At 47.9% G+C, this 71,734-nt stretch overlaps 1 protein-coding gene across 1 annotated transcript; it reads left to right on the top strand.

Moving 5' to 3' along the window:
- Nucleotides 1–11,709: 11,709 nt before the first annotated feature.
- On the top strand, nt 11,710–59,738 carry MYH13 (myosin heavy chain 13; the record flags this gene model as incomplete). The annotated part of the gene is made up of 39 exons (XM_080678119.1): nt 11,710–11,913; nt 13,774–13,917; nt 14,001–14,157; nt 15,667–15,694; nt 15,780–15,891; nt 17,043–17,135; nt 18,818–18,881; nt 18,974–19,072; nt 19,191–19,294; nt 21,603–21,741; nt 24,334–24,452; nt 25,143–25,292; nt 25,409–25,579; nt 26,377–26,686; nt 28,670–28,743; nt 28,837–28,924; nt 33,516–33,633; nt 34,024–34,147; nt 35,263–35,399; nt 36,890–37,145; nt 38,882–39,124; nt 40,880–41,056; nt 43,278–43,423; nt 43,524–43,614; nt 44,934–45,323; nt 47,826–47,952; nt 48,035–48,153; nt 49,836–50,032; nt 50,382–50,565; nt 50,930–51,095; nt 51,832–51,956; nt 52,852–53,160; nt 53,252–53,455; nt 54,780–54,905; nt 55,160–55,330; nt 57,442–57,546; nt 57,626–57,721; nt 59,128–59,262; nt 59,638–59,738. 39 exons carry the CDS (start codon nt 11,710–11,712, stop codon nt 59,650–59,652), a joined length of 5,817 nt encoding a protein of 1,938 aa, XP_080534245.1. The 3' UTR covers nt 59,653–59,738.
- Nucleotides 59,739–71,734: the final 11,996 nt, after the last annotated feature.

Raw genomic sequence — 71,734 nt, 5'->3', positions numbered from 1 at the left:
TAAACGGCTCTAACTTCTATACACATGGTTGTTCCTATGTATGCAAACATCACTTAGGTTTTAGCAAAAAAAAAAAAAAAAAAATCCCCCAAGCAACCATTAGAATTGTCACAAAGACCATGTATTTTCATTAGAACCCTCTAGAACTTCACTTGGAACTTGTTGACTCTTACTTTAGCCTGATCTTAACTTTGTAATCTGTTTCCTAGTCAACAGCAGATTAGAAAAAGCAAAATCAGGCTACTAGAAGCAAATACATTTTTTCTTCTTTTTATTAATTTCTTTATTGATTAAGGTATCACATATTTGTCCTCATCCCCCCATTCCCATCCCAGACCCCTCCCCACGCATGCCCCCACCCCCCTGTTGTCCGTGACCACTGGTTAGGCTTATATGCATGCATACAAGTCCTTTGGTTGATCTCTCCCTCTTACCCCCACCCTCCCCTACCTTCCCTCTGAAGTTTGACAGTCTGATCCATGCTTCCCAACCCCAAGAACGCCTGAGAACATCTTTCTTGCCATGCTAGCAGTCATCAGCTGTACAGTAATATTACCTGGGGAAAATGGGGAAGTATTTTGGACTTATGTTACTGACCCTTCATGGGTAAGAGCCCTTAATGGGCTGATCCCCCGCCTAATGTAGTCACCAATAATACCAAACACCTAGGTCATCCAGGAGGACCATGGGTGAGGCAAGGAAGTATAATTACACAGGGGTCACCACCCAGCTTCCCTTTTGTATGACACAAAATCAAACCACTGCTCCTTTGTGTGTAAAATTAAAGAGAGGTTTCTGGCTTGCATGGACACCAAAGGAAGGGACTATCACTACTTGCTCCTGAGAGAGGTGCAGAAAATGTAACTAAGACCTTGTCTATACAAAAAGAAATTGACAACCAGTTTGAAATGGAATTGCCATGGCCTAGAGCAAAGAATATCCTTACATGATATTATTCAACAATGTCATTATAATTTTCCCAGGTTTGTATTACCCCCATTACCTATAATAGTACCTCGCACCCTTGGGAATCAATAAAAAATCATCTTTTTGGTGCTTGGAGACAAAGGTAACACATCTCTTGGTATTTTAGAATTACAACAACATAATGTACAATTATCCCAAACAAATTTACAAACTAATTCTTTGAATGTCTGGCAGCAATTTAAAAAGGACATGAAAGGATTTAATCCCTTCCACTGTGTAGAGGGCCCCCTGGGAAGGCACCTGAGCATTTTATATTGGCTCTTCTTGCCCTTTTGGCCAAGAGGGACCCTCTTCTCACAATCCAGTTGCCCACAGCTGTTGCCTGTGCTTTCTGTTCATGCTGAGGTTGCAGCCTCGTGGTGGCTGGTACCATGGATCTGTCTCTCGCCCAGTGGGGTGAGCTGGCCCTCCCTGGAGAAGAATCCTGGGTTCCCCAAGATATGTGATTAGTGCTGGGGCCCTGCCAGCAGGCGACGAGATCCCAAGGCAGGTGCTGGGCGTGGAGGCCACGGGAGCATAGGTTACCAAGGAGACAGAAGTGAACCTCACATCACCCTGCTTGGCCCCGGAGGATGGCTGGTTAGCCAGAGACGGGTAAGATTCCTCAGGGGAGGAACAACCTAAGACAGGCACAGTCACAGAGGGGCCATCAGGAGAGAACTTGGGGGTCAACAGAGGTGGGGCACAGACCCTCACCCCCCCAACTTTTCAGGGGCTTGAACCCTTACCCCTTCTGAGGGAGGTCTCCTGCCCCCATGGCTGCTTCACTTCCCATGCCCAGCTCAAATCGGGATCCAGGTAACAGACAGAGACTTGGCCAACAGCAGCTGCCCTCTCACTGCAACAAGACTTGTTTGAGTTGTCTTGTACCCATGGTGTGGGGAAGTGGGTTTTTTATATCTAAATCCAGCCTAGCACCAGGAATGCTCAGGGCCTACTCAAGAAGGCAAATAATCCTTTCCACTAATATTTACAGGGTAAAATAAGATTGTTGTTAGAGTATTAAATTTGACAGTAAAATAGTAGTCAAGTTCTCAGACTAATTTAAATTGGCTAAGTGAAATAAGCAAATATTCTAGAAAAATTAATGGTACTGGACAAAAAGCTGCTCCTAAAGTGTTAACTAGAAGCAAATACATTAACCAAGAAAGAATCACACCTGAGAGACTGGCCATAAAGGTGAAGATATAAAAACTAAATAGTAGACACAAAAGTTCATAGGAATCTAGGAATAATTAGTGTAGGGCAAAATGCACTATTAAACAAATAACCCTGATGACTTCATTATAACACCTCCCAGACTCCTGAGTGATCAAGAAAAAGCTAAATTCGATTCAAAATACTAAATTAAATAAAACAAGACAATAAGTAATACATTTTAGAAAATTTTCCTTCATCAATAGATTTTTTAAAAACAATTAACCAATCAATAACACTAGATGTGTTAAATGGTCAATCTTTAATTTTCTGAAAATTTCTGAGAAAAGGCACACACCATCCCATATCCCATATCAACGCTGGGTAGATGAGATGTTGTTTCTGTCCATGCTATTGATCGCCCATTGCTTGACAATTCATCCTGTGGTTCTGCCCTTTACTGACCTTCTTAGCACACTCTGCCCCAGTTCCACTCAGCCCCTAGGACTCTCTAAGTCTCAAAGATCTGTGTCCAAACGTCAAAATCCCTACACAGCTGACTTGGCATTATGCAGCCTCCGCTGGTCATTTATCCAAGTTACTTAACAAGAGGGAGAGATCAGGGCAACGACGCATTTACATCTAATGAGTAAAAGGTGATCCCCCAAATATAGCCAAGTTAGAGTGCTGATCTGGCAGATTTGGAAGTATATAGAGAACTGGGGTGTCACGCTCTTGAAACTGCTCCCACCGTAGCATCTCAAGGTAAGTGCTCGCAAGTGCCCACTTTTTGTTCCATGTAGTTGTTATTAAACCTGACCAAATTATCAGTCAAGAAGGGAAGACAACACATTAGACTTTACTTGAAGGCCTTCTAAGTGTAAGTTCCTGTGTGAAGAGCAATATGAGGTAGGGAGGGAGGCACACGGCAAGAAAGATAATTGTCTTTCAAGAAGTTATTTATGAGCAGTAAGAAGATAAGAATATAAGCAATTATGAAACAAAAAATTGTAATCTATAGAATAAGACCGATATGATGCATAATTCCCCCTCTAATTGTTTAGGTCAGTGTTAAACCATGCTGTTAGCCGATCAATATGTTAACTTGTGATGTCTCTTCTGTAATTGTCTTAAACTATTATTCAAAAGCTTTATGGTCATTTGAATTTTTACCCATGTCAGATTTTCTGGGAGATGATGGCAGGAACACATTCTCCCAAGCATTGTTTCCATCCTATTCATCATGGTATGGTTATTATTGCTTTCCGACCGCTCTTGCGTGGCATATTTTGTGGACTTTGGGCTGGGACATGTCTGATACTACAGTAGCATCCCTCAGAGGGACTTCAGCTTTGGGACACTTGTGACGCTTTGGTTTCAGGTCATTGTCTCCACCAGAGAACTTCTCGCCATAGATGGACAGGGCTAAAAGGAATTTCGGAGAGTTTTCTGGTCCATTTGTCTAATTTCACAGAAGGGAATCAAAACCCAAATAAATTAGAACAGCTGCCTAACAAAATTGGTAGAACTGAGTTTCTACCCTCAAGTCTTATTTCTTTTGGACTAAGGATTCAGAATATAATATGTAGACATTTCATTCTTTTCCTGAGAAATTTGTGAGACGTTAGGATATAGCTGGAGACTTATTAGAGACTCATAAAAAAAGGAGAGGGATGGAGGCAGGGAAACAGTAAACCCAAGTTTAAATGTGTCCTTCTGCCTAAACGGTATGTCATAGCATGTTCCCCTGGTTCCATAAAAGTACTGCAAAGTAAATGGGTAGTTTGTTTAAATTAAATTGGATATTAACAAATTATCTGACTCTCATGGCCCCTTGAGATTACCACATAGGTTATAACTCTTAGACCTAAGATTCCTCAGTCCTAGATGAGTTTTCAGCGGCCCTACCTACCTTCATCTTCTCCAGAAGAAGGTAGGATATTCAAGAGAATGCCTTTCCTAAACCTCTTAAAGAAGTTGTGCCTACAGTTCACAACTTTTCACCTCTTGCTCTAAGAATTCAACTATTGACTGTGAGCATCCAAGTTACAATCTGATCATGCCCCTCCTTCCTCTCTTCTTTTCCTGACCCCTCACTGCCCCCTACCTCGGCCAGAAGCAGTCTCTCTAAGTCCCCAGAGCACTTCATTTAGACTCTTACAGAATTGGCTTATTCTTTCTTGTTCAAAGATTTACTTGAGCATTTTTGTTAATTAACCCTTATTAATATTTCATTTCTGTAGGGCAGATACTGTCTTTTTTCTACTTTGTACCCCCTTAAGAAGTTGACACGCTACTTTGCACACACAGAAGATATTTAAACAAGTATTAACCAAATGTTGTAATTGATCAATTTATTTAAAGAATGATGATTTAACCAAAGGGGAAATTGGCATATTTTTTTCCATCCCATACCATCTATTGCATACCTACCTAAAGGTAGCTAAACTTGGAACAAGCAGTTTCTATACTTATTTAAATTCTTTGTAGTTCATTTGTTCTTTGTTTTTATCTGAAATAACCCCAAGAAGACACTTCATTCCTGAAGGACACTGACCATCACTTTGGGAAGGAAGCAGGTAAGAGTTACATTCAACTTGATTGGGAATACAATAATTGAAATTAGCAAGCATTGTTTTACACATTCTCATTCTTGCTGCACTCATAAGATGCTGAAATTGATGAAATGGAAACCAATTACTTAAGTATTGCTAAGGGCAGATTACAAAATATGCAGGTTTTACCAAAAGAAGAATGATTTCCTAGCTTTGCTCATTACACTAATAAGTATTAAATACAGTGCAGGACTTTGACATGCAAGACCCAGGTCAATATAGTGAGTTGGCCCAGAACATGACGTTCATAAAGGCAGGATTCAGGCTTCACACACAGGCTAACTTTTCTGTTCCTCGAGCAGAGTCTGCACCCCTGAATACACCCAGCTGTGTTCCTAAGAGAATAAAGAGAAATCATTTCAGCCCAGCTGGCCCTGGCTCAGTGATTATCGACCTATGAACCAGGAGGTCATTGTTCGATTCCCAGTCAGGGCACATGCCCGGGATGCGGGCTCCATCCCCAGTAGGGAGCATGCAAAAGGCAGCCAATCGATGTTCTCTATCTTTATTGATGTTTCTCTCTTTCCTTCTCCCTTCCTCTCTGAAGTCAATAATTTTTTTAAAAGAGAAATTGATTCAAGCTCAGTCCCACTACTCCTTCTCCCACAAAAATCTGTGTTTATTAGAGGCAATAGATGAATTAGGACCAAGAAAAAAAAATTATGATTGAGTCATAACAACACCACTGTTACAAGGTACAGTGGCTGAGAAATTCCCAGGAGAGGGTTGAAAATCAAGAGGAGTGTCCTGTCCTGATGCACTGACAACAGACAGAGTCAGGGACAGCACGCAGAAGGTAGTGATGGAGGATAGGTGGACTGGTATGGCCCTCAAGTAGAAGACCCCTAAAGACAGTAGTAGAGTTGGTGGTTGAAAGGACATGGCTATGTAGGGTTGCAAGCAGGTCAAGGTCTCAGAACAGAGAAGAGGCTAATTAGGGGACTTTCTGGGAGTGGGATACAAGGTCACCATAAGCCAGACCTAATAAATGCTTTCACCCTTGGGTCCCAGAACACAGTTGCATAAATGTGAGGAGAAGATCTGACTTAGCAACTGCAAGCCCACAGAGGATTGAGGGGCTTTGCTCACCAGTGAATGGTGAGTCAGCAGTGTGATGAGGCTGCCAAAAGGCAGTCACCACCTCGGGCATTACACCTAGGTCAAGAGAGGTGAGGGCAAATGCTGATGGAAGACGACACGTGGTTTGGATGTCACACCTTAACAGATTAACAGGAGTGGGTTCACCGTGATAATAAATATTCAGAAGCAGATCACAGAATGTGATGTTGGAGCTGAGGTGAATTTGGAGCTGAGGCTATTTAACATGAAGGAGATAAAACAGAGGAGAACACAGAGTAGCGATCAAATGGGTGAAGGAGTGTCTCATGGGAAGAAGATCTGAACTCTTCCTGCTGCTACCAAGAGCTGGAATAAGAATCAGTCATCCTGAAGTTACTATGGAAAGCCATATTTTAGTTTAAAGCAAGAAGAATATTTTGCCTATGAAAACTGCTCAGAAGAAATTGTGAAGGTATTGAGTAGGCTAAACAGCACTTTAGTGAGAATATTGCTGAGACAACTCTTGCAACATCTAAGTAGTAAAATTAAAATTATTCTCCCCTGGCTACTGTGACTCAATTGGTTGGAGCATCATCCTGTACACCAAAAAGTCACGGGTTTGCTTCCTGATGAAGGCACATGCCCAGGTTTCAGGTTTGATCCCATTGAAAACCTATCGATGTTTCTCTCTCTCTTATCCTCTCACTGCCTTTCTCTCTAAAACCAATAAAAACATATTATCAGGTGAAGATTAAAAAAAGAAAAGATAAAGGATTCTGAGTCACTGTTGGAGTCATGAGTGAAAGAAGAAAATATTTCCACCTCAAAACTGGTAGTGACTTGAAACCCAGTTGGAAAGTTTTTCTAGGATGCCTAAAAATACAGTTTGACTATGAGTTACTGTATTCTTTCCCAAACTTCAGGCTTCCTTCTAATACTATCATCACAAAATTTGCAGTATCCATCTTAACACCAGTGTTGTTAATTCACTTAGTATTTTTAATTACATTGATTCCTTTTTTCTTTAGATTTCTTGCTTGCTATGAAAGGAGCACCAGCATCTGCTAGACAGTTGTTAGATATTCACAAGTTCAAACAGTACCCCATACCTGCTGAGTCAGAATATTATTTCAACAAGATTCTGAGTTGGATGTACATGCACAGTAAAGTTAGAAAAAAAACTGTCTTATACCAACAGTATAACACATATAGCACACTCTCAGGATGGAAAGCCTATATTGCCTATTTTATCTATTTTAATTTTCTTCACATTAAAAAAGTTTTATCTCTGAACTTGATATGCATCTTATAATCAATGGAAGGACTATTGTAATTAGCTATGATTTTTTTTAATCCTTTACTTCTGGAACACAACATTGTCTATTTTTATATATATATATATATTATTGATATTTTACAGAGAGGAAGGGAGAGGGATAGAGAGCTAGAAACATCGATGAGAGAGAAACATCGATTAGCTGCCTCCTGCACACCTCCCACTGGGGATGTGCCCGCAACCAAGGTACATGCCCTTGACCAGAATCGAACCCGGGACCCTTCAGTCCGCAGGCCGACGCTCTATCCACTGAGCCAAACCGGTTTCGGCCAACATTGTCTATTTTATACTCGATGTCATCTTAGATTTTGATAAATAAGGTAATAGACTTTGAAATAAACATATAATTATTAAAATTAAAGAGCATTTGCCTAAAATCATGTTGTGTATGACCAATAGGACCATGGTTTTAAAAAGAAATGCTTTAGGAAAGCAAAATAATGCTTTAAACCAAGGGTTCCCAAACATCACTGTGTTTGAGGCTCTTGGGAAAACTTGAGATTCCTAGGTCCCAACCACAGATAGCTTTGATATGGATCATCTTCCAACACTTTGGGTACCAGACTTAACATTAAGTCAAGGTAAATAATATAAGGTTGTAAACCTGTAACCTAACAATATTCCCTCATGCTAAACTGCAACTGTTCTCAAAGTGTGGCCCATTGATCCTTGGAGAGCACTAAGAACTGCTCAGGAGATACATGAGGTCAAAACACTTCATAGCATTACCCGACACTAGACACCTTTTTCACCATGTTGACCTAATCATGCAAAAGCCAGGATGGGTAGACATCTGTTATTACAATTGAAGGTATGGCACCCAACTGTACTACATTGTATACTTCATGCCATACACTGGCACTGAAAAAAAATATTTAATTTAAAAAGTCAGTGTCATTTAAAAATGACTTAAATTTTGTAGCAAGCAGTAAAATGTATTGATTTTATTACAGTTGACCTTTGAACAACACAGTATGAACTATGCAGGGCCACTTATATGTGGATTTTTTTAAAATAAATGCATTTTCTCTTCCTTATGATTTTAGTAATATTTTCTTTTTTCTAGCTTACTTTATTATAAGAATACAGTATATCATATATAATTATTAATAGCCTTCTGGTCCACAGTAGGCTATTAGTAATTAAGTTTTGGGGGAGTCCAAGTTATCTGCAGAGATTTTACTTCATGGGGATTGGTACCCACAATCCCCTCGTTGCTCAAGGGTCAGCTCTATATGTCAATTCTTGCACAGCCATCTTTATAACTTTCTATATAATGAGATAAGGTATCCCTGCCACACACCAGAGGTGGGTGGTTGTCTCGAGGTAGCACATGCACAGATGTTTGAGTTGCACAATGCACTCACCAATCCTATATAATAAAAAACTAATATGCAAATTGACCAAACAGTGGAACGACTGGTCGCTATGACACGCACTGATCACCCGGGGGCAGATGTTCAATGCAGGAGCTGCCCCCAGGTGGTCAGTGCACTCCACAGGAGGAGCGCCCTTCAGCCAGAAGCCAGGCTCATGGCTGGCGAGTGCAGCGGCAGTGGTGGGAGCCTCTCCCACCTCTGCGGCAGCCTAAGCCATCAGTCAGACATCCCCCAAGGGCTCCAGGACTGCGAGATGGCGCGGGCCGGGCTGAAGGACCACCCTCCCCCCAGAGTGCATGAATTTCATGCACCGGGCCTCTAGTTTATTTATAAAGCACAATTCTTACTTGAAAAAATGATGAGTGGACAAACTATAGTTATTAAGACTTGGCTACTTAGCAGACATTTTCTCAAAATGCAATGAAGTATGCTTGCCACTTTGAAAGAAAAAGACTGACAGTGTGTGTTACTAATGATTTATTTGAGTTTCCAAACAAAAACTTGAATTTTGGAAAACATTTATCTGTCACCACTAGCTTAACAACTTCCTAATATTTGAAGAATGTCTAAGGAGGTCAGTGCTGATATTAATGATTGTGATTGCTTTATATTCTATAATGAAATGTGTCAGCATTAGGAAGTTCTACAGTGAAGCAATATTTTTCAAATGACTAATGTATGATGTTTCTACATGGGAAAATGATCCATTCAAAGCTCAAATACAGACCAATGGATTTTAATGTAATAGAGCACAAAATTGTGGATATAATTTCAGATTCCACACTGCAACTAATCTTTAAGAATCTACCACTTGTCAAGTTTTGGCATAATATCTAAGAAAAATATCCACAATTACTTGAAATACTCTTTCTTTTTTCAAATTACATAACTGTGTAAGGATGATTTTTCTTTTTTTCTTGTTTTAGAGAGAGAAAGGACAGGAGAGAGAGAGAAAAAAACATAGATGTGAGAGATTAACATTGATCAGTTGCCTCCCGCACACACCCCGACCAGGGATTGAACCCACAACCTTTTTGGGTGTAGTGGACTAGGCTTCAACTAACTGAGCCATTCTGGCCTGGCCAAGGCTGATTTTTTATAATTACTTCAACAACAACAATAACAACAACAAAAAAAGCAACATGAATACAGAAGCAGACATGAAAATCTAGCTGTCTTTTGTATAGCAGACGTTAAAAAAGTTGCAAAAATGGAAAACAATGCTATTCTCATTAATTTTTTTCAGTTTGGGAAAATAGTCCTGTTCATAGAAACATGTTATGTGTGTTAACATAATAGATGATGTAGTAATTTTAAATAAATTAATATTTTTAAATTTTCTCCCTTTTAATTTCTAATATAGTCAAGATCAGTAGCTATGACCTACATAAAGCAAAGCTGGTTGTGTTCTCATTTTTAAGAGTATGAGGGGTTCTGAGAACACAAAGTTTGAGAACCCCACTTAAACCACAATGCTAGCGACCCCTTCAGAGAGGGGAAAGCGGGGTAGGTGAATTCTCCCCCTTCCCCCGGGTGGTAATTGAGAAAATGCCAACCAGTGTGAGGGCTGCAGGCAGGGACCTCATTGCAGTGCTGCCCTGAAGTCTAGTCTCTTACTATGAAAGCCACGAGTCACACACGGTCCCGCAGAGCCACTGGCGGAAGGAGAACTAAAACACAATGCATCCGAATAAAGCTGGAGATAAGCAAGTGGGGCCAGGAAGGGTACTGAAGCAGCAGTTACCCTGAGGAGCCATTTCATAAAGGATAAAATGGGAGGGGGGCGGCCAAGGGAGAACGATAAGATGTTCAACTTCCCACTTTTAATAGGGAACATGAAAGGCTTTATTCAAAAGAAGTAAATTTTTCTTAAGAGACGTGTGGGTGGGCGGGTGGGTGGGTGTAAAATGTAACTCTTTTTATGGTCAGTATGCAGATGAGGACAAGGAATCAGAAAGCCCCACAACCTGCAGGGATCTTGGAGGTGCCCTAGGCTTTCTCCTTTGTTTTAAGTGGAAATAGATAGGGGGCTGGAGAAGTTACGTGGTTTGACCGAATTCAGTGCTCTGACTTTAAGCCATGTTTAGAGAAGGGCCGATAAACGGGGATGATTTGGAGAGAGAGGGTGACAGGAAGGATGAGTGGGAGGTTGGGGGAGAGAGACACTTAATATCCTCCGCTCCACACACACACACAAACACACACACACACACACACACTGGCAGTGAGTTGCAAGGCAGCTATTAATCTAATTAAACACTGTTTGTCACACCCGGGCACTGCTACACACACCCAAAATTTGGAGACCATGGCACTAGGCCCAGTGCTTTGAACTCTGCAATGCATGGAAATCATCTGGAGATCTTGTTAAAAGGCAGATTCTGATTCTGTAACCTGGGGTGAGTCTGGGATTCTGAATTTCTTACCAGCTTCCCGGTGATGCTGAGTCAACAGGTTCAAGGACCACACTTGCAGTAGGAGGCTCCAAGCTGCCAGTTCTCAGCGTGTGGTCCCTGGCCAGGCAGCATCAGGACTGCCTAGGAACTCTATGGAAATGCAGGTTCTCAGGCCCCACCGGGACCTGATGAATAAAAAACTCTGGGGTTGAGGCCTAGAACCTATGTCTTAACAAGCCCTGCAGGTAATTTGGTGCATGTGAAAATGTGGAGCCATTGCACTAGGTCACAATGCCTCCCCTCACGTTGTTGCCTGTAATTAGCTACATCCGTGTAGCAATACTGGCTGTGCAACTCATTCTTTCCACTGGGTTGTCTGAAGTTTCTACTGGGAATTTCACCTTTCCTCTAATTCTTTTCAGCCACCCTTCAGGTTTGGTGATGGCACCAAAATGCCAGGGCTCAAGTGTGGTGCATAATTAAGGAAGGACTCCTTTATTAGGCTCTCCCTGACGTCCTCTAATTGGTTCACAATTCCAGGCATGGCCTGAACTAAGAGAGATTCCCAAAAACAACACTCAGAAATAAAAACACCTCCTCAAATTTTTCTTTTAGAGTAAAATATCCCCTGAGCTCATTCACTCCGCTTCCCAGACTCCCCAGGACCTAGGTTAATCCTGGGACCTTGTGAATCTGGCTCTCTGTCTGAATGGAAATAACAGCGGGGGCCCTTCACATTCAGCTGCCCCCCAGACTCCAGACTCAGAGTCCACCTCTGGCCTTCCCAGCCCCCTGCAGTCATGAGCTCTGATGCCGAAATGGCCATTTTTGGAGAAGCTGCTCCCTATCTGCGGAAACCAGAGAAGGAGAGAATTGAAGCACAGAACCGCCCATTTGATTCTAAGAAATCCTGCTTTGCAGTGGATGATAAGGAATTATATGTGAAAGGTATGATTCAGAGCAGAGAAGATGACAAAGTCACTGTCAAGACCCTCGATGACCGGGTAAGTGCTGGTCTCATATGTCCTTCATAATCAGGGCATTCTCATTTTCCTTGGGGAGGAATATTGGAAATTGCATGCGGGTCCCTAGGAATCTGGCATTTATCTATCCTGCAGGGAAGCAGCGGGGGAAATTGCCACTGCACACACCTTTGCTCCTGCTTCTTTCCTTCTCTGAGGTCTTGGGCTTTGAGAGTTTTTGTGATGTTTGCTTTGGAGAAAGGGGAAGGTGAGGGTGGAAGAGCTTGGACTATTTAAGGAAGAGATTGGTGCTGATTGCTACCGAGTGGGCTGAGCAAATATAGCTCTTTAGGCTCCAGAGTGACTTACAGAGGAAGCTCCAGAGGCAATAACTAGTTTAATGTAGAGAATTATAGTGCACCATTCAATTCGGTATTTACTGGATGCCCACCACCTCTAGGCTTCAGCATTTGTCTCTTTCCAAATATAATCAAATCTCAGCACCTGCCTTCCCAACATTTATCACCTAGTGTAGAAGTCAAGATGTACATGACAGGTATCAATCTCAGGCCACAAACTTGGACATACGAGACAGATCTTGTTTTTCTTCAAATTACTGAACTTAATCTCTGATTTCAACCTCTTTTCACTGGGAAATTATAATTTAAAAAATAAATTTTCTTCAAGGCTTGTGCTGCATTTTCACAACCTTACCCAGAACCACACTGGGCCTCACTGCCTCCCTGAAGGATCTGAAAAGAAACAAGTCCCAGAGCCTGAACCTTGGGATTCACAGACATTCCATCTCCCCTTGTGCTCCCTTGGGTGTCTCTCTCATTGAGGGCAGAGGGTAGGGGAGTGGAATTGTCTTCTTTCTTCAAGAGATTTAATCTATGCCAACAAATCCCCTTTCTTTTCTCTTTTCAGTAAAAACTTCAACTTTCTTCTAGCGACTTAGGCTTTTGGAAAACAAAAGCCAGAAAGCCTTAGAGGCTCTTTTCTGCCCTATTTTTTATCTCTTCCTTGTAATGGAGTGCAGAGCCAGTGGCATGCTTGAATGGGGGAGAAAGGTGGAAAAACACAGAAAGGAGAAAATTAAGTCATAGTCTCAAAACACTGTTCAGTCATGGACTATGCTGCAAGTCCAAAGGTTTTAACTACTGGAGCAGAGCTGCAAACATTGTGAAAGCCTAGTCCTGGTGACTCCGTTGGTTGGAACGTTGTCTCATGCACCAAAATGATTGTGGGTTCAATCCCTTGTCAGGGTGTGTATGGGAGACAACTGATTGATGTTTCTCACATCAATCTCTCTCTCTCTCTCCCTTCCCCTCTCTCTAAAAATCAATAAGCATATCCTTGGGTGAGGATTTTAAAAAATTACGAAAGCCTTGAAAAGACACGGGAGAGAGGGAACATGTTATGGAGAGATGGTACTTGAGCTGAACTTTGAGACTTTCTAGACATCATTTCAATAGACATTCCAGACAAAGAGCCCACGTGAGTGGAGGTACTGAGGTGGAGACGCATAGAATACATTGGAGTAGTTCTTTCCAGCCTTCCAACCTTTGTCTCACCCCAGCACGCACAGCAAATGGGGTAAACAGAGGCCACTGCCCTGGCCCCGGCCATCTTGAGTCCTACCTGGACCCCGAGGGCTGAAGGACTCTATTGCTCTGCACACCTGGAACCTGCTTCTGACACATCGAATGGCATGCTGACTGGGGGCAGCAGCCTTAATTGATTATGCATTTTGACCAGGATTAGGTTAATCAAGGAGTTATTTGTGAATCATCTCTGGGCCTGGAAATGCACTGCAGTCTCTCACTGCTTCCTCCATACCTGCAGATTGGGGTATGAGTCATCTACTCCACTCTCATCCTTGTTCTTCCTCTCAATATCCAGACACTCACTCTGAACAGTGACCAGGTCTTCCCCATGAACCCTCCCAAATTTGACAAGATCGAGGACATGGCCATGATGACCCATCTGCACGAGCCCGCTGTGCTATACAACCTCAAAGAGCGCTATGCAGCCTGGATGATCTACGTGAGCGCCCTTCCACATCTGTTTATTGTTTGTCTCTCTGAGTAAAAACATGATCCACATGCTGCATTTTCTGATTTTCTCAGACCTACTCAGGCCTCTTCTGTGTCACAGTCAACCCCTACAAGTGGCTGCCGGTGTATAACCCGGAGGTGGTGGCTGCCTACCGAGGCAAAAAGCGCCAGGAGGCCCCGCCCCACATCTTCTCCATCTCTGACAATGCCTATCAGTTCATGCTGACTGGTGAGTACTTTCTTCAACCCATATTTTAAAAACATATAGTTAATTATTTGATCCCTTCACAGGCCTCGGTCATCTGAATGGTTCAATGATCAAAGTGACCTTAGAAGACAGATGATTTCATGATGGAAAGCCAGGGTGCAGTATCTTCCATAAACACGGGCTTATCTGGGGGAATGTGGGACACAGGAGGAGCCCTGCTCCCACCTCCTAAGAACCCCTAACATGGGCATACATGAAAGAGAGACTCTGTTTGTAGCCACTTAGGAATGCAAAGTTGGAGAAAGGGGCACAGCGATGTCCCTTCACCTGTCTTCCTCCCAATTTCAAGCTCCTCTTTCTCTTCACTAAACTTCCAGAATGGCACAAGAAATAGAGATGTGGTAATACCATCACACCGTCTTGCCTAATATCACTTCTATCTGTCCAACTCTTACCTGCCTTGCTGTGGTGCAGATACAAGTAGAAGCAAGCATCTGGGATCTGATGACACTTAAAAGTCTTCTACTACAATGCTATCCAAACTCCATAGGATTCCCATGTCACATTCGCAATCCTAGTCATTTCTGCATGCTTAATATTCTTCTTCAAACTGACTAAAGCTAAGGAAGCTTAGTATCACTACTTGTAAAAGCTTCCCAGGGGATGCTGTAATAAAGTACCATGGACTGGGGGCCAACAACAGAGATACATTGCTCTGGGGGCTGGAAGCCTGAGATCAAGGTGTGGGCAGAGCTGGTTCCTCCTGAGGGCTGAGGGGGGATCTACTCCATGACTCTCCTGGAGCTTCGGGTGGCTTGTTGGCAATAGTCAGTGCTCCTTGGCTTGTATAAGCGCTACCCTGATCTCTGCCTTCCTGTCCACGTGGCGTTCTCCCTGTGTGCATCTGTCCCCAAATTTCCTCTTTTTATAAGGACACCTGTCATATGGGATTAAGCATCTACCTACTCTCAGTGTGACCTCACCTTAACTAATTGCATCTACAATGACCCAATTTCCAAATAAGCTCAGATCCTGAGGTACCGGGGGTTTGGACTTCACCATATGAGTTGGGGAGGAGGGAGAGACACAGCTCAAACCCATAACACTATTGTAAATGGAAAACATCACTTTCCACAAGTGGAAGATAAAGGTAAAAGAAAAATGCGATGTCAACCCATCAGTGTCCACAAATTCTAATTCAAAGATGTGGCTCCTCACAGCTCTGAATCTGAGACTTTCTTTGTTAAAAAAGGGAGATGAGAAAGTGCCACTGAAGAATTAAGATCTGTGAACACAAGCCTCACAGATCTTAATTGAACTGTGGGACTCACTGTTCACTTCCCATGCTGCCCATATGACATGTTTGGGAAATCTACACAGATTATCTCAAAGAAGTTTACACATGTCCAGATCATCACACTTCTAGTTCATGGCAAAGCCAGACTCTAACGACCCCCAACGTTGCCCAACTTTTATATTCTCTGTTTTTATTGTTTATGTATTTTGTTTTGCTTCCCTATGTCTTTCTAGATCGAGACAACCAGTCTATTCTCATCACGTGAGTAACCTGTGTTTGCACCATGATGACTTGGAGCCAGTGCCACCCTTCCACTCCTTCACGTCACTTACTTTTAAATCAACAGCGGAGAATCTGGTGCAGGGAAGACGGTGAACACCAAGCGTGTCATCCAGTACTTTGCAACAATTGCAGTTACTGGGGACAAGAAGAAGGAGCAACAGCCAGGCAAAATGCATGTGAGCAGCTTCCTCCACCCCAGGCTTGCTGGGTGGGTGCCACGTGTATGCAGAGCTCTGTGCTCAGCAGAGATGCACAGCACAAGGTCTAACCCCAGCGATGCTTATGTGTACCACCTAGTGGACTCAGGCTCTTGCACCAGCTCCCTTAGCAACAGCCCAGTGACCTCAAGCAGTTGCACATCCTCCACTGGAGAAGGAATGGTGTGGGCCAGTGGTTCTCAAACTGGAGCACACGTCAATCACCAAGAGGGCTTGTTAACACCAATGGCTGAGCCCACGCCCAGAATTCCTGATAGAAATTTCTATCTCACATTCACAATCCTGATATTTTGCCTTTCTAACATATTCCCACTGTTTGTGCTGTTGGTCCAGGGATCACACTTTGAGAACCACTGGGCTGGACAGTAGTTTCCAAGCTGCTCTGGAGCCAGAATGATAAGCCATCAGTGAGGGTGAGGGTAAACACTCTATTTTTATAAGTGGACTTCTGAGGAATCAGTCTCATGAAATATTTTTTGGTACTTAAGGGCTGCGGGTTCGAGTCCCAGTCGGGGGCATGTACCTGGTTTGCAGGTTCCATCCTTCCATGGTGCAGTAGACAACCAATAGATCTCTCTCTCTCTCTCTCTCTCTCTCTCTCTCCCCTTCCCTTTCTCCTCTCTATAAAGCAATGGAAAAAATGTCCTTGAATGAAGCTTTAAAAAATTATTTTTAATTTTTTTGAGAAGCGCTGTTTCTATTATGTGATCTCTTGGGTCACTTCATGGGTTCTATTATACTTCTGAACCCAAATGTCTATATTGGATGGGTCATGATGCATGCAGTAACAAAGGCATATATTCTTTAAAAAAAACCCACCATGATTTATAATGAGATGTTATCAGAGAAGAGAGGCAGCCAGGGAAATCAGGATGGAACTAGGAATCTGCTGTGGCAGAAGCTACCTTGATGCTGTGCAAATAAGACCCCCTCTGGGATGGGATCTGGAAGCCTCCTCGGGTGGGATGGGGCTGTGGGTACACTTTGAACTGGCCACCAGGTGAGCTGGTCAACATCTCTCCCTGGAGCATCCACACTTTTGAGTCACCAAGGGGCTACTTCAGACGACATTTAACATCCTCTCTTTTCTTCTTCCTGTTTATTACTAGGGGACCCTGGAGGATCAGATCATCCAGGCCAACCCCCTGCTGGAGGCCTTTGGAAATGCCAAGACTGTGAGGAATGACAACTCCTCGAGATTTGTAAGACTCAGTCCAATTTTCAACTATCCCCCAAAACCAGGCCCTTTCTTCCAGTGCCGGCTATGAAACTACAATGTAGCTGGCCTTATTCTACCCCCGTGTGATTATGGTCAATCATCCCCAACTGGGATATTCTCATACATTTTGAAGACAGTGTTGGCTTATTCCTGGCAGAGGGAAGATTTAACTGTTCTTTCCTAACTAGTCAGCATCACCTCAAAGCATCCTGAAACCACATGATTCAAATTCCACAAGAGGAGAGCAATTCCTTTATGCTAAAGTTGGTGTCTCTCAGTGGAAACATTTTAAAGTATGGAAGTCCATTTAGCAATATCCATTGACTTATTAGCCACAGAAACTTCCGTGTGAATTAAGTTAGCAGATTTGAACTCCTCCAAGTCAGGAAGTATTGGGAGTAGGGAAAACCTTTTGAAGACATAAGAGCTCAAGTATTGGGAAGAAGTTGATATTGAAGATATTGAAGGATATGTTCATGCATCAACATTTCACTTAGGATTAGCTCAACTAAGGATGTATTTACTTCCACACTGGCAAAAAGCAAAAAACATCAACAAAATCACAAACAAAAACAAACAAAATCCAGCCCTCTACCTAATTTCACTGGCCAATGGAGCAAGAACCCGAAGGGAAAGCCTTCTTTTATGGCTGTAGTTGCAAAAGTGCATCAAAACGTCACACATGTTGATAGCAGAATGATCTTAGGCTTGCATTTTATTGCCACCTCTCCAAGAAAAAAATCATATTTGATGAGAAGGTAGTTGCATGAATTAAAGACTGTGGCTCCAAGCCCTGACCTCTCTTTCTTTAGCTTGGTCCTCTGTGCATTGCCCATTTGTACACCTGTATTCCCAGTGCATAACTAAACTCTCCCTTGTAAGGGACGTGTTGCACAGCAGAGATGTGTTACACATACTTGGACCAAATAGTTATTGCACTAACCTGGCACCAGCTTCAAATGGAAGACAATGCTTTCAGGTACTCCCCATCCTCACTCCCATTTATTTGTCCAAGGCCTCTTCTCTTGGCCCTGACCCGGAAGTCGCAATCATTCTGGTTATTCTGTCTACCTCTAACCCTCCAAACAAACATGTGCAGGCAAATTTTCCATCATCTTCCACTCAGCAGATAACAATACTGAAGACCCAACACTTAAAATTCAAACATACCTCCACTGACCCTTCACTAACTCCTCTTAAGCTTTATTCAGAAAATATTGAGAATATTTTTGAGTATCAACTATATGCCAGACTTTGGTTAAACAGGGAAGGCAACATTTTTACCCTCAAATTTGGTAGAGACAACTTTAGCATATAAGGTAAGAAGGGAGTGTGTGTGTGTGTGTGTGTGTGTGTGTGCACGCGCGCGCACACACACACACACACACACACACAATTTTACCTCTTCCTCCCCCCAAAATGGAGAATTCAGACTTTGAGTGGGTCTTTTGGGAGCCAGAGAGCCTGGCTGGAGCCTGGGAGATAGGTTTGCCTATAGTAAGCAGTAAGGAAAACTGAGGCAAGAAATCTCAGAATTAACAGCCAAAGGCAAAAAATAAGTCTCACAGGTGGTCCAATCAGACTGTCAAAAGTTTTGTGAAGAGTTTAAAAATTTAACCAAGGAAGTAAAATTACTGTGGTGTCTATCCACTTGCCATTGGACAGGGGAAGTTCATTCGGATTCATTTTGGAGCCACAGGAAAGCTGGCATCAGCAGACATTGAAACCTGTGAGTCTAAACACTCTATTTTGGTATCTTGGTCTTTGGCCACAAAGGCATCTCTAGGGAACCTGACATGACATTATTTTTTGTCACCTTAGATCTCTTAGAGAAATCCAGAGTGACGTTTCAGTTATCCAGTGAGAGGAGCTATCATATTTTTTACCAAATCATGTCAAACAAGAAGCCAGAACTAATTGGTAAGTTCTTAGACTATTGTTCTCATCTAACAAATCAGTCACAATGAAAAAAACAAACAAACAAAAACGCCAGCATAAGCTGTGCCTGAGATGCTTAAGGTATCTTCATGTTTCACAGACCTGCTTCTGATCTCAACCAACCCCTTTGACTTCCCCTTTGTGAGCCAAGGAGAGGTCACCGTGGCCAGCATCGATGATAGCGAAGAACTGTTGGCGACTGATGTAAGCATTGTGCTGACTTATTGCTTTAAGCTTGGATTATTGCGTTTATGAACTGAGAGGCACCTTAGAGATCTAATGAGAAAACTGAGATCCAGGGCTGCTGGGCGATTATACCCAAGAGCTCAGGAAATTAGCACCCTCCCCACTGAGCTCCACTTCAGAATGGGAGTGTGGAGAGTTCTCCAAAGCCACCTTCTGTTCATTCGCTTGCATTTTAGAGTACATTTCTGCATGTGCCAGGTTTTTAAAGGGTTTGTTGGATGTTTTCAGGTTACAAATCCATCTACATGGTTCTTTAAGAAAATTTAGAAAATGCAGAAAAGTATAAAGCAGGAAGAGACGACCCCAGTCTGTAGCAGCCGGTCCATCCCTCCTGCTGCCACCACCTCAAGCTCCTGTCAGGCACCCAGGTCCCAGCAGGCCCCTCCGGTCCCTGCCTGCTGCTTGGGGGAGTACCTACAGGGTTAATAACTACAATAACAATGACTCGATCCATTGAGCACTTGCGTGAGCTAAGATCTGAGATGAGAGCCTTTGGCTGCATGGCCTCAGTTAAGCCTCAACACCCCTTCTGGGATAGGTACCACTATGGCTCCCATTTCACAAAGGTGGAAACAGAATCTTAGAAAAATACAAATTTGCTTGAAGGCGCAGAGTTTATAAATGACAGAGAAAGTGTCTGAACCCAGGTCTGCTCTACTACAGAATTTGCATTTTTAACTAAAATACACCATCTCTGAGCAATTCATCTCCACCCTGCTGGCCAGGATCTCACAGAAGCTATAAGAGCTGTCTTGTCCAGGAGCACTGCCCAGGGCCCAGCTTCTTGGCCTTCATTTTGTGAGGTTCCCAGGTGATGCTAATTGTTTTAAAGCAGGTAGATAATGCTCGTGATCAAATACACTTCAGTTAACTTCAGTCGAGCCATTACACCATTTTAACCAGGTTTTGCCAGCCTTTATCAACCGGAGGTACAGAAAGCGCAGGTTAGTGACCGTTGCAAGGCCTGCAGCCCCTGAGGAAGGCCTCCCACAAGATTCTGAGGGTTTCAGGTTCTCCCCAGAGGTCGCCTCCTGTCGGGGGCTGCTGTTGCGCCCTGCGCCCCCCCCAGGATTCTCCTGAGCAATGGTTTACGGCCAAGGAGAGGGGTCGCTTCCTCTGAGGATGGCTTTCTCCAAGAGGCTCCCAGGCAGCAGTGCTTTCACCTGGCTTCTTCCAGTTTAGCCACAGTTCTTTCTCCTTTGACCTTCAGAGACCCCTCTCCAGGACACACAGGCATCTGCTGGAGTAGGATGTGGAATCACAGGGAGGGGGATCAGAATCTCTCCTCCTTCATCACCTCCCGGTGGGAACGCTCCCTCCACCAAAGGGGCACCACAGCAAGAGATCTTCACGCTACAATACCGTCCTGCTGACACTGACCTCCTGGTCTGTCCCACCAGCTCCCCAGGCACATCTGGAGACATTTCATCTCCACCAGTGGCATTGACTAGGCTCAGCCTGCAAACCGGATATGTAATCACTATGTATACCCCAGAGAAGGCTTTTTCTAGTTTAAATGTTTGTAGTAGAAGATGGGCCAAGTGGTTATAAAACTAAGTTAGCAATTGCTATAAGCTTTGAAGTGACCCAGTGCTATCTCCAGTTCCCGTCTTATTGCATCCTGCCTATTACTCATCCTTCTTAGAACCTCTGTTCTTCACCTGGAAATTTGGAAAAATCTGTACACCTGTGAGATTCTCACAGGGACTTAAGGAGATAACATGGATGGAGCCTAACTCCATACCTAATACACAGAGGGCTCTGCAAAAGTTAGTTCTTTCTCATTTGAGAAATGAGGGTGTTCTCTTTAATGATCTTCCCTTCCGGTTCTAAACTATGCTTGGTTCTGAACCGTATTGGAATTCCTAGACTGCAATGCCACACTCTCAAGCTGTTGGACATTGTTTCTCAGACACTATCCATTAGACTTCCTTCTCCCTGTTTCACACAATGGCTCCCAATGACCTTATTTAGAAAATATCCCCCAAATCTATGTACAGTGGGAAAGGATTAAAGTCAGTTCCTATTGAATGAAACAAAACTTACTCATTTTCTTCCCATAATCTCCACCCCCACACACAAACATGTTAAATTAAAGAAACAGTTTTTAACTCCTAACTTACTACATCCCCCCTATCATCCACGTATGTGGGTAAGGGCTGCCTCACATGCTATACAAAAAGGCTAAGTGAGGTCTTTGCCAGAGAAAAGCTGCATTTGCATCTCTGAGTCCCACTGCGACCGCTGTCCTGTCTTTAATTCCCAGAATGCCATTGACATCCTGGGCTTCAGCTCTGAGGAGAAGGTTGGGATCTACAAGCTCACAGGCGCCGTGATGCACTATGGGAACATGAAGTTCAAGCAGAAGCAGCGGGAGGAGCAGGCAGAGCCTGACGGCACCGAAGGTAACCTGGGAAGGGGACTGGAATGGGCTCTCCACCTGCGTGCACATGTGAGACAAACTTTGTGTTCATCTCAAAAGCTGCTCTTGGAAAACTGTACAAACTGAATCTGAGGAGTCCAAAGCTCATTGTGCACTTGCTGGGGGAGTTGATTCACTCGGTCAAGGAACCCTAGAGTGGTGAATCCTGGAAAACCAAAAAGCATTATTCTCATGGGAATAATCACCATCCACACAGCTCTCTCTCACCAGCAGTTTCCCTGTTATCTTAAGGTGGACATTTATGAGAGGATATGGTTAAGCAAACATCCCCTCCTCTCTGTGCCTATCATTATTAATATCCAGAACACTTTCCTAATCACCGGGCCGAAGACGAAGCCTTTAGTAAGGTGGCAGCTAGGTTTCACCCTCCCATCACTTTCTCTTCCACTCTGACAACCTTTGAACTTGATCCTGAATAAAGGGCCGGTGTACAAGTCTTCCTGCCCAGGACTCTCCTGCGGATGATCTCACTGCTCCCCTCTGCCTCATCCCCAGGAGGCCTGGAAATGCAGCAGAGGCAGTGGGAGGGGCTCACAGCACTAAACCCACCCCAGGCACCCTGCTCATATGGCCTCTGCCTCTCGCACTGCATTCCATGTGAAGTGGTGCATACTGAACCCCAGATGATAGAAGGAAGCAATAGCCTTGAATTAAAGGCCAGGTATATATATATATATATATATATATATATATATATATATATATATATATCACTGATCATAAATGTCAACCTGATTAGGTTAGATTTGCCCAAGACAATCTATTTTTAATAACTCAAAGTCAGCTGATTAGTAACCTCATCACAGAAATAATATCCTATCACATCCACAGGTTTCACCCACATGCAAATAGAGGGGATTATATGGGGAATGTCCAGCAGGAGGTGCAAATCTTGGGTACCATCTTGGAATCCTGCCTATCCCAATGGTGCACATGGGGAGGTAACAGGAGAGAAACTCAGTGTCAGAGCAGGAAGCACTTCTGATTGGGGTAATTGGGGAAGGCTTCCTGGAGGAGGGGGCACTGACATTGACTTTGAAGGATGGGTAGGATCCTGAAAGGTGAGGGTGAGAGGGCAGTCTAGTCAGAAGAAATATCATGAGCCAGGGGCAGAGGAAGGAATGTAATGGGACTGAAGAGCAGCGAGTGGTCCACTTGGGCTACAGAAGAGGATATCTGTAATGGATTTATAAGAGATGAGAATTAAAAGTGATTATTTTGGCATCAGTTTGGGAAGGCCTTGAGTGCCAGGATAAATGATTTAGAATGTGTGTGGTAGGCACCAGAAGCCATGGATATCCCAAGTAACGCAAGCTGTATGTGGGACAACCTAGAAGTAATCTGTAAGCAGTCAGACTCACCAAGAATGTGGGATGCTGGAAAGAAATGTACCAGGCTCCTCAGCAAGAGCAGATCATATTGCTACATATAACAGCAGCATCCCACCCCTCTCCAAGCCCTGGTAACTGTGTGCTCAGGGTTCAGGAGCAGGAAGAGCCTGGAACGGGAAAAGGGGGCAGTGGGGGCGGGGGCTGAGTTTCTCTGATGGTGGTAGCAATCTAAGTTAATATTCACAGAGTGGTCACCATGCACCAGGTCCGAATCACACAACAACCCAGACAGTATACAAATGACAAAACTGAGGCATAAAGGAAGCACAGACAATGTTTGAACCAGGCAGACTGACTCTAGAGCTGAGGCTCTCTGTCACAATACTGTGCACAACCACAGCTCTTGGAAACAACGGAGATTCCAGCTATCTTGAAGGTGAAATGAACAGGACTTGGTGCCTGTTTGAACAGAGGCATGTCATTAGTGAGAAGGAAGGACGTGATCACCCCAAGCTTTCAAGATTAAGTGACTAGAAGAATAAAGGTACCATGCACCAAAATGGACACAGCAGAAAAAAACATAGTTTGAACAAAGAGTAAAAGCATGCATTTGGCCTCTTATCAGATACTTAACAAATACTGCGCTGATTTTTATTAACTCCCTAACCAGCAATGAGGAGATGGTCTCCACCAAGGAGGAGCTGTCACTGGGGAGCAACATTTTTCCACCTTCTCCACGAGCGTAATGCCAGGAGCCAGGCTCATCCCAAAGCTAACTGAACTTCCAATGAACTACAAGTTGCCAAGAGTCAACTACTTTTGACCATCTCCCAACACTTAAAGACTGGGTCAGGTTTTACACTTCTCTCTCAGCTCTTAGTACAGTGTCTTTCACAAATTAGTAAGGTGTTTAACATTTTGTTGTACTAGCAGACTCCAATATTACTGTGTAACAGTATTTTTAAATGAAATTTAAATATCAGTAGAGAAAGATCAACCTATAATTAAAGATTGTGTCTAGAAGGCAAATTGAAAAAAAATTTAAAACCTGGAGCCCTGGACCATGGAATTTAAGCTTCATTGGACAAGGCCAAGCCTGGCGCACAAAGAACATAAAAACATCAAGAAGGATTATAGAAAACATTTCTGAAAGGACCCAGGGCCTGATTGGACACTTCAGCATCTGCTGTTTTTGTGTGATACCATTTCTCCTCTTCCTTCAGTGGCTGACAAAGCTGGATACCTGATGGGTCTGAATTCTGCAGAGATGCTGAAAGGCCTGTGCTGTCCGAGGGTGAAGGTCGGGAATGAGTATGTCACTAAAGGGCAAAATGTCCAGCAGGTAATGGAGATGCTCTGAATCCAGTTGACTCGGGTATTTTGCTGTTTTCACTATAATCTTAAAGTGGTTTGGGTTGCAGGTATCAGAAATACATATGAAACTGGCTTCAACATTGGGGTTCATCAAGGGATGCAAATCAAGGCGTGCCCCTTGGGTCTCCTGGGAGCCTGGAGCCAGGCACCCTCTCTCCAGCTCCTTCTCTGGGGCTCCCTAGGATGCCATTGCTCTTCTTTTCTATTGTGTCCTCACTAGGCAGATAAGTTTTCTCCACCTCTCTTGCCCACAGCCGCCCTGCAGCTCCCACATTGATATCTCCATGGTTCTAGCCTCCCCCTGAGACTGAGACCAGTGTCTTTTGATCCCAATTCCAAATTCTCAGGAAAGACATTCTTTTTAACCCAACTTGGATCAAATATCCATATCTGGTTCAATTAAGTAGAGCCTAGGGCTAGAGTCAAGTGTTATTACCAGTGTGGTTAAAAACGAAATATATACATGGGATAGTTCTCAGGAAAGGAGAAACATTATAAGCTGGGAAAAGCCTCAAGAAATATTTCGTACTAGGTTGAACTATATAAAATTGTCATTTCCAACTGTTTTTAATCATCAAGATGTCAACTTCATATGTTTCAATTTAACACAACCATAAACACACTAATTTGAGGGTTGAGTGGGTGATCCTTCCTCAAGGTGACCAATTCAGTGGGTGCTCTGGCCAAATCCATCTACGAGAAGATGTTCCTGTGGATGGTCACCCGCATCAACCAGCAGTTGGACACCAAGCAGCCCAGGCAGTACTTCATCGGGGTATTGGACATCGCTGGCTTTGAGATCTTCGATGTGAGTTGTTGGGTAGATGACTGGCTTAAAAAGGCCCTCCAACTTTGTGTCTGTTTTACTGGATCTTCACTGAATTTCCAAACTCCCTCAAACTGTTTTTTATTTGAAACACCCAGTACAACAGCCTGGAGCAGCTGTGCATCAACTTCACCAACGAGAAACTGCAACAGTTTTTCAACCACCACATGTTCGTGCTGGAGCAGGAGGAGTACAAGAAGGAAGGCATCGAGTGGGAGTTCATTGACTTCGGGATGGACCTGGCTGCCTGCATCGAGCTCATTGAGAAGGTAAAGAAATAAATGCTGTTCCTCAGGGATAGCTCCTCTTTACGTGGGACCATCACCTCTTTGCTCTAACTCTTTCCTGCTAATACGCTGCTGCCCCTAACACCACTGCCCCAGGCTGTAAGCCCTCTGATAGTAGAATCCCCTTGTGCATAAAGGAAAACACCCAGAATCTGTTCAGACACCTAGAGGGCTGCCTGGGTGGTTAAAATCCCAGGGCTCATTTATCTCCAAGAATGTGATGGGAGCCCAGCAGGGACTGTGGCATTTCATACCCTTCTGGGTTTGTCCAAAGACCCATGGAGGCAGGACCATGGAGCAGTGGGGTTCAATGTCACTGGGAAAAAACAGATAACATTAACTTATAAAAAATGTTTTCCATAATGTTTTGAGCATTGGTCATGTTGGAAGGAGGTGAATGCTGATCAATCCAGATGATTGTTTAAAATATTACTCACATTTTAAAAAATAAAATATTACTCATATTACATGATGTCTATGTACATAACTACATTTTTGGTAAACCTATTGCTAAAAGTGGGCTACATTTATATACACATAATTTCATTCCATGTACTGTTGTTCAACAAATATTAATTAAGCACATACCATATGGCTAGTGCTGCTCTGTCATTGCACCAAACAGACCAAGGGCCTTGCTCTCAGAGCACTTACAGTGTAGTGTTCACAGTAACAGAGTGACAGCACCAAAAATGTTGGCTTTGGCCCCTGCAGACAATGGAGTCATTGAAATAGACTGGTATTGAATACTGAGGTACAGCCTGTTATGCTCCTTCTAGCCAATGGGCATCTTCTCCATCCTGGAAGAGGAGTGCATGTTCCCCAAGGCCACAGACACCTCCTTCAAGAACAAGCTGTATGACCAGCACCTGGGCAAGTCCAACAACTTCCAGAAGCCCAAGGTTGTCAAAGGCAAGGCCGAGGCCCACTTCTCGCTGGTGCACTACGCGGGCACCGTGGACTACAACATTGCCGGCTGGCTTGACAAGAACAAGGACCCCCTGAACGAGACTGTGGTCGGGCTGTACCAGAAGTCTTCCCTGAAGCTGCTGTCCTTCCTTTTTTCCAACTATGCTGGTGCAGAAGCAGGTGAAATTCTTTTATCTTTTAACCTGTGGAAATCTCTGTGTAATTACTCATAACCCAAAGCTACTTATGAAGCAGCAGTAGTTGAGCATAAGCTTCGGGTTGAGTTTGCTTTATTTGTTGTCTCTGATCTCCATTTTCCTTTCTCCTCTTCTTCCTCTCCTTATGAGGTGGGGCTCTATGGAGCTCAACAAACCTCTCAGTGGATGTGATAGCCAATACCGCATTCTTTATTAGTTTTTTATTGAGATAAAATTCATCCTTTAAAAATTTAGTGATTTTTAAGGCAGCTAATCAATGATTCTCTCTCATCATTGATGTTTCTATCTATCTCTCCCTCTCCCTTTCTCTCTGAAATCAATAAAAATATATTTTTTAAAAATTAGTGATTTTTAATATACTGATAGGGTTGTAAAACCATCACATTATCTAATTCAAGAACATTTTCATCACCTTTGTAACCCATTAGCAGTTGCTTCTCACCCCTCACATCCCCACCCACTAACAACTACTAGTCTACTTTCTGTCTCCATGGGTTTGTCTGTTCTGGATATTTTGCATATGAAATCATACACCCTGTTGTCTTTTGTGTCTGGCTTCTTTCACTTAGCCTAGTGCTTTCAAGGTTGTTCATATTGTAGTATGTATCAGCACTTCTCTACTTTCATAGATGAATAATATTCCTTTGTATGTAAATACACATTTTGTCCATCTGGGTTGATGGACATTTGGGTTGTCTCCACTTCTTGGCCATTGTGAATAATGCTGCAATGACCATTTGTATACAAGTTTTAATGTGGAAATATGCTGTCAATTTTCCTGGGCATACACCCAGGAGGGAATCACTGAATAATATAACTCCATGCTTAGCTTTCTTGAGTAACTTCTAGACTGTTCTCCAAAGTGGCTGTACAAGCTAGTATCACTTTGTAAGGTTATTCATATATGTATTTTTAAAATAATTGATCAAGAGCAATAGCTCCAGCCCCAGCTCTTGGCGCCTGGGGTGAGGCATTGATGTCTGTGTGGTCCCATTTCCCTCTCCTAGAAAAGGAGCAGCCACACGGGTGCTTTCCAGAGGGTTTTAAAAATCATAGATGATTGTAAATGCATAAACTTGACAAATTTATGTTTTTAGTTTGAAAATACATGCAATATAAACATTCATTGTATAATTAAATCCTTTTAAAAATTAATGGCACAAATTTAAACTTGAACAATTAACATCATCTTCTTTTAATCTAATCAGAGTTCTCTGTGACTATATTGGATAACCTTAGAGATATACCAGGACTCTAAATATAAGACCCCTGGTGGGTGTGGATCTGGGGAAGTGGTTTCCTGCCTCTCTTTCCCCGACCCAAACATGAATCCAGGAGATTGGAGGAGGAGAGTATGGGGGAAACTAAGACATGACATTTGCCACATGAATCTTGATGACATATCAGAGACTAAATCAGAAATTGAGCCATTTAGTAAAAGTAGACCTGGTATCACTGACTCCAAATCAAATTTCCAATTTTTAGAAAAGAATATTCTCAAGAATATTCTACAACTCATTCCTTGTAGAATATTCTTGAGACTGTTCAGTTGTATTACTTCTGGTTACTTCCTCACTAAGAGATGAGCAGGGGCTCAAGCACGAAAGGAGGTAACCCCATGAAAGAGAGGACAGTCCTCAGAGGGGTGTCTCCATCTTGCCAGCAACTTAGCTGACCATCAGGTCTGACTTCTGAAGGAAAAGATTCTCCTTGGATGCTGAGGACCTCAGTTCTATCCCAGTTCAATGCCGTCCACACCCCACCCAACCCATTCCCACAGTGACAAGGGTACGCATGCCTAAATCTAAGTGGTTCAGAGGCACATTAAAAAACAAACAAATAAAAACCCTCAGGTCTCTTACATCACAAGAAAACCAAACCTTCAGGGCTGGGAGAGTGATGTCCTCAGAGCTGCATCTGACACACCCTCTGTGTCTGTCTCCAGGTGACTCTGGGGGGAGCAAGAAAGGAGGGAAGAAGAAGGGCTCCTCCTTCCAGACCGTGTCAGCGGTGTTCAGGGTATGTGTTTGGCCCCTTCCACGTCCAGCTATTGTTGTTTTGCCCTGTGAGACATTCGCTAAGGTAAATGTGCTTGTTCTGGTTTGTGCCCAGGAAAACCTAAACAAACTGATGACCAACCTGAGGAGCACTCACCCTCACTTTGTACGATGTCTAATTCCCAATGAAACCAAGACTCCTGGTAAGTGAGAATCCACTAGAGCAGAGCTCCCTGAAACGTGTGCAAAATTCTGGGGGTGTGAGCACACACACGTGTGTGTGTGTGCATGTGTGTGTGTGCGTGAGTGTGTGTGTTCACATGCACCGCTGTGTTTCTGAGGAAAGCTCTCTAGTCTTTGTCACTTCTCTAGACAATCTATGAAACAGCTGCCAGATTTAGCAATTAAAAGCACCAGACACCCCGCAAAATTTGAACTCAGATAAACAATGAGAAGTGTCTTAGTATAGCAATGACTTATGAAATATTTGGGAAATACTTATACTAAAAATATATTCACTGCTTATCTGAAATTCAAATTCAACTGGGCATCTTGTATGGTTTATCGGACACTCCTACTATGAAAGCACATCCAAAGTATTGCATATACATACATAGATACATGAAATTCATAACTTTCATAAGGTTCCTAAAGGGCTCTGTGGTTCCCTTTCCCCAAGAGTGAAGAACCACTAGAACTGACAAATAATTCTCTTAGGTATTCCATAATAAAATCAGCATCAATAACAGCTGTCTCCTGAGCCTAGACGGTATGTCAGCCACTTCATTACATTGCCTCTACTGCTTACAACAGTTCTCTGCAAGAGGGGTAATGATCTCCATATTACAGAAGAGGAAACTGAGGATGAGACCACGTTTACAGGGAACACTGTGCAGCCCAGCAGACCCTCCACCACACCCAACCCTGGAGTCACAAATATTCCCATAGTACAGCTGTGTTTCAGGGTCGTTTGTCACAAAGAGAAAAATGAACCATCACACGGAGCTGTGGCTACAAGGTAGCTCACTCCCCAGTCAAGCTGTTCTATCCTGAACGTGGGTTTCTGGCCCATGAGTAACCTCCCTGCCTTGGCAACATTACAAGTGAGCAGAGGAATTAGATGGTGGAGAAAAGAAATCCCAGCTCCACCTTCTACTGCCCGTGGGACCCTAAGCCCAGTAACTAAGCTTCTGCTCTATAAAGCAAGCAGAAAATCTATGCTCATTTGCCCATTTATTTAGTTAGCTCTTCATTCATTCCTTTATGTAGTGAGCACTTACAAAATGTTTACTCACTTTGTGAATATTAACTCCTTTAACCCACCTCAGAGGGTGGTGAAGAGTAAATGAATGAGTACAAGGCAAGCATTTAAAACAGGACCAATCACATTGTGAACACTCAGTAAATGTTGGCTGTCAATTATAATAATGATAATTATTATAAGATAATAATATTTAGGGTGATAAACATTATGAGAAACTATTATTATGAGAATAACATTATTTATAATAATGATAATATGGGAATTATTATTACTATTACTTAAAATCAAAAACTTTAATTCCCCAAACCATCTGGTCTACTATATTTAGTGGAATTTATTTTCCATGGAAGTTCTGTTCTGAAGTCTAAGTTAAAGGCACGGTGTCTGGGGCAGGCTGCACCCCTCCCCGAGAGCCAGCCCAGCTGGCTGCACCGCTCCCTGAGAACCCAGCACAGCCAGTTCCCTCCAGTGAAGGAACAGAACTGTTTCTCTGGTTGAGCATCAAATGAAATTGTTGGCTTGCATTGTCTTAAAGAAAATCAAGTTCCATTATTGTTGTTTATGGATTTGTACCTGTGCCATGGCTCTTCTATAAGGCACATGGCCTACAAGTGTCAGGTGAGGGGAAATAGACTGAAGGTCTGGGTCCAAACTGCACCTGAGGGGCCCAGGGGCTTGGTAATCCCCTCACCATTGGAAGGTAGACTTTAGCGAAACCTCTGTCCCTCCCTCTCTGTTGGCGCCCCCTTTGCTCAGGCACTCTCTGTTTCCTATCCTCTTCCTGGGAGTAGACTAACACACTGACACTGGAGCCTGGGCAACATCCCAGAAAGCAACGCGGCCGCTCCTTTTCTAGGACAGGCAAGTGAGACCACGCAGACTTCAATGCCTCACCCCAGGCGCCCAGAGCCGGGGCTGGAGCCATGGCCCTTAATCCAACCGCAAGCCCCCTCCCACCCGTGGGCGCCCTTGGTGCTTTATAGCTGTCCTCGCTGTCCTCCAGGGCTCATGGTACAGCCTCTCTCGCCAGCTGGAGCTGGAGCCCCTTGGCACAGGGCTCCGGGCTCAGTCCTCCCACTTGATCTGTGGCAAACCTGGATCCCACCAAGTGTGTGCTGTGCACTGGCCCGTGGGTGACTCACTGATGCTTTAATGTGGGTCTGTCATTATTCAGGTCGGGAGGCCAGCAGGTCAGCAGGCGACTGCACTGAAAGACAGTTATTCACAGTGGCCAAGAGGAAAAGGCCACTACACCACAAAGGGCCCCTCGGGACCTCCAGGGTCAGGCAGGAGGAAGGGGAGCAAGGGGAGCCCTGGGCAAGAGCCTTTATTGTGGTTTCCACAGGAAGACATGGGCGAGGCACAGGGAGGAGTTTGGGAGGTTTGGGAGGAGGTTTTGAATACCTTCACTGGGCTCTGGGGGAAGAGGCTGTCCCCAGGTGTCAGGCACCTGGCCCTCGGGGGAGCAGGGCCTGGGAATACAGGTCTTGAGGTTGAGAGCCCGATGCAGGTAGTGGTTGGGGGCGACGGGCTCTGGATTGGTTGGCTCGCCTATGAATTACGTGTCCGTAGGGGAGTAATTTGCCATCTCTAGGAATTGGCTGGTTCTGGGAAAAGCAGTCTCTCCTGGGCCAACATGGCACCAAGATGTCAAAGTATCATAAAACACAGAAAATAAAACACACAATTAGTACCACTGCCCATGAAGGCTGAAGTAGCTGGAGGAAGGAGGGGCCGAAGGAATAACTAAGGGGGGAAAATATCCTGCAGCAAACGTAACATGAGAAAGATGAGGCAGTCGCTTGGGGACCTTCACAGGAGCTTTGCATGCTGGTACAAAGGCAAGAGGGTCTTTCTCATCCACAAACTGCCTCAGCCTGGGTTGAGGGTGACATAGAGAGGGATCTAAGAGAACTCAACCCCGAATTCTGAGCCTGCACAAATAGAGGGGGCATGGGGGGTAGGGGTCCAGGCTCAGACCTGCTATTACCTTTCGAGGCACTTCACCTTACCAGGCCCAGCCTCCCTCAGCATCCTCCCGCCTTATAGAGCGGCTTTGTGGGAACTAGCAACAGTCCCCGCTCCGAGTGGACATGTTTGGCAAGCCGAATGGCGCTCTGGCCTCCCCAGCATAAAATGATGGTGTTTCCACTTTCTTCTGCCTGAAAGGGTTGTCTTCACTTTCTCTCCGCTCCTGGCTGGTCCGCCACATCATGAATGCAGCCTGGTGCTCAAAGTGCCACAGCAAGTAGCTCATGCGCCCCTTTTGGTGTGGCAGGGGCTGGTTTAAGCTCTTCACTCATGTGAACTCACTTCGTCCTCACAACAGCCTTACGGAGTGGATACCGTTGTTATATTTATTTTACAGATGAGGAAACTGTGGCATAAAAAGTACAAGTTCACACGGCTAGTAAACAAGTTCACAGGTTAGAAGCCTCAGCGGAGAAATAATGGGATTGGACTGGATGCTTTCCATGGTTCCCTCTCATCAGAGATTCTCTGAGTTTCTGACACATTTCCTCCTTGTTCTTAACAACTTCTTCCTCGAGAATCACTCTCCACTAGGACTTCTGGGAATGATGGAGAAGTTGTCTATCTGAGCTGCCCAGTATGGTTATATGACATGTGGCTAGTACCTGGAGCAACTAAGATAGTGGTTCTTTCACTTTAATGAATTTTGAATTAAATGTAAATAGCCACATGCGGCCAAAGACTACTAGATCAGACAGTGGTACAGCTCTAGAAGAATCTTGAAAATTGTATAAATGTATAATCATCTCTCCTCACAGCAGCCAGGGGAACTTTTGAGCATTCTAGAAGTTTCCATAAGGTTAGGCCAAAACCAGCTTTAGCCCTTCCCTAGAAACTTAGGGAGCTCACAATTAAAAGCCATTATGTAGCTATATGACTCTCCTCTAACCCCTCTCATAGTCTCAAGGCAGAATTTTCTGGGTCCTTGTTTGATTTATGGCTGACCCAGGCTGGTGCCAAGAGTGACCACGTTGCCTCCCCACAGGGTCTGGTCCCTCTGGCTTCCCTTCTTGCCCCCTCCCTTGGTGCTCAACTTGCTTTGCAGAGCAGGTGCTCAGTATTTAACAGATTACTGCCCTGCATGCAACTCCCTCCACCCCTGCCACAGCCCCCCTTGTTCTCTCTGGCTTTCTTCTCCCACTGAATGCACAGCCTGCACATTTATATCCCTGTCCTTGGGTAGAGACCGAAGGGCATCTCAAGGTTCGTTGGGAGGCCCAGAGGGTGCGCCCCACTCATCTGCCTCCCTTGGAGCCTAGCTACAGAGCCAAGGACCATGAACAGGGTCAACATCAATATTTGATATGGACTCTTGCTCCCATGGTGATGGGATATAGAGTCTACCCAATAAATTGGGTTTATTTCTACTGAGACTGTAGGCAAGCTCCAGCCACTCCCACCCTGGAGCTGGCACCAACACTTTCCTCTCAAGTCTGGGTGTCGGAGTGGCTCATGGTGTCCAAAGCACCAAAGAAAATGATGAGACACTCTCTCCCCAGGCGTGATGGACCACCACCTGGTCATGCACCAGCTGCGCTGCAACGGGGTCCTGGAGGGCATCCGGATCTGCAGGAAAGGCTTTCCCAGCCGGATCCTCTATGCCGACTTCAAACAGCGGTGGGTGGTCTCATCTTTGCACTCTTGCTTTCCAGGCACTTTGCATCCTCCAGGGTGCTTCTTAGGCAGGGTGTGTGGTGGGCCCACAAGCCCCCCACCCAGGGTGTCCATGGCTCTGTCTTTGTCTTGGGGAAGAGGGAGTGGTCCTCTGCCAAGAGACAGTCAACACCACTCCTTTTCCAGCCTTACCCATGGCGGGAGGGAGGGGGGGCGGGCACGGCCTCGCAGCCTGGACCTCAGAGGGTTATGCAGCCCCTGGGTCTGAGCAGCGAGGAGCAGGGTGCCGCCCTCAGGAGAGGCTGTGTGGCCAGCGGCTCTTCCCCCTGAGATGGTCCACCCCAGCTGCCACAGCCAGCAGCCCCGGGACTGGCCTGCGTCCTCCCTCCCCAGGTACCGGCTCCTCAACGCCAGCGCCATCCCGGAAGGGCAGTTTATTGACAGTAAAAATGCCTCCGAGAAGCTTCTGAACTCCATCGATGTGGATCGGGGACAGTACCGGTTTGGCCACACCAAGGTGAGAGCAGGGGGAGCTGGACACCCGCTCCCTCCCTCCTGTAACCGCAGCCCTGGACTGCTTGCTAGCTGAGCAGAAGAAAGGGGTCTCTTTCCCTATCTGCTCAGCCTGACCACCCCCTGCCCAGTGGCCCAGGAAAAGGGACTGGGTACAGAGGTCTCTGTCTCGGTGCTGGCTGTTAAGAGTTTAGAGGCTAAATTGGAAGTGGGAGCCCCACTAGCCACTGAAGAAAGCAGTGGGAGTTCGGGTGTCCTGGAGGGAGTAGAATAAAGACACTCTAATGGAGATGAAGGAGCCCAAGGGAGAGGAGAAGGTGGAAAGAATTCCAGGGACCCTGAGGACTTGAGAGGAAGAGCTATCACCCACAGAAATGGCCGCCATTTATTGAGCTCATGTGCACTGAGGGAGCCCTGTGACACGTCCTCTGCACACGTTTCATTGAGCCTCCCAAGAAGCTGGTGGTGACAGAGGTGGTCCTGACCTCAGGGGGTTGATGAGAGGGTGAGAAAATGCAGGCTCCCCAGAGGCAAGAAACTTGGTCACGGTCACTTGGATGCTGAGTGGCAAAGGCTGGCTTCAACCCTGGCCCAACTCCAGCACTCCACGTCCCAGAAGGGACAGGTGGGACTAGAGCATCCACTCTGCTGGGGAGGAGCCTGCTGCCCCCAAGGGTGCCCTGCTTCTTGGAACATCATGGAGGCCAAAGGAGTTCTGCCCACGTGGGCCGGGGGTGAATGGGCCTGAGGTGGGGCCAGCCTTCTCAGATGGGCAGAGAGAGAGGAAGGCGAGGAGGTAGAAGTCTGGGTCTCTCCCAATCTGGATGCAGCTGAGAGAGGAGGTCACTTTCTGGACTCATCTTTGCTTACTGTATGTGAGCTTTGTCAGGATCTGTCCATGTGGGTTGGTGGGGCCTGGGATGTGCTTTGGAACAAGACACAGGAGGGGCTGCTGAGGAGACCAGGGCCCCTGAAACTTGAGACCTGGGAGCCAGCGGGCTGAGGTCCCCACACAGGCCTCGGAAGTTGAGGACTGGGGTTGGACAGGAAGAGGTTCTCCTGAGGCTGAGGGCTGTCACCTGCTGAGAACAGAGCAGGGCTGCCTCTCCTTTAATACAGGTGTTTTTCAAAGCTGGGCTCCTGGGACTTCTGGAGGAGATGAGGGATGAGAAGCTGGTGATCCTGATGACGCGCACGCAGGCCCTATGCCGAGGGTACCTGATGCGGGTGGAGTTCAAGAAGATGATGGAGAGGAGGTGACCCAGACCCTCACCTCCACCTTACCCTGCCCTCCCTCCTTAGGAGCAGATGATCACTTCCTGTTTTAGTCTCGGGACATTCATGTACTTGTTCATCCACTCAACTAACATTTCCTGAGCAGGAATTCATTATTGGGGTCTCTGCTTGGCCCTGGGGACACAGAAAGGAACCCTGCCTTCCAGGAGCTCCCGATGGGTGGGAAGCAGACAGGTGCATGGCTAATTTTAATGCCTGTGATCCATACACTGTCAGCATTATATTCAGGAGAGGGAGGGACTGGAGAATAGGCCCCCAGCCTTGTTAGAGGTGGGGTTGGCATGAAAGGGTCAGTGAGAAGAAAGGATTTTCTGAAATCAGCTCTGCATGGCCTGAGAGAGCTGCCGGGGAGGAAGCCCGACAAGCAGGTCACATTTGGAGCAAGGGTAAGGTGCAGGGAGTGAAGGCCCCTGTGTTAATGAGCCCATATGGGACCATCTGGTCGGTGGGGAGCCGTGGAAGGTGTGTAAGGAGATAAGTGAGAGCCGCCTCCCCACCTCCCCACCCCCCCCCCCACCCCACCCAGTTTGCAGCTCAGACCTCTGGCAGCTCCAAGGAGAGTGGGACCTAGAGGACAGGAGAGACCAAGACCAGGCTGTGGCAGAAGTCCCAATAATAGTTGGCCAGGACCTAAGTTAGGAAATAGTCCGTGGGTAAGCAGAAGGAATTACAGCAACAGTAGCTGGTCATGTGTGGGAATCCCAGGAAGAGGGGCCTTTGGGTGGAAGCCCGCCCTCCCAGATGCCCTGATGCCCTGTGTTGCTCAGGCATTGTCATTGCCATCAACATGTACTAGTCAAAAACATCTCCCCGGCACCCGGCTTGGTGAAGCGAAGGAAAGCCAGTGCAGAAATTAAAAACATCCCAAAGGAGGGTACAGTTTAAAGGAAAGAAAAGTACGTTTTCAGGTAAACGTGAGCTATGTGATAGGAAGCTGCAGAAGGTGATGAGTAGGAGACAGTGTAGGTGTCGAAATTAGGAAAATGGATCAATTCAATGAGGGCAGGAGTCTGGGAGACGACCAGTGGACTGAAGGCAGTCCTGGGTGTATGCCAATATTTAAACATAAAGACGGAGCCCACATGGCAAATAATTAGCTCTCAGAGTTTCAAAAGGTGAGAGCTAACTAGTCAAATGAGGGAGAAAGACCCAATAAACAGGAGGCACCAGTCTGCCTAGGCAGAGTACTTCCAGAGGGAGCTGGTGAATGGGAGACCACCAGTGATCCATGCCCCATCTCGCCTCCCAACTTTTGCACATTCTGTTTCCTCTGCGCCCGCCCCCCCCCCCCCTTTAAGAATCTACTCTGGAGTCCGTAGGCTCTGCTCAGCTTGGCTCTACCTCCTTTCCACCCAGCCGGGAGCCGTGCAGGTTCTGGGGCCCACAGGGTAGGTGGGTGGAGACAAGACCTCGCTGTGGTTCATTAACCCCAGTCCTCATGGATATACAGGGACTCCATCTTCTGCATTCAGTACAACATCCGCTCTTTTATGAACGTCAAGCACTGGCCCTGGATGAACCTGTTCTTCAAGATTAAGCCCCTCCTCAAAAGTGCGGAGGCGGAGAAGGAGATGGCCACTATGAAGGAAGATTTCCAGAGGGCCAAGGAGGAACTGGCCAGGTCTGAGGCTCGCCGGAAGGAGCTGGAGGAGAAAATGGTGTCCCTGCTGCAGGAAAAGAACGACCTCCAGTTGCAGGTCCAGTCTGTAAGTGCCTTAAGAGGAAAGGAGGAGCAACCTTAAGGACCCATCAGGTGTCTATTCGAGGGACATTGGTGCCACCTAGTGGTAATATCAAGTATTGCAGCACCACACTCCAATCAAAGGAGGCGGGCCCTGGCTTAGGGAAAGCAGAGCATGCTGGAACATACACTGCAGGGTGAATCTCTGCCGGCCTGTCTTTCATGGTGGAGTTAGATCTGTCTTACTGTGGGTATGTGTCATCATAATAAACGTTGTCAGGGATGTAATAGGTATTTTAAACGTTTGTAAATAAGCCCTGGACAGTTTGCTAAGTGGTTAGAATGTCGGCCCTGGTCAAGGGTATGTACCTCAGTTGAGGCTCCATCCCTGCAGGTCTGGACCAGTGTAGGAGGCAGCCAATCGATGTGTCTCTCTCCGTCGATGTTTCTCTGTCTCTTCCTTTCCCTTCCACTCTCTCTGAATATCAGTGGAGAAAATACCCTTGGCTGAGAAAATTTTTTTAAAAAAGTTTATAAATAAAGATAAAACACTAAAATTAAAAATTCAAAGTAGAAAGAGTAATTTTCTATACATGATTTTCGATAATATAGTTATAGTAAAAACGCTTTAAAGATCCACATTTTTATCAAGGAAATGGGGAAGACATGGCCATGTACACAGTGCCACTCTGACCATGTAATTGCACCATTTCACAGAGTTAAGGCGTTTATTGTTTGTCCTTTTTTAAATTCCCAAATACCTTTACCTCTTGCCTTCCGTGAAAAGCATCTTCCCTTCCCCTTTCCACATTCCCAGTCCGTAAATGTGGTTATTAGGCATGCACTCCCAAGCATAGTGGCGAGAGGACAAGGTTTGGAACCAGCCTGCTGGGTTTGCATCCCAGGTCCTCCATTTGACAGCTGTGTGGCCTCAGGCAAGATGCTTATCCACTTTGTGCCTGAGTATTCTTATCTGTAAGATGGGCATAGTAATATTCCCACCTCATTAGGGTTGCTGGAAGGATCAGATGAGTCCATGCATGTAAAATGTCCAGCACATAGCACATGTTAAGTAAACACAGACTCTTGCGCTTCTTCCAAGGGTATGAATGAAAACAGACCAGCAAGCGCAAGAGTCTGTTTTCATTCATACCCTTGGAAGGTGTGTCCAGTCCTTACAATACTCTTGTGTGAGAAGCGATGGCCCAATTTAGTTTAAGAACTAATATAGTTGGTCCTAGACACTCATGGCAGGTGTTCTGGGATGTGTACTTATTTAATCACTTACCCCTGTCTGTTTTGAATTTTCTGTTCTGTAGCTCAAGGAGGCCAGGCTAAGGAGACATAGCCAGAACTTTCCTGTTGAAAATTAAAAGGCAGTGACGTTTTCAAAATATTAGTTTGTGATAACATGGGGATTAGTTACCTTTTAGCTGGTGGTAGTGGGCAGAGTGAGATGGTTGGGCGTCCAGAATTAGCAGAGGCTTTATAAACTCCATGAATGCCTTGGCTTGATATTATTTGAGGTGAGTTTTTATGAAGTGGATGATGCCCACAGTGGTTTAAATTAAGCATGTGGATGCTATATGCACATGAGGGTGTGTGCGTATGTGTGTGTGTGTGTGTGTGTGCGCGCGCGCGCGCATGCGCATGCATGTGACTACTCTTTAGCACTAGTTAATGGGCTTGGGGAGGGCAAAGCCCTTCCTTTCTAGGGTCTGTCAGGAGGCTGATCAACACATAATGCCCCGGTCCCTTCAGGAAACGGAAAACCTGATGGATGCCGAGGAGCGGTGTGAGGGGCTCATCAAATGCAAGATTCAACTGGAAGCAAAGGTCAAGGAGCTGAATGAGAGGCTGGAAGAGGAGGAAGAAACAAACTCTGAGCTTGTTGCCAAGAAGAGGAACCTGGAGGATAAGTGCTCCTCTCTCAAAAGAGACATCGACGACCTGGAGCTGACCCTGACCAAAGTGGAGAAGGAGAAGCATGCCACGGAGCACAAGGTGGACGAACCCCAGGGATCCCGCAGTTTCTTGGCTGGTCCTGACTCCTCTCTGTAAGGAAGAGGCAGGCAGGCGGGATCCCCACTAACCCAGCACTGCCTGGAGTGGAGGCAGGAGGAGTAGAGGGTGGTTGGAGTCCACCCCATTCTACGCTCAGCCTTGTTCTCTACCCTGCAGGCTTCTCAGCCCTCCCTAGGGGTACCACAGAGTCCCAGCCCCACCTCTTCCTCCACAAAGCAGGAGGTCTGGAGTCCTGTTCATCTTTGTTTTCACTTCACTTGACACAGGTGGAGCAAACAAGAATGCCCCCGGGCTAGGCAGATAATGAGAGAGACAGGGGGTGAAGGAGGCAGAAAACTAGATACTGTCAGGGAGGCACTATTGGTATAGAGTCTATACCAGTGGTCGGCAAACTCATTAGTCAACAGAGCCAAATATCAACAGTACAATGACTGAAATTTCTTTTGAGAGCCAAATTTTTTAAACTTAAACTTCTTCTAACGCCACTTTTTCAAAATAGACTCGCCCAGGCCATGGTGTTTTGTGGAAGAGCCACACTCTAGGGGCCAAAGAGCCGCATGTGGCTCACGAGCTGCAGTTTGCCAACCACGGCTATAGACGGACGCACGCAGCCTTCAGGAACGCCATCTGGAAATATTTAGTTGAATCCAGAATCCACACATCCTCAACCCAGTGTTTGTGCTCCTCGGTGTAGAGACCAGGGAAATTTCCCTCCAGTCCGTACCGGCACATGTGTGGGGATGTGCGTGGCAGCATTGCCTGGGGCTGGGGTGGGGGGGGGGGCGGTTAGAGCTGGAGACAGCATCAGGGCCCATGCTGGGGAATGGAGAGGTGAGACGTGGAGGATGCTCACAGGGCAACAAGATGGATATAAAAGAACTAGTGCTGAGTAAAGAAAAGTAGGAAAATGAAAGACACAGCATGATGCCATGTGTAGACTAAAATTAGATGCACACAAAAGAGTAAATATTTCACAGAACTAAATGAAGAGTGCAGTTCATGATTCATTTCATAATGACTGCCAATGAGATAGAACATAGGATGATGATGGCCAGGTGTGGGATGTCTCAGTCAGTGCTGGGTGGACAACTGGATGTAGTGGAAAGAGAAAATTGGGAGCAGTGGAAATTGCGGCAAACTGGAGAGCATTCACCCTGTCCACAAGTGGCAGCCATGACAGCGCCAGCCAGCTGTTGCCAGGTGGGAATGGGAATCGGGCATTGCCAGGGCTTTCAACTTCTGTAAGAGACCAGAAACCCAGATTTTATGTGACATCTCAAGTTTTTCAATGTTGGTAATTTATTCCAAGTTGTAAACCACTATGAAGACTAAAGGAAAGATGTCTGTGGTTGGATTCAGCCTACGGGCCAGGAGTTAGTACTCTGTGATCTAGAAGAATGTTGCACATGGGGCAATGTTTAATTTAATGCTTTAAAGTTCCATGTTCGGTGCCCTTGTCCTGCTTCTGGACAACTTAGGACTCCCATTCCGGATTATCCTTCCCCTTCCTGCCTCATTCTAAACCCCAATTAGCCAACCTAATAAGCAAATTCCCGTGATGTGTCAGGTGGATATAGATTGGCGTGTTCCCTTCAGAGGCAGCATATTCTCATTTAGAGTGTCCTTCAATAAAAGGACAACATTTAGCCAAGTCATTCAATAAAAGAATCAGTAGCCTTTGCTGGACACTCTGGTTTAATTGTTTGACTTGAACTGGTGTTGATGTTGTCCCAGGTAAAGAACCTTTCCGAAGAAATGACGGCCCTTGAAGAAAACATCTCCAAGCTGACCAGGGAGAAGAAAGCCCTGCAGGAGGCCCATCAACAGACACTAGATGACCTGCAGGTTGAAGAGGACAAAGTCAATGGTCTCATCAAAGTCAATGCCAAGCTGGAGCAGCAGGCAGATGACGTGAGGGCATTTCTCTGCTGGGCTCTCACACACGGTGCCTGCCGACGCTCAGAAAAGGCGGGGTCTAGATAAGATGCAGGGGTCTAGGCGGGATGCAGGGGTCTAGGCAAGATGCAGGGGTCTAGGCGGGATGCAGGGGTCTAGGCGGGATGCAGGGGTCTAGGCGGGATGCAGAGGTTTAGGCGGGATGCAGGGATCTAAGCGGGATGCAGGGGTCTAGGCGGGATGCAGGGGTCTAGGCGGGATGCAGGGATCTAAGCGGGATGCAGGGGTCTAGGCGGGATGCAGGGGTCTAGGCGGGATGCAGAGGTTTAGGCGGGATGCAGGGGTCTAGACGGGATGCAGGGGTCTAGGCGGGATGCAGGGGTCTAGGCGGGATGCAGAGGTCTAGGCAGGATGCAGGGGTCTAGGCGGGATGCAGGGGTCTAGGAGGGATGCAGGGGTCTAGGAGGGATGCAGGGGTCTAGGCGGGATGCAGGGGTCTAGGCGGGATGCAGGGGTCTAGGCGGGATGCAGGGATCTAAGCAGGATGCAGGGGTCTAGGCGGGATGCAGGGGTCTAGGTGGGATGCAGAGGTTTAGGCGGGATGCAGGGGTCTAGGCGGGATGCAGGGGTCTAGGCGGGATGCAGGGGTCTAGGCGGGATGCAGAGGTCTAGGCGGGATGCAGAGGTCTAGGCGGCATGCAGGGATCTAGGCGGGATGCAGGGGTCTAGGCGGGATGCAGGGGTCTAGGCGGGATGCAGGGATCTAAGCGGGATGCAGGGGTCTAGGCGGGATGCAGGGGTCTAGGCGGGATGCAGAGGTCTAAGCGGGATGCAGGGATCTAAGCGGGATGCAGGGGTTTAGGCGGGATGCAGGGGTCTAGGAGGGATGCAGGGGTCTAGGCGGGATGCAGGGGTCTAGGCGGGATACAGGGGTCTAGGAGGGATGCAGGGGTCTAGGCGGGATGCAGGGGTCTAGGCGGGATACAGGGGTCTAGGAGGGATGCAGGGGTCTAGGCGGGATACAGTGGTCTAGGCGGGATGCAGGGGTCTAGGTGGGATGCAGGGGTCTAGGCGGGATGCAGGGATCTAGGCGGGATGCAGAGGTCTAGGCGGGATGCAGCGGTCTAGGCGGGATGCAGGGGTCTAGGCGGGATGCAGGGATCTAGGCGGGATGCAGGGGTCTAGGCGGGATGCAGGCGTCTAGGCGGGATGCAGGGATCTAGGCGGGATGCAGGGGTCTAGGCGGGATGCAGGGATCTAGGCGGGATACAAGGGTCTAGGCAGGATGCAGGGGTCTAGGCGGGATGCAGAGGTCTAGGTGGGATGCAGGGGTCTAGGTGGGATGCAGGGGTCTAGGCGGGATGCAGGGGCTGAGCTTCAGACTCCGGAATCAGAGTCGCTGGGTTGAAGTCTCAGCCCTTTCCAAGCACATCTGGAATGCTGAGCAAGCACTTAAACTCGAGGCTCTGTTTCCACCTTGTGAAACGGGGACACAAGTAGCTCCACCTCGGAGGGTGTCCATGAAAAGCTCAGCATGCAGTGTTAGTGAACCATGAGCTAATATCATCATCATTATCATCATCATCATCACTGGCATCCTCTTCTAGGTCTTTGGGCCCCAAAAGCTTCAATTTTGTTCTAACATTGCTAAAAATGAGTTCTATTTGTGACCATGAAAATGGTCATTTCTCCCACCGTGTTACATTTTGTTCTTGAGCTAAGAGCCAGGTTCAATGTCTCCGGGTTTCACTCACAACTGTGGCTAGAACTTGACCAGATGTCCCTGAGGCCAGAGAAGGTGTGCTCTACCTCTTGACTCCCCCCACACACACCCACAGGTGTCCACATGCGTGTGTGTGTGTGTGCGCGCACACACACACACACACACACACACACACACACACACACTTCGCCTAGAGCTCCCAGCAGTGCATGGTGTAAGTGGGGAGGAGGACGTTTGTTCCTGCCTGGGCAAGAGCACAACCCTGTGGGCACCATGTTTCTGCAGGGAACCTGGCCCAGGACAGGCCACGTGGGAATCGGCTGAAGGAGGCACCACAGGAGCCTCTGAGGCGCCATCCCCTGGGGAGCCTCTGCTGGAGGAGGGAAGGCAAACCTGCTCCCTCAGAGCCCAAGTCCACAGTCACACCCTGGGAGCCTGGGACGGCCTGGTGTGCTGGCTAAGGGGCAAGCACACTCTCCCGGCAGGGCCTCAGCCTTCCCCGTTTCGTCCCAGCTCGAGGGCTGCCTGGAGCAGGAGAAGAAGCTGCGGGCCGACCTGGAGAGAGTGAAGAGGAAGCTTGAAGGAGACCTGAAAATGGCCCAGGAAGCCATCATGGATCTGGAGAACGACAGGCAGCAAGTAGAGGAGAAACTGAAAAAGTAGCTGTTTCATCTGGACCTCTGTGTTTGAGCACGAAAGTCAACTTTCCCCTTTAACAGGCTTCTCTTTCATGCGAAATGCATATATATCTATTTGCAGGAAGGAGTTTGAAATCAGCCAGTTACAAAGCAAGATGGATGATGAGCAAGTTCACAGTCTGCAGTTACAGAAGAAGATTAAAGAGCTGCAGGTGAGGCTGGGAGCCCCCGACAGTGCCCTGGGCCACGCCTCCTCACCCCGTCCCCTCTGCTTCTTTCCTCCCTCCCCTTGCAGCTGGAGACAATGTCCTTCCTTCCCTTTATTTACTGAAATTAATATTTCAATTTTCCAAGTTCCACATCAATGGGTTTCCTTGGACATAATTAACCTCTTACCAATGAGGCAGGACATTGCTTTGCTCACCACTCTAAGCCCAGTGCCCTTGCCATCTTCTCAGAGGTCACCACCAGTGCCAGTTGGAGGTGCATCCTTCTGGATGTTTCACTATGGATTTATGTACTAAGACCTCAAAATATATCTCTATATATAAAAGCCTAAGCGACCAAACGACTGAATGACCAAACAACCGAACAACCAGTCACTATGACACACACTGACCACCAGGGGGCATATGCTCAATGCAGGAGCTGCCCCCTGGTGGTCAGTGCACCTCCACAGCCAACCTCCCACAGCTAGCCAACCTCCTGTGATCCCTCCACACCCCCCGGCCAGCCTGCCCCATCAGCCCCGATGGCCCCAATCGCCAGCCAGGCTGAGGGTCCCCACCTGTGCACAAATTCATGCACCGGGCCTCTAGTGCTATATTATATACACTGAGTGGCAAGATTATTATGATCTCTGAACACATAATAATCTGGCCACTCAGTGTGTGTGTGTGTGTGTGTATATATATATATATATATATATATATATATATATATATATATATATATTAGAGGCCTGGTGCATGAATTTGTGCATGGGTGGGGTCCAGCCAGCCTGGCCACGGGGAGAGGACATGGGCGGTTGGCTGGCCTGCCTGCTGGTCAAACTCCTGGTTGAGGGGACAATTTGCATATTAGCCAGATTATTATGCATTCAGAGATCATAATAATCTGGCCACTCAGTGTATACAACACACGCATAAGCTTATGTATATGCATAAAAATATAAGGGAACAAGAACATTATAATATATATATGTGTACATAAATATATACAACATATATACATAAAATATACATATAAATATCATGCTGAGACTATCGTTCTGCAACTTGCTCAATTCGTCCTGCAGAGCTGTCCATGGTGGCTATGGACCAGCTGCTGCAGACCCAGAGGGTGCGGCTCCATCATGGTTGACCTGACCACCTCCCTACTGGGGGACATTTGGATTGTTGCTGAGTTTTTGACACTAATTTAATCATATAGTGTGTTCTTTAGTTCACACTGCCTGCGCTCTATCCCGCACCATCCTGCCCTCCCCATGTGGCTGCTGCCCCTACAGCATTGCTGACACAGGCCCTTTCAGGCCCGCACGGAGGAGCTGGAGGAAGAGATGGAAGCAGAACGCACACTCAGAGGCAGGATTGAGAAGCAGCGCTCAGACCTCTCCCGGGAACTGGAGGAGATCAGCGAGCGGCTGGAGGAAGCCAGCGGCGCAACTTCAGCCCAGGTTGAGATGAACAAGAAGCGGGAGGCTGAGTTCCAGAAAATGCGCAGGGACCTGGAGGAGGCCACCCTGCAGCACGAAGCCACGGCGGCTGCTCTGAGGAAGAAGCACGCGGATAGTGTGGCTGAACTCGGGGAGCAGATCGACAACCTGCAGAGGGTCAAGCAGAAACTGGAGAAGGAGAAGAGTGAGATGAAGATGGAGATCGATGACATGGCCAGCAACATCGAGAGCGTCTCCAAGTCGAAGGTACCTGCCTCTCTGCTCTTGGCAAACGCGAGGCTGCTGTAGCCACTGCCCTGTGGGCAGGTATCAGGAAATGCCCTAACTAACTGCACGTTCTAACCCGAATCCCTGTCCCCACGCCGCCTGCTCCCAAGTCCCCAAATCAATTCAAGTCGGTCGAGCTTGACCCAATGACCTGCTACAACTGAAGCCCTCATCATCTTCCCAGAGTTTTCCAGAAAGTTTCTGAACCATCCGGCATTTTCTAGAACTAAACCTGTGGGTGGATTGCACCGAGAGGCCTTGCTTGGTGTGCTTATCTGAGCCCACAGTATCAGTCCCTGGGAAGCAGAGCCCATGTGAAATCACACATGAGACCAGGGGCAGGCCCAGGTCTTGTGAACTTAAAGCATAGGAAACTCAGGAGGGGAGGGGCCTTTAATGAAAATATCCATAAAATATGAACACAAAATTAAGCATGTAAGTAAGTATTAATTTAGAATGAGAAAATAAGTCACAGATTACTGGCTCCTTGAAGAATGAGGCCCCTGTCTGCTCAGGCCTCCTCAGGCCATTTGTCAGAAATGCCTGCCCAGGAGGACATTCTTGCTTGTGCCTGGCCTCCCCCGCCCCCCACCCCACCTGGGACCACAGCTCCCTGCAGTCGGGGCCCACTCGAGTGGGGGTGTGGAGCCTAAACGTCGCCAGCTTCATGGTAAACTGGCCTCTGTGTCTGACCAAAGCAAAGAGTTCTCCGGAGAGGAGCCGTGGGCTCCTAGATTCAAGAGGTGCCCTGGTCCCGGCTCAGGAGGCTCAGTTGGTGCACTGAAGGGTCTCGGGTTCAATTCCCAGTCAGGGCACATATCCAGGGTGTGGGTTCAATCCCCGGTCAGGCTCCAGCAAGAAGCCACTGATTGATGTTTCTATTTCTCTCCCTCTTCCTTCCTCTCTCTCTAAAATCAGTAAAAGCATGTCCTCGGGTGAGGATTTAAAAATAATGAGCTTAGAGTTGTCCTTGGGGCTGCTCGGCTGGGCTAGAAGAAGGGGTGACCCCAGAATGGGGCTGTGGACCTCCTGCAGAGGGCTGCCCAGAAGTCGGAGTGTCTGTGGGGGGAAGGAATGGAGAGAGGATCAGAGGGTTAGGGTGGTCTCCTTGGTGCCTCTTGCTGCCTTTATTGAGCTTCTGGGTTCACAATGCTCATTCAACCCTTTTATTTCTTCCTCACTGCAACTCCTTTCTCTCTCTTTCTAACTTAGCCATTTTCTCCACCTGTGTCGTTTTTCCCCCCTTCCCTTGAGAAGTGTGTCTGTATATATTATCTTTCTCTTTCTCCCTCCCGCTCCCCTTCCCCCCTTCCCCCCTGCACACCCCCCCCCCCCCCCCCCCCGCCGCCGGCCCAAGCAAGCCAAGCCAAGCCAGGTTGCAGGATGGGTGAGTTACAGGAAACTCCAGCATCACCCACGTGCTGTGCCTATAAGCAGCCCCACCCTACTGCCTCCCTATCATAGCACCATGCTCTCAGTTCTCACTTTTAATATTCAGTGGAAGAAGCACTTTATAGTGCCTTATTTTTAAAATATATTTTTATTGATTTCAGAGAGGAAGGGAGAGGGAGATAGAAACATCAGTGATGAGAGAGAATCATCGACCAGCTGCCCCCTGCACACCCCCTACTGGATATTGAGCTGGAACCTGGGCATGTGCCCTGACAGGGAAGCAAACCATGACCTCCTGGTTCATAGGTCAATGCTCAACCACTGAGCCACACACGCTGGGCTATTGCCTTATATTTTTTACGTTGTTGAATCCTTTGATTTTTCTCTTTGTGAGTCCCCATCCCTTTTTTGACTACCCCGATTTAATGATTTCACGCGCATAAGTCATCTTCTTAAAGATGCCTGAGCTCCTCGAGGTCTTCCTCTGAGTCTGACATCCCTGCCTCTCCTGCTGTCATCTCACACTTTGCAGCCTAAGGACAAAGATATGCTCATTATATTCATTTTATGTTATATGAGGTGGGAGGGGAGGGAAGAGGTCTACAGCATATGAGTATACAAGGTTTTTAAACAAACTTCACAAAAAGACAGGACAGCCAGCGGCTGCGGGAGGGGCTCTGGCACGCAGCCGCCACCGCAGGAAGCTTTTTGTGTAATTAATGAGATGCTCAGCACTCTCACCTGATTATATTGTTGCAATCAGACACATCAGGAGGTCATGTTACTGACATGGCAATAGAACTGTTTATGTTATAAGGAGATTCCGGGGCTCCTTTGAGTGGCGTTTTCTCAAAGGTTTGTTCACAAATGACTAAATACTTGTCTGCCAGGGCATACTGTTCCCAGCTATTGGTGATTAAGCAACAACCACAAATAAAAATACAGCACATGTGAAATGACTTTTTAAAACTTACCTCTGTGTGCTCTCTGTATTTTCATTTAACCTAACAAGAAGCTAATCTATCAGACAGCCTGGGCCATTCTGGACACCAGGAACACATTCCCCACTCACGTTGGCTTGTTTTTAAGAGTAACATGGAGAGACTGTGCCGGACTGTGGAAGACCAGTTTAATGAAATCAAAGCCAAGGATGACCAGCAGACACAGTTAATCCACGATCTGAACATGCAGAAGGCGAGACTGCAGACCCAAAACGGTGAGGCCGGGTGGGCGCTGCGGTGCGGTGGGCCACGGGGGAGGCAGGCGCAAGGCTGACCGGGGCCACATCCGTGCATTAGGGGAGCTGAGCCACCAAGTGGAGGAGAAGGAGGTGTTGGTTTCACAGCTCACCAAAGGCAAGCAGGCCCTCACCCAGCAGCTGGAGGAGCTGAAGAGGCAACTGGACGAAGAAACCAAGGTAAGGACCACCGTTCCTGGGATGGCAGCATCGGATAGCACCCGAGAGCAGGGAGGCCTCGGAACTGGTGGGAGGCCTGCTGCATCACAGAAGCGGGTGCCTGTCCTCTGCCTGCAGTGTGCAGGAGCCGGATCTGTGAGGTGAGGTGACCTTGGCATCAGATCTCCTTCCTCAGCCCTAGAAAACTCTTCCAGCGGGCTCCATCCTCTGGGTCCTCTGTCCCCCAGGGGGTTCTGATGCACTTCCCTCTCCAGCTAGGGGCGTCCCCTTCGCCCCCTCCCTCCCCGCTGCCCCACGGCCCTGGCTTGACCATCCCTGCCTTTGTGTATTCTTTCATGCTGCCCAGCAATTCATCCGGCCCCTCGAGATGTCCTCCTCTTTCTTCTTCACACTTTGTGTAGCCCCTGCTGCAATACCCAATTTTAAGCTGCCCTCCTCCAGAAAAGACTACATGATTGTAGAGGCACCCCTGGGACATCAACATAAACATAAACGTCATCATCATGTTCTTGATGCCAATATCTAGCCGTTTATGTTTATATTGCAGGTCTCCCACTGATTTGTTAACTCCTAGAGGGCAGGAATAATTCCCCACTATAGTTGTAAACAGCAGGTATAGTGCACAGTAGGACAGAGCACACAGCAGGTGCTTAGTGAAGCTGCTCATTAGAGTGAGAATCCAGGAGTCCACAAACGTGTGTAATTGTAATTCAGAGGGCCGCGTGCACCGGCGATGCCTTATGGAGCCATCTTTTGGAAATCTCTCACGCTCTACCTAAAAAAGAGCCAGTGCTACATTTGTCTCCATCTTTCTGTTGTATGGAAAGGGCCAGGGAGCAGTGAGAACCGGAGCCTGATGGAGTCATGAGCAGGTCTGCAACAGAGCGCGCTGTCCTCAGGCCAGGACACGGTAGTCGCTAAGTTCTCCTCAGCAAAGTCTTGTTGTTTATTTGTGTCTTTAAAAGGATGCAAATGTATAAGCTGCTGCATTTGGTGGTACCACAGAGTGTTTGTGACTGGTGTGATGAGCGCTAAACCATCCGTGGTCCTGCCCAGACAGGGATGGGTGTGGAGGCCTCCGGGCATGTCCCCCTCTCAGGAAGGGGAGGCGGAGCGTGGAAGTGGCACAGATGGGTGCACAGATGTGGGGCCGCAGCTCACAGTGGCACCAAAGATGCCTTTGGGTTTTCACGGTCGCAGGGCTCCACAGCATTGTATCGACTTTTGTTTTAGTTCTTCTGATCACATGAGGATGTGGTCTCCACTTAGGTGCCAGCTCTCTAGCACTTGGTGATTTACTTACCGAGACCTAGGGAGCAGGCCCTGTGCACAGAGCCACAGCAGCCAAGTACCTACCCACCCCACGTAGAAGGCGATGCTGCTGCTTTACTTCCATTGCGTTGATTCTTAGGGGTACCTTCTAATCGTGGCACCTATTAACGGTGTTCCACCTGCTGTAGTGTGTCAGTTTACTTCTAAATTAAATATAATTAAATATAACAAAGGAGTCAGCTTTCTAAAAAGTAAGTAAACAAAATGGGTGAGGCGCTGTTACAGCCAAGTTTGGGAAGGCAGCAAGGAAATGACGATTCGACTTGGGGAAGTGCTGGTTTATGTGAAAATACCGTAACTTGGGAAATGGCCAAATATGTCTGCAATTTGTTATCACTGCGATTCCCCAGGCCAAGAACGCCCTGGCCCACGCCCTGCAGTCCTCCCGCCACGACTGTGACCTGCTGCGGGAACAGTATGAGGAGGAGCAGGAAGCCAAGGCTGAGCTACAGAGGGTGCTGTCCAAGGCCAACAGCGAGGTGGCCCAGTGGAGGACCAAGTACGAGACGGACGCCATCCAGCGCACAGAGGAGCTGGAGGAGGCCAAGTACGGCCCCAGGTTACGCAGGAGAGGTGACCCCGAGGCACAGGTGAAGGAACAGAGAACCAACCCTTCCTGGAGCACCCCTCCCTTCAGGCCCTGGGTTTTCTGAGCATTCACATAGGTGCTCCTGTCCTTCCTGTGGGGACCGTCCGTTCGACCTGGTTCCCCGGTGCCCCCTCAGTGACCAAGCTCTTTGGGACCCTTCGGATGTTATGTAAATCCTTTCTATTCATCAAACGCTAGGTCTTGCCCTTGTCAAGGTCCATTCCCTGTAGACTATTTGTTTCTCTTCCGGTGTAGCCCTTCTGAAATAATCCACCTTTGCCAAGGGAGAAACATCTGGTTCTCTTAGGAAAAAACTGGCCCAGAGGCTCCAGGAAGCGGAGGAAAACACGGAGGCGGTGAGCGCCAAGTGCATGTCCCTGGAGAAAACCAAGCAGCGGCTCCAGGGCGAAGTGGACGACCTGATGCTGGGTCTGGAGCGGGCCAACACCGCCTGCGCCACCCTGGACAAGAAGCAGAGGAACTTCGACAAGGTCCTTCCCCCTATGCAGTGGTGGCGGCGATGAGAGTGACAGCCCTCATGCCCACGTGTGGGATGCTCACACAACCTGCAGAGCAGGATGTCCCCGTCCAGGGAGCTTGGGGATTGACGGTGTCTCTTGACTTTGGTGACGGTCCCTCAAAAGGGAATTCTCTTTTTAGCTAAAGCTAATTCTGTTTCCTTTGAGATGAAAACATCTTTAAGAACACGGTGGATCACCGTAGGGATATCAGAGCGTGGGGACTGCTCTAGAAGGGGCCCCTGTCTCCCTAGTCCTAAGGATGGAAGGGTAAACCTCGGTGTTGCTGACAGTTCCCTTCCCTTCCTGCTCCTCACATGCCCTGTGTCCCCCCCAGGTCCTGGCAGAGTGGAAGCAGAAGCTGGATGAGGGCCAAGCTGAGTTGGAAGCAGCTCAGAAAGAGTCCAGGTCCCTGAGTACTGAAATCTTCAAGATGCGGAACGCCTATGAGGAAGTGGTGGATCAGTTGGAAACACTGAGGCGGGAGAATAAAAATCTGCAAGGTGAGCCCTGGCCGGTGTGGTTCAGCTGGTTGTAGCGTCGTCAGGTACACCAAAAGGTGGCAGGTTCGATTCCCGGTCCAGGCACATACTTAGGTCGTGGGTTCCATCCCCAGTTGGGGTGCATGCGGGAGGCAGCCAATCGATGTTTCTCTTTTTCTCTAAAAAAAAATAAAATGAAAATTTAAAAATCTTCAAGGTGAGCTCTCTGACCACCACAGGTGTGTAATATGGCCCTTCTCGTCCAGTCACCCCTTCCCCATGTGCACAACCACCTCCGGACGCCTCCTCCTTCCCACTGCCCCCCAAATGCGCACATCTGTTCAGTTCACCATGAAGCCTGAGGCCTCCTATGAAAGGCACAGTTGCAGAAAGTCGCATCCTCTAAACCAGGGGGCGCAGTGGGGTGCTGAGGTCCCTGTGGGAGAACATTTCCCGGGATCCTGTCTCAGTGTGGCATGCAGTTCTGTGCATGCTCTCCACACTTCTCTCCTCCATCCTCTGGGCCGCTGCAGAGCTTTGGGAAGTTTGGGGGCCACATGGTGCGCTTTCACTCGCTCTCTGCACAGCTCAGGTGAGGCAACCCACCTTCCTCTGCTCACACCTCACCCCGAGGGCTTCGCCTGCTCTCTCCCACATAAATGTCCTGAATGAATCGCCGGCCCTAAGCTGCCTGGCCAAGGCCTGCACCGTCCCTTGGAGTCTGTCGCGCAACCTAAATCAAGCCTGTCCTTTGCAGAGGAGATTTCGGACCTAACCGAGCAGATGGCAGAAACTGGCAAGCATCTTCAGGAAGTGGAAAAGACCAAGAAGCAAGTGGAGCAGGAAAAGTCGGACCTCCAGGCTGCCCTCGAGGAGGTGGAGGCAAGTTCTGGGATGTAGCACATGGGAGCTCAGGAGGATGGGCGCTGAAAGAGGGGCCAGCACACCCCTGGGGGCGGAGGGGGGGGGAGCCTTCCTGCCGGGAGGACCCAGGAGACAACTGGGCTCTGCTGTGTCCTCTGTGTCCGCTAGTCCATCCTGTCTCCCCTTTTGAAGATAGATACATTTGTTTATTATGTCCTCAATGTTTCCTCTTGGAAAGCAAGAAATCCTTCACCAAACATCCAAGAGCCCTCGTTTTTAACAGTAGCACACGATCCCCTCTGGCTACTGGGAGTCCTGCACTGACCACAGTGCCGCGGCCTGAGCTCATACTCAGCTGAGGCCAGTGCAGGGCAGCGCTCAAGAAGTTTCTAGGGAAATTTGCGTAAATTTGTCAAGTTTTACAAAGGGATAAAGGGAGAGCAATTGCCCTGACATTTTAGAGAATAGGTTGGCTCCTGACTTATATCCTTATTAAATAGACACAGTCAATAAAATTTTCACTAATTCCCCCCTCAAGACCTGGTTGTTAATAACAAAGGTTTAGTTCCAGTTTCATTACTAGAAGGGACATTCAGGAGCAAGTCATTTGAGCTTCTTGAGTGTTGTTCTACTCATCTGTAAAATCGGTGTTATTATCATACCCATCCTATATAATAAAAGGCTAATATGCAAATTGTCCCTGGAGTTCAACCTACCGGGAGTTCAACTGCTTACTATGACATGCACTGACTACCAGGGGGCAGCGCAGAATGAAGGAAGGCCCTGGCTGGCAGCCGGAAGGCCCTGATCACCAGCCAGGCCTGGGGACCTGGGCCTCTAGTTTTATCATAACAGCAGAAAATATCCATTCAAGTGCCCATGGCACTTCCAATCGCTCCTGTGCTTTTATCAGGGCTCCTTGGAACATGAAGAGAGCAAGATTTTGCGTGTCCAGCTAGAGCTGAGCCAGGTAAGATCTGAGCTTGACCACAAGGTCACAGAGAAGGATGAAGAAATCGAGCAGCTAAAGAGAAACAGCCAGCGGGCGGCAGAGGCCATGCAGAGCATGCTGGATGCGGAGATCCAGAGCCGGAATGATGCCCTGAGGCTGAAGAAGAAGATGGAGGGAGATCTCAATGAGATGGAGATCCAGCTGGGCCACTCCAACCGCCAGCTGGCGGAGACCCAGAAGCACCTGCGCACAGTCCAGGGCCAGCTCAAGGTGACCTTGGTGCCTTGGCGGGAGCGGTGGGTGGGGGGTGGCTGGGCCCTCGGTTTGTGGGCTCCAGCCTCACTCCTGCTGCCCCCTGCAGGACTCCCAGCTGCAGCTGGACGATGCCCTGCGGAGCAACAAGGACCTCAAGGAGCAGCTGGCCATCACGGAGCGCAGAAGCGGCCTGCTGCTGGAGGAGCTGGAGGAGATGAAGGTGGCCCTGGAGCAGACCGAGCGGACCCGCAGGCTGTCTGAGCAGGAGCTGCTGGACGCCAGTGACCGGGTGCAACTGCTGCACTCCCAGGTGCAGCCGGGCTCCCTCCACGGGGCTTTCTTCCTCTGAACATAGAAGGTCATGCGTGAGTGGGAAGTCAGAGCAAGGAAGGGTGAATGACTGCATGAAGGGGCTGGAGAAGGCTTCACGGTAGAAGCCATAATCTTAGAAAGTTAGGATTGTCGTTCAAAATAATTATCTTTGTCATTTTTATGAGTTTTTTAAAAATTCCTTTTTATAAACAAATAGAGAATACAAGCAAAGGAACAGTAGAAAAGTGCTAACCATATTGTTAACATTTTGAGACCTTTCATGCTAAGCCCTTGTCTATGTCAATAAATATTATATTTTTTGTAAAAATGTGATCAAACTTTTTGCAACTTATTTTCATTTAGCAATATGTCATGAATATGTTTCTACATCTTTAGAGAGTTTTCTATAACTGTTTTTAATGACAGAAAAGTAGTCCATTTTAGTTGTGTATTATGGCATTTTTATTTAACTAATTCTCTGATTAGATGTTTCATATCATTCCACCAAAAAAATTTACTATTAGAAAAACTGCTATGATGAACTTCTTTAAAATTTACTATTAGAAAAACTGCTTATGTGAACTAAGTTTTTACATATATCCATTATTATTATTTTCCTAATATTCTTAGAAATAAATAAATTTGTAATATACTGTAAACTGATCTTTAATTAATTTGTCCTAATTTTTATTACCCATTGGGAGCTCTTTCCTATAAATTCTCAAAGACCTTAGCTATTATTTTTTAAACTTGACCAATTTTATTGTTGAAAATATTTCTTTTTTTAAAATTCTTATTTCTTTGATTACTGAGGCAGACATTTCATCATATTTTTTGCCACTTGGATTTCTTCTGTTGTGTCTTACCTATTTGTACTTCTTGCCTTTTTTGCTTATTGATTTGTTTTACGTTAAGACAGGGAATATTTTTCAGTAATAATCATTGCAAATGTATTCCAGTTTGTCCTCACTTTTACAATTCCATTTATGGTATATTTTGATCATTAGAATTATTTTTCATTTTATATAACTATATCAACAAATCATTTCCTTCTTCCAGCACCTTTTTGAATAATCTGTTCTTCCTCAAATATTTGAAAGCCCACTTTTATCATTTATTCAATTATTTCATGTGCAATTCTTGGGTCTGTCTTGGGACGTTCTGTTTGGTCAAGACCAAAACAGTGTCTAGCAAACCCCGTGTGAAAATGAGGAATGGAACCTGATCATGGTTTATGTCCTTCCCCACCGAGCCCTCTCCCTTCCAATTGTTTGAAGTGTCCAGTTATAACCTACACTTCCGGTACCTAATTTTCCTTGTAGAACACAAGCCTGATAAACATCAAGAAGAAACTGGAAGCTGACATAGCCCAGTGCCAGGCAGAGGTGGAGAACTCTATCCAGGAATCCAGAAACGCAGAGGAGAAGGCCAAGAAAGCCATCACGGATGTGAGCTCCATTCTTTCTTTTCAGAGATGCCCTTGGGGGAGAAGGAGGGGAACTTCTAACCTGGGCATGACACACAGGTTCCATCTCCTTAAGACCTAAGTCCGTCAGTGGTGGCTTCCTAAAGAGATGAACTAGCAACGTGGGGGAGTGCTATACATCAGCACACACAGCACCAACCTTAGCATCTTGCACGTGCTCTGGGGAGGGATGGGATGGGCGGATGGCCCATGGATGTTTTCTGTGAACTTACCCAGGCGGCCATGATGGCCGAGGAGCTGAAAAAGGAGCAGGACACCAGCGCCCACCTGGAGCGGATGAAGAAGAACCTGGAGCAGACCGTGAAGGACCTGCAGCACCGTCTGGATGAGGCCGAGCAGCTGGCCCTGAAGGGCGGGAAGAAGCAGATCCAGAAGCTGGAGAACCGGGTAGCTGGCCCGAGGGGACTCCCTCCCAAAGTGATTCCCAGTCCCCGGGCAGAACCACAGTCTGGAAACGTGGGTGGTGGGAAAGTGGCCACTGACTAAGCAGACTGCAGACTTAGCTTGAGGACTTCTTGCAAAACTCCCTGTGAGCCAAATGTCCTACCTGTTTCCTTTTCGCCGATCCCTCCACCCCAACTCACGCAAATCCACTGTAGAATGCTTCTGCCTCAACAACTGCAGTGTGATGACATTTGTAAATGTTCACATTCTGGTTTTATAGAGTTTCAGACCTACATAAAAGGGGGGGGTGGGGTGATACAGTTTACAATTTTAAAAGTACACGTTTTAGTGGTATTTAAGTTTTGGACCAACCTCCACTTCGATAAATAGTGGTCCATCCTGTGTAAAGTCTGGAGTCTCCCTCTGTCTCCTACTCCTGGACCCCACTCCCTCCCCTGACTTCCCCATCTCTGAAGGCATCTGGGGCATCCCGGGGAGGGCGATTGGCACCTCCTGTGCCAGCGCGCCATGTCAGTGCCCCACACAGGGCAGCCCTGCGCTTTGTCATCTGGGAGTATACTTTGTGGTTGTTTAGTTTCTTTGCTGATCAGTCCCTTTGTTGCTTGTTTCCCTTTAGACCTGTGATGGTATATTTAATTTGTTTTTAAAATGGGCTCCGCTACCAGTTAATATTTTGAAGAAGGGCTGTGTGGAGGAGGTTGTCAGATGCCTCTTGTCCCCAGGAGAAAGGAAATGGAAGAGTGGGAGGGGAAGAGGAGGAGGAGGCCACCAAGAGAAGGAGACTACTTATCCCAGCAGGAAAGACCCAAATACAGTCATTCTCCCAGCCAGCCTCCCCCGGAGGTGGTCCCAGCACTGGCACACTTGAAATGTGAAAGGGTTTTTTGGCTGGAAACTACGCAGCATGAGTAGCAAAAGTCAACACCAGGGAAGTCGGGGCTTCCAAAAAATATCTTTACATGTTTATTTTTAATTATTTCCAGTCCTATTCTATTAACATGAGCTTAGGCCTTCAGGGAGGAACTCGATCCCTTACCACCCTCTGATTCTGTGATTCCTGGGTTGGCAGGGGTCCCTCAACCAGCCTCCACCCTCCCCCACCCCCGCAGGATGAGGAACCTTCAACATCCTCCCATTCCCAGCTGCCCAGTTACCCTGGTTTCATAAACCTTACAGAGGCCTGGAGAGCTCCCCCCGGGAAAGAATGTTTTGTAGAACCTGAAGGCAGACAGCTCCCAGGACCCACTGGGTGTGGGTGGGGGTGGGATCTTGTTTGGAGTTGGGGCCAGAGGTGGCCTTTTCCACTGGTAGATTGCAAAGCTGAGCTGGGGAGTCTGCAAGCCCAGAGCCGTCCTGCCTGTGGCAGCGGGATTCACACTCGCTGGCCGCCACCCCACGCCCTCTTTGGGCTCTCTCTGATCAGGGAGTTGGGGCCACCATTGGTGACCTGCATTCTCGATGGCTGTCCTCTGCCGTCAAGACTTCAGGCAAGGTGGACACGGCTATGAAATTAACCACGCCTGTGTAGCGCCGTGTCGTTTAAAAACACTTTCACGCCTTTGGTGTCATTTGATCCCACACTGGCGGTAGCTTGGGCAGGAATCATCATCTCCACCCCAAATGCACAAAAACTCATTCCCAGTGCGGGCAGCTGCCCTGCTTTGGCTCACTCAGCGGACCCAGACTTGAGCGCTCCCTGGACTGCTCCTGGCTCCGGTTCTCACCAGGACCCCTGCTGCCTCACTCGGTCAGGGGTCAGGAGCCGGGCCACCTAGAGCAGCCATGCAGTCTTCGCCTGCGGGGCCAGTCGGGCTGAGGCACAGCTCTGGCCAGGCTGCGTGGCACCAGAGGAAGCGGCTTCCTTGCAAAGCCGGACCCGGTAGCGGAGCTGTGTGCACCTACGGCTGCCCCTGGCCACAGAGGTGCCTTCTTCTCATTTGCATAAAGCCCACCGCATGCAGGCATGGTGGCCTCATGAGTACACGTGGCTTCTGCATCCTCGGAAGAGACGCTGAGATCACCCTGCAAGGACAGGCGCCCAGTCCATGGAGAGCCGGGGCGGTCTGGCCTGCATTCTGCGTTCTCTTTACCAGGTGAGGGAGTTGGAAAACGAGCTGGATGCTGAGCAGAAGAGGGGAGCAGAAGCTCTGAAGGGAACCCACAAATATGAGCGAAAAGTCAAGGAGATGACTTACCAGGTAGAGGCTCCGAGCCTGGGTGAGTGCTCTGACGGGAGGCGGCAGCGGCTGGGGCTTGGCAAGGACGCTCTGTTCATAGGCCGAGGAGGACCGCAAGAACATCCTGAGGCTCCAGGACCTGGTGAACAAGCTGCAGGCCAAAGTGAAGGCGTATAAGAGGCAGGCCGAGGACGCCGTAAGTGGGGGAGCTCTCGGAGGCCCACGCCGGCCTGAGTGTCCCCCAGCCCTGCTGGGAGTGTGTTCGGTTTCCTACAGTCCACAGAGCTCAGGCGGTTTTCACAGGCCATAAAACAAGGACACCTGTACCCTCCCTCCCCCTGTCCATGTAACACATCCTGCCCACCTCCTCCCCTCTGCCCTTGCTTCACCCCATGTGACCAGCTCCCCCCATCCCTTCACTGGGCCTCATCCCAGCTCACACTATCCCACCCACCCCAGAGCGTCTTAGCCCACCTGCTGGCCTCTCTTCACCCTGACTCAGCCCACTCCACCAGCCGTCCTGCCTCTGTGATCTGACCTTAGACACTTCATCCCACTCCCCTCCCTGGTCCCCATCCTGCACACCACCACAACTGCTCTCCCTGAGCCCTCCCTGATGCCCATCACCCCAGTCCTTCCTTTTTGATCTGCCCTCGATCAAACAGGGAACACCAACAGGGAAGAAATGAAATGGGCTGAAACCGACATTTCCCAAGTATCTCCTGGGGAGATTGGGTCTGAGGGGTGTCAACAGCAGGAAGCTGGGGCGGGAGGGGGGCGTGTGGGGAGGGGGATTTCTTTTATAGAAAAGAAATCAATTGGAAATGCTGGATTTAAAAACATTGAACTGGTTGCTTTACTTCAAGAATTTCTCGGGTTTTGTAGGTCATATGAAATTGACTCTGCAAAGTGGAAGAGGCATTCTAGAATGTAGCATTTCCCACCTTTCATGGGCCTGGGCACCTTGTTCTTATATGCAGAGCTTCCCACAGGACCAGTGTTCTGAGGAACAAAACAGGGGGACCCTGCCCTACATAAATGCCTGAGCATGTGACTCCTCTCCTTGTCCTTTCTCTTCCCTGCCCCGGGGGCTGGTTGGTTCTGTCTTGATATCAAAGGGACAGATCTGCACTGGTTACATAGCAGGGAGACATGTGCTCATCACATTAGAAGAGTGGCAGTGGGACTGGCCAGCCTGGAGGGGGCCCAGAAGGCCACCTTTGTCAGGAACCCTTGGCTAATGCTGAAATAGACCCAGACAATGGCCCGGCCATAGGCAGATGATGCTGGGAGCAGGAACAGGGCAATGAGGACTTGGGCCATTGGTCTCTGACACCTCCAGGTGCCGTGGGAGGAATCTGGACTTGGGTCTCTTTCAAAAAGCTCCAGTGGGAGGACAGCATAGAAAAGGGGTGCAGGGACACAGGGGTACAGGTTGCATCCTCACCCCTGGATTGCTCAGCTTTCTATCCTCTGCCATCAGTGAAGCTGGGACCCAAGCTCTCCTGGTCCCCCTGTTCTCCAGAGGCCTGCAGGGACTGAGGGCCTCAGAGCCAGAGTAAGGGGCTGCCTCAGCCTCCTACCCCTCTGTCTTCCGCTCAGGAGGAGCAGGCCAACACGCAGCTGTCCAGATGCCGGAGGGCCCAGCACGAGCTGGAGGAGGCTGAGGAGCGGGCAGACATCGCCGAGTCCCAGGTCAACAAACTGAGGGCCAAGAGCCGAGATGTTGGGGGCCAGGTGAGAGCAGACTTCTTCCCTAGACGTGCTGAGCCCCAGGGATGGTTCGGAGGGTATCTATGGGTGCCTCTTCCCTGTGCTGGTCATTGGCTCACAGATGCCACTACTTTAGCCAGAACCCATGGTTCTAGGCTCCAGGAGAAAAGTGAGGGACCAGGGGCCACACATCTTATCACTCTCATCCCTTCCTGTGGCCAGAGGCCCTGCTTTCCAGGGGGTGGACTCCTTCCCCCGGGCTTGAGGGCCTTGGCTTTGGTCATGCATCCATAATATTTGTCTGAGGTTCCAGCCCTTGCAGCCGCCCCACTTGCAGACGACACTCAGCCTCGCCTTCGGTTTGACTCATATCCTGTGTACGATTTTTTTCTCCCACAGAAGATGGAAGAATGAGGCCCTCCTGATGCCTGTTGCCATGGGCACCTCCAGGCAAGTGGAGGGAAGATATTGTGAGAAATAAATTCTCCTAACTACTCAGACACTTAGCTCCTCTGTGTTTATTACCACGGCCCATCGCTCTCCCGTGGGCTGCCTTTTAGATCCTCGCCTGATCTCTCCTTCATATAAAGAGAGTAAGGAATGTGAACATGGAGGCTCCTTGCCCCAAGTAGAAAGGGGAAGTCCAGCCCATTGCCAGATAAATCACTGGCTTCCATAGCATTTCAAAAGAAAGACCCTTCAGGTAACTATAGCATATCTTCTTCCTGGAACTCATGATTCTTTCCAATTCAGTCCCCCATTTCTTCCTAAATTTACAGATAGGGAAACTGGGCCCAGATGGATTTAGTACTCTGACGGTAGTTGTTCAGGGCAGAGTGGAGAATAGACCCAAAGATTCACAGACTCTACCCAGGGCTCTTTCCTCCAAGCAAGTCTGCTTCCCGTCCCATCCCTCCTGGGACCACGTTACCCTCCTCTCAGACCCACCCACAGCTCCCAGGCAGCGGAGAGGTAGTAGGTGCTCTCAAATGTTCCACTCCCGGGAAGACAGGTGCTTTGGAAGATTGGACAGGGGCCTGTCTTGCAAGCTTTGCTTCTTCCTCTGGCTGGGGTCACTCCTCTGGACCTGGATGGATTCCCCTCACGATGCTCGGGGCCACCGGTGAAGGGAGCAGCTGGGCCCCAGGAGCCACTGACTTCCAGACTCAGACCTGAGGCTGGGACCAGGCACCAATAAAGGAGCTACTGCTAGCTTTAGAGCTCGCTCCCAGGCCCAGGGATCCTGTGGATTCTGCTTATGTTCATTGGCTTACCCTGAAGGAGCGGGATTAGGAGCCAACACTACATTTGAGTCCCAGGCTGACCCCATAATGCCTGTAGCTGTGTGGCCTGGGGTTGGTTACACATGTTCTCTGAACCTGAAGTGCCTCCCAGTGTGGTCAGAGCACGGGCTGTGGGTTCCAGCAAACCTGGATGGAATGCTGATGCTGTCACATACCTACTGTGTGGCCTTGGGCCAGTCAGTCTCTTCCTTGAGCCCCAATGTGCTGATGTGTAAGGCAGAGATAATAGTAATTGCAGCTTCACTGGGACACTGGGTGGGCGGCAGGGGACAGGGCTTCTTTTAGAGGCACCAAAAATGTTTCACAATTGATTGCTTGATGGTTGTATAACTGTGAATTGTGTCTCACTAAAGCCATTAACTGATGGTAAGTATTGGGTTATTGTGTCCCAGGCAATGAGACTAGCATCCTCCAATGTCTTAGACCAATCCTTCTAGAGCCTCCTTTCCATTTCATCACCAGCCCACCCCTGCATGACTTGGACACAGCAGGGCTGGGAGCTGAGGGCTGGCATTAGGGTGGTAACAGGAAATGATTCTGAGGTCAGGTGACCTCACATGTCCGGCATCACTATTATCAGCATCCTCACGATTGTCATCATCATCATCATCACTGTCACTGCTATCACTATCATCATTTCTATCCTTACCACCGCCACCACTGTCATCACCATGGTCACCATCATCGTCGTCACTGCTGAATATTAGGAATGGAAGAGTCTATTAACAATTATCTCTTTATTCTCCTCAATTTTACAGGCAAGGAAACGGCCATTCTCAAAGTCCAGGTACTAGTCCCTAGGTCAGCCCTCCTGCCACCCCACCACATAGCCCTCCCCGTAAGAGCGATGATACCATATCACTTACACAGATCGATTTTGTATGATGCTAAGTGTTCACATGCCCATTTTTTCCGTTCCAGTCTCCCAACAAGCCCATCAGAAGATGAGGCGGTATCAACACCCTCATTTTCTAGAGGCGTTGCAGGCCGGGTAGGGTGCCCAGTGTTGAGCAGGAAAAGAGAGGGCAGCTCTTCAGACTCACACACAGGCAGAGTCTCTGGAGGGAGGGTTTTCCCATGTGTGATGACGCTGTAGTGGGAAGAGCCCTGGGTGCCAGCCCCTGGGTCCCAGTCCTGGCCCACCACTCACCATCTTTGTGATTTGGGGAAAATTTCCTCATGACTTAAGTGTCAGCTTTCTCACATGTAAAATGGGTATAACAATGGACTTCATAGGGTTGTTTTGAGAGGTAAATAAGAATATTCAAGAAGTGCCCTTAGGCCCTAATGGTTTGGCTCTGTGGATAGAGCATCAGCCTGCAGACTGAAGGGTCCCAGGTTCAATTCCAGCCAAGGGCATGTACCTGGTAGGGGGTGTGCAGGAGGCAGCTGATCCATGTTTCTCTCTCATCACTGTTTCTAACTGTCCCTCTCCCTTACTCTCTGTAAAAAATCAATAAAATGTATTTTTTAAAAAAGTGCCCTTAGCAGCCGTGGGCCAGTTTAAGAACCCATTGTGGCCCTCGAGTCAAAAAGTTTGCCCACCCCTGTGACTCTAGAGCCTGGCCTACAGTTAGCACTGGTAACCTGTTATCATGATGGGGAGGGGAAGACATGGCCTGCGGACACAGGTGGAGTGTAAGACAGGGTCCAGATGGACAACAGTCTGAGGCTTGGGCTGTGTCTCTCAGGAGCTTCCTCTGGTTTGAGGAGCTAATACACCATGCAATTGGAGGTCATCAACAAAAATTCCTATGGTGTCACTCCTCCCTGGCACCCAACAAAAGCAGATCTAAATTCCATCTGCTCAAGTACTCCCCAGTTCACCCGGGGACCCCTAGTAGGAAGCCACCCCCAAGTATCTCTGCACTTACTTGGCCCCAACACCCCAGCCTCCAGCCCCCAGACCTCTGACTTAGAAAAGAAAGAACATTTCTACATCCTTCATAGTACATAATAGTGTCTTATACTACAGCAGAATCCCAATTATTGAATGGAGAGATGAATGAATGAATGAATGAATGAATGAGAAACTTTCTTACCTAGGTGCCAAGTATGCCCTGACAATGATAAAATAAAGATTTTAAAAATTTTCTGAGAGCTGGAAGAAAGAGGAGGGGATGAACATGGGGTTCCTGTGCTGAGTGTTCGTCCCCAGCATCCCCATGGCAAATGGAAACCAAATTCAGGCCCTGGGTCTTGGGTTGGATACACTTGGCCCCTCCAAGATGAAGAGGGAAGTAGAGGGGACTTGCACATGGTGAGACATGCACAGGACGAAAGCTTGGGCTTCTGCCTTGGCACATCCTACTTTCCAGGAGGCCTGGGTAAGTCTGAGAATGTCTCTCAGCCTCAACATGGGCTGAAAGCCGAGCACTTCCTACCTGCACAATGGTGGTATTGAAAGATCCCTACAGGATACTGCACAGAAGGTTTCCTCCACTATAGAGCATTACCCAATCAGAGAGGGCATTGTGGCTGTCTTACTAACAACAGAGATAATAATGATATTGTTGTTGTTATTATTAATACTATTATTATTATCATCATCATTATTATTCAGCAGTGAGACCCAGCCACCAAACCTGGACTTTGAGCCCTGGGCCTTGGAGAGCAGAGCCTAACCTGGCCTACGGGTCCCTTCAAAACAGAGCTTTGCTGCCACCTCCTGGCTGTGGAAAGACAGGAGGGACCTGGAGAGGACGCTTCTAAAGCCCTGAAATTAGACAGAGGTCTTCCTGGAAATCATGGTCACCTGGCCCAGATCCCTGGTCTGGCAGATGAGAACATTCAGATTCGTGATAAGGTCGGGTAACCCCTCAGGATATAGTTGGAAGGAAACACCCAGGTCTCCCAAGCTCCCAGGCTCCCCACCCGAGTTTCCATAGAAGAGGACTCTGCAGAATCTCTGATGGAGGCTAGGGCTGGCCGGGCAGAGAGCATGCCCTGGTGTTGGCCCTGGCAGTGGAGGGTGAAACCGTGCCCAGGGTCTGCTCCTTCTCCTGACCCGGAACTTCTAGCAGGCTGGACGAGGAGGCGTGCACCTCCACAGACGCCCCCGCCCCAGGCAGGGCAGGTGACCAGGCCTTAATGTTTCTGGGGGAAAGGTGGTCCGTGGCAGTTCCAGAAGGCCCAAGACAAAGGATCGGGGTGTCTGCTCCCCGGCGAGGTACCCAAGCTACCTGTGCCATTGGACCCTGCAGACCTCGTCTACCTTTTTCCAATGGCCCAAGACTGGCACAAAGGGCTTCCTTGCCCTCTGGCTTTTTGGGTGAGTCCAGCCAATGGGAAGCTGGGATAGAAGAAGCAGAAGGAAGGAGAGGGAGGTCAAGGGTGTTTATTTCCCGAGTCCTTCCTGCAGTCAAAGGTCCCATTTCCTGTCAAGTGTCCCACTCTCCCCAGCCCTCTCTCTCCATCTCAGTAACTCTCCCCTCACTGCTGCTTGTACCTTCAGGTCTAGGGAAGGTAAGAGAGCCCTGAGCTATTGGATCTGGAGCGCTGCTGTGTCTCTGTGGTTCCCCTCCACCTGCCCCCATCTTTGTAAAGTCTCTTCCTCAAACACCCCTCACATGATGCTAATCTATCTCCTGCTGGAGCCTAACTTCTGCAGGACCCCTGCCCGGCACATCTATTTCACTCTCCATGCCTCGTCTGTGGAACAGGACCAGCTGACCATGCAAAGTAGGTGTATTCCCGCCCTGCAGCCCGAGGACATCTCCGGGTCATAAATCCCAGTCAGGTAGTTAGTGACACCTTCAGTCGCATTGCACATTTCAGACTGGCACAGTCCTTCACCAAAATCCAGCTTTTAGGGCTGCTTCCAGCCCCCCCTACCTTGTTGAAACAGCACTTGAGCCCACGAACAAGCAGCCGTTTCCTCTGGGAGCTGAGTGGCACCATGGTGCCCTGGAACCAGCTCAACCCAGCCCATAGGAGCCAAAGCATTTTTAAGGAATTTTGTGAGTCAGTGTTAATGCACAGACATTATTAAGAGCTAAATCATATAAACTTACAATGAGATAAATTATATTAAAAACAAAGGTAATAAAAATTCAAAACTCGAGAGAAACCAAGATGGCGGCATAGGTAAACACCTAAACTGCTGCCTCGCACAACAATTTCAAAACTACAACTAAAAGACAGAACGGACACCATCCAGAACCACAGGAAAGCTGGCTGAGTGAAAATTCTACAACTAGAAGGAAAGAGAAAAGCTCACAGAGAATTGGAGGTACGGCAAAGGGTCTTTGTGCGCGCAGAGAGGAAGGGCGGCTGAGAGCCTGGCTGACTTTCTCTGGCGGAAGGGGGAAGGAAGCCTCCGACCGCACTGAACCCCAGTTCTGACTGCACTGAACCCCAGTTTCGGGCGAACCCCTGGGGACCCACGCTCTTACAGGGGGAGTCTGGACTCTCGGGCGGAGACTCGAGCTGGGAAAGGCAGACGTCTGAAGGCGCGCGCGGGCCAGTGCGCACAAAGGCTGCGGAGGTTGCCATAGGCTTTCCCTAGTGGAAGGGAGTCAGAGGCTCATGACTGCACTGAGCCCCAGTTCTGACTGCACTGAACCCCAGTTCCAGGCGAGCCCCTGGGGACCCACGCTCTTGTGGGGCGAGTCTGGACTCTCGGGCGGAGACTCAGGAGCCGGCGAAGGCGGAGGACTGAAAGCGCGCGCGCGCGTGCCAGTGCGCACAAAGGCTGCGGAGGTTGCCACAGGCTTTCCCTAGTGGAAGGGAGTCAGAGGATCATGACTGCACTGAGCCCCAGTTCTGACTGCAGTGAACCCCAGTTCCAGGCGAGCCCCTGGGGACCCACGCTCTTGTGGGGGGAGTCTGGACTCTCAGGCGGAGACTCGAGCTGGGGAAGGCAGAGGACTGAAAGCGCACACGTGCGCGCAAGGGCAAGGCTGACGGGAAGCCAAGACTGAGACTCCACCCCATCCAAGCTGAGCACAGAGGCTATTGCAATTTGGCAAGCCTAATCCTATAAGGCTGTCTCCAGCACTGAACTTCTCCCAGCATAGACACAGCTGATCCTTACAGCCAACTGGCCCGGAGGTCAATTCTTCCCAGTGATACCAACAACAACAATAAAGACTTAATTACAACAAGGCTGTACACACAGTCCACAAAGGGGTGCACCAAGAGTGTCCACCTCAGGTTAAGTGGGGAGGCAGACCCACTGGGCCATATTGGAAACCTAGCACAAATATCTACCTTACCAACTCAGGGAAGCAGTGAAAATGCGGCGTCAAAGAATCAGGTCACAAACGAAAGAAATGGAGGAAAACCAACGACTGGATATAGAATTCAAAACCACGGTTATAAGGCTTTTTAAGAATATCCTAGAAAAGGCCGATAAATATAATGAGACCCTCGAAGATATGAAAAAGGACCAACTAGAAATTAAACATACACTGACTGAAATAAAAAATATTATACAGAGACCCAAAAACAGACAAGAGGAACACAAAAATCAAGTCAAAGAATTGAAATACAAAGAAGCAAAAAACACTCAACCGAAAAAGCAAAAAGCAAAAAAAAAAATCCAAAAAGTTGAAGATAATGTAAGAAGACTCTGGGACAACTTCAAGCGTACCAACATCAGAATTATGGGGGTGCCAGAAGAAGAGAGAGAGCAAGATACTGAAAACCTATTTGAAGAAATAATGACCGAAAACTTCCCCCACCTGGTGAAAGAAATAGACCTACAAGTCCAGGAAGCCCACAGAACCCCAAACAAAAGGAATCCAAAGAGGACCACACCAAGACACATCATAATTAAAATGCCAAGAGCAAAAGACAAAGAGAGAATATTAAAAGCAGCAAGAGAAAAACAGTTAATTACCTACAAGGGAGCACCCATACGACTGTCAGCTGACTTCTCAACAGAAACTATGCAGGCCAGACAGGAGTGGCAAGAAATTTTCAATGTGATGAATAGCAAGAACCTACAACCAAGATTACTCTACCCAGCAAAGCTATCATTCAGAATTGAAGGGCAGATAAAGAGCTTCACAGACAAGAAAAAGCTAAAGGAGTTCATCACCACCAAACCAGTATTATATGAAATGCTGAAAGGTATTCTTAAAGAAGAGGAAGAAGAAAAAAGTAAAGAGAAAAATTATGAACAACAAATACATATCTATCAACAAGCGAACCTAAAAATCAAGTGAATTAAAAACCTGAGGAACAGAATAATCTGGTGAATATAATAGAATCAGGGGCATAGAAAGGGAGTGGACTGATAATTCTCAGGAGGAAAGGGGTATGGGGGGTTCATGAAGAGACTGGACAAAAATCATACACCTATGGATGAGGACAGTGGCGGGGAGGTAAGGGCAGAAGGTGGGGTGGGAAATGGGTGGAGGGGAGCTAGGAGGGGAAAAAGGAGAAATAATTGTAATAATCTGAATAAAGATTTATTTAAAAAAAAATTCAAAACTCCTAAGTCCCAAGTTATTTGCTACATTTTATCATTATCTGTGCTCTGGAGGATATTTACAACCAGTAAGCCTGCGTGGTGGAAATGCCACCTCGGGTGTGCCACTCTCATCGCACCCCCTCTGCGCACTCACTGATGTCATGGTGGTAGCCTGAAGCAGGCCAGGGTGGAAACATCACATCACAGAAATTGGCAAACAACACGAAACAGGGCTTTTTATTTGTTTGCTTGTTAAACATTTACCAGCACGTCACCAAGTGGAACCCATAAAATCCAAATAAAAACAAATCTGCAATTCTGCATGTAGAGATATTGGAGCGCGCAGGGCCAAACCCACCCCCACTCCCCACCATCCCACCAGATGGCTTATTCCAGGCAGTGCACTGAGAGGACTGCTCGGGGCTGGGGTTTGCATCCTTGTGAGTGCGGGCAAGTGGGGGGACCAAACAAAGGGAAGGAAGGTGCCCGCTAAGTCCCAACCACAGCTGCGCCCTGCTCAGATGAACTCATTAGCTGTAGCAGAAAGTGAGCCGCCACTCTCTAGGCATGAGTGACACGATGATTTGTGGATTCACTCAAGTGAAAATCTGAGGGCAGTCCACCTTCAGGTTCTTGGATCCACAGATCCGAGGTTTGATCTAGGTTTTCAGATTATTTCTTTTTCTCTCTTTCTTTCGTCTCAGTTCTACTTTCCTTTAAATCAATTCATTCCCAGAAAGCCTGCCCCCTCAGAGTTATAAAAGGCCAGCTCATATCCTGCCTCTTAAAGTCTTATGCTAGCAGCCTAAACTAAAGAGCTTCTCTTTCGCCCTGGCCGGCATGGTTCAGTGGTTAGAGCGTCGGCCTGATGCACCAGAGGGTCTCGTGTTCACTTCCTGGTCTAGGGCATGTACCTGGGTGGCAGGTTTGATCCCTGCCCCCAGTTGGGGAGCCTATGGGAGGCAACCAATGGATGTGTCTCTCTCACATTGATGTTTCTCTCTCTGCTCCTCCCCACACTCCCTTCCACTCTCTCTGAAAATCAATAGAAAAAATATATTCACTCCTCCAATGAAGATTAATTATATATATATATATATATATATATATATATATATATATATATATTTTTTTAAGAGTAAAGAGCTCTCCTTGGAGTTCCAGCAAAAGCTCCAGTTTCTAACTGGCCCTGATTGCCCTGAGGGCCAGGTCCCTGGTCAGGGGGTGGTGGGAAGGTTTGGACCTTTGATAGGTCAGCTTTGAGTCATGGGGACCAACTCCACCCAAACCCGTGGCCTGAGTGTTAGGAGGGCTGTTTCCTCTGCCTCCCAGGCGAAGCAGGGTGGGCGGGGAAGCACCAGCTGCTCCCCGCAAGAGCCCAAGCGCTCTGTGCTGTGGACGTGCTGTGCCCCTCACTGTGGAACTGGGCAGGACATGCCCTCCCACAGGTCAGAGTGTGGGCAAACCCATCCAGTGTCTGGAAACCTCTAGCACAAAGTGGCTACCTAGGAATGCCGGTGGGCAGTTCCCTTTCTTCCAAACATATCCTCACTGTCTCTTTCCCACGAGAGAGACAACGCTGTGAATAACGATTCTAAGGCATAAGATGTGTGGGGTATTTTTCTCCACTGCCTGCTGAACCAGCGGGCACTCAGACCCTGCAGAAACCCCCTGTCCTCCAGCACTCCTTAGTTCCAACTTCTCACACATAACAGCATTTCCTCCCCATCCCTGACCCAGATTCCATGCAGGCCTCGCCTCGCTGCTGACAGTGACAGGAGCAGAGACCGCTGCTCAGAGGCGCTGCCTGCAGGCAGGCGTTTCCTGTCCTGACTCAGGAAGGAGAGGTCTGGGCGGGGCCAGACAAAACATCTGGACCAGATCAGGACATGGCTGGGACCTGAACCAGGGCTGGCCCACAGCGGGCTGGTGGCACTGCCGGGGCCTTGCTCCCTCTGGGGAGCAAGCAGGAAGCCACCCATCCAACAGCGAAGTGACTGAGGGCCTGTGACATGCAGGAGCAGCTCCGAGCATGGGGAGCACAGCAGTGACATAAATAACAAGTGATAGCAGTGCCTTCCTCTCAAAGATATTCCAGCTTCATCTCAAATGTTATCTGCTCCTCCAAGTGGTTCCGGACTCTCACCTGCCTAGCTGGTTCTCTCCATCCCTCTGCGAACACACGCTTCCCCTCCGGGCCTTTGATTATTGTAATCATTCATTTCCCGGTTTCTCTCCGGTGTTAAACTGCCAGCCTCATCCAGGGCCACTCTTTTTATCAAGTTGGAATCCTCTAGCACAGATGAGGCAGTCCCTGGAGGCTTCCGGAAAGCATCAATGTTCATTACAGAATTTTGATAATGAAATAATTTCAAATAGCCAAAAATGCTTAGTAATAAAGGATTGCCTGGATGCCTTATGGTAATAACAATTACAGCTAACATTAATTGAGCATGTCTTATGAGCTAAATGCTATTTATAGAACTTTACATGATCATTGCATTTCATTCTCACAAAACCTCTATGCTGAAAGGTCTTACCGAAATAGTGTCCTAATTTTACAGGTGTGGCTCAGAGAGGTTAAGAATTTGCCTAATGTCACACAGCTGGTAAGCGGCGGGGCCTGATCTTGCAACTGCCATGCTAGTCTAGGGTTACTTGAGGGTTTGTATACCTGGTGGGTTATGCATACTTTAAAAGGCAAAAGCACAAACAACATTCGGCTGCATCCAGATGTGTATATTGATGTATTTACTAACAGATGTTAAGTGAAAGAAGCTTACGTTAATATATGTGTACTGATCACAGCCACGTGAAAATGTATGGATGTGTCAGCCAAGCCCATGATCTGGGTAATGAAATGGAGTTTCTAATCTCCTTGAGTCTTCATTTCCCTGTGAAGCTCTGTATAATTTTTTAAAGTTCTCTACCTCTGCGTGTTATGCCCCAGGGGCTGGACAACTGCTCACTATTTTGACAGATGAACCTTTACTGAGATGCTAAGGTACAAAATGGGCTCAATTCTGCTGCTTCCCAGCAAACACATCTTCCAGGGATCTTCTGAAGCAAAGCCTTGGCTGGAAGCTGGCTTTGGGGAAGTGGGATGGGCTCGGGGAAGTCCTGAGGGTAGAGGAGGAGCCTTTGGGGTGGTGGGGGTGGGGGACCCTTGTGAAGAGTGTCACAAAAGTGTCAACTTTGTCACAAAAGCCACTTTGTTGTGGCTGGCTCAGAGAAACCCTTCTTCACAGCCAAGGAAGGGCCCCTCTCTGCTCTGTGCTATCCTCCCAGCCCCTCAATTGCCCAGGGTGGCTCTAAGGGGTGATGGTTACTGGGGTTGAACTGAGGTGACTTCAGACAGGGGCGGGAGTGTGTGGAGAGGAGCGGTGGGAAAGCAGGAGGCTCACCAGGGCTGTGTCCAGGCTGGACAGATGCACGTGGCAGTGTCCGGCTCTGGAGTGATTTCCCTCCCACAGCCCCAAGAGCTTCCCAGAAGCATGAGTGATCTGAAAATCCCCCAGGGACAGGAGCCAGCTCAGGAAATACTGAAAGAAATAGCTCCAAATGTCAGGAGGATGTGAAAGAGGGTGACGAGAGGAGAGAAGTTGTGGACTGAGGTGCAGGGAATGGATAGTATGCATAAGGGCAGGCTGGGTTGGGGGTTAGGGGTGTGGAAACATTGCTACCCAAAGAGCAGTCCAGGGAACTGGTCATATGTAGCCTTGAGAAGAAGCCTGGAAATGGGAACACAATTGCTAGCCTTAAATATTTAGGTAGACAAGAGAAAAGAGGCAACGTGCTATGTGCTGCCCTGGTCTAGCCTTGCTCTTCCACATGTGCAGCAGCAGCAGAATCTCCTGGGTAGACTCTCAGGCCCCTCCCAGACACCGTAAACCCAAACGTGCACCTTAACAAACATGCACCTTAACAAGATCTCCAGGTGAATGTCCTTAACTCAAGAAAGCCTCCTCACCCAGGATTATGCCCCCTGACCCAGGGCAGCCTGCATACAATCCCTGGGCAGAGAGAGGATAAAGGATGACTCTTATGCTCAAAGTCGAAGGGCCATACCAACTCCAGAGTCCCACCCCTATCACCCCACCCCCATGGAATTGGCTGAGACCTCTGTTGGGACTGCATCTCAATTCACTTCTCCCAAGACCAATGCTGCAGCCTTCATTTCCCCACAGGTTGTCCAGGAGGACCCAGGAGATGGAGTTCACAGGTCCCCAACTTACCAGCTGTATGGAGTTGGGCACAGCAAACCTGTTTTCCCATCTGTGAAATGAAAATAATGAGGTCCATCTCATAGGATTGTTGTGGGAATTAAAAGAGACAATTCATGCAAAGTTATTAAACAAGACCAGGCACACAGTCAGCACTTAATAAATGGCAGATTCAAAACCATTCATCTCCACTGTCATCAGCAACTCGAAGGCTTCTCGGTCCCTGGGAATTATCAAATATATTGAGGTCCAGTTGAGTAGATTCATGGTGCATCAGTTCTCAACGTGTGGTCCGTGGACCTCTGGAAGTCCTGAAGTCCCTTTCAGGGGGTCTGTGAGATCAAAACCATTTTTGTTATAGTTCCAAGATGTCATTTCCTTTTTCACTGTGTTGACATTGGCACTGAGGGTATACAAGCAGTGGTGAATTATTGCTGCCTTAGCCCATACCAAGGCAGTAGCACCAAAGTGTGCTAGCCATCATCTGTTCCTCCCTGCCAGGTACTCTCAAAAAATACAAAATCCACTTTTGCTTAAGTATACTCTTAATG

The sequence above is a fragment of the Plecotus auritus genome, assembly GCF_963455305.1.
Source record: "Plecotus auritus genome assembly, chromosome: 7".
Taxonomy (NCBI): domain Eukaryota; kingdom Metazoa; phylum Chordata; class Mammalia; order Chiroptera; family Vespertilionidae; genus Plecotus; species Plecotus auritus.
Note: the sequence above shows the minus strand (reverse complement) of the source record. Positions and strands in the feature narration are given on the sequence as shown.